The following is a 52,574-nucleotide window of genomic DNA, read 5'->3' as shown; positions in this document are numbered from 1 at the left end:
CAAAGCTACTTTTAAACATTTAACTATCAAACCTTTTGGAATATTCGCTTGCTGTTTGAAATATACCAAGGCACTCTGAGGTGATAGTCAATATATTTCAACAAACAAATGCAAGTTTAAGGAATAAGGTTTTGCTGTAACAATAAATGACTTTAACAGGCTTTGATAGTCACTTTAATAGATTAATACTGGATGGGTGAGAATGAACTAACCTGGCAAAACAAAACTTTCTATTACGTGGGATTTTGGAATTGCTCAAAGGAAGCTCCTAAAAATTAATTTAAGAGAACAAAAGAATAGCATTGATCCCATTTACTTGGGCTCAATGTTATTGACTAAATCATGAGTGTTTCACTGATACCCAGTAATAAAATATTTACTGTTAGTGGCCTGCAAAGTAGCAGATTGATGGAGTGAATTTGGTAGTATAACAGTGCATTTATGTGATGATCGGAACTTTATTTGATGGATAGTTGTGCCATGTAAAAACAGGATGGGTACAAAGTGGAGTTTGGTAGGTGAAAGGTACGATGCGCTTTTATTGGAATATTTGTCTTCTGATCAGATTGAGGAGAGGCAATCCTTTCCATTGGATCCAGTAAAACCCTGGTACAGTTTTGGGTCACAGCGATATCCCAACGTTTCACCTATATGGGATTTTGCCAGTTGCTATACATATGGGGGATAGGGTAGGTGAATGGACATATTTGAAACCGGGCTGAACAAATCTGTGCATTTTCTCTGGTGTATGCAGCATCAAACAAATGGCAGGACGTGGACACAGGTGGAGTTCCACTTCTCCTTGGTCTTCCCTCCTACCTTTGTAACCCAGTGATATCTTCAAGGTTCCCCAATGCAAGAGAAGGGGAGTTGTTGAGATAGTCGGAAGGCGGGGGTGGGGAGGAGAGGGGAGAGGGTGAGAGGGGAGAGAGCGGTTGGGTCACCCTGCATGCTTAGCTTGGTCACAGCTTGGTCAATGGGCATGTGGCCAGCGCTGGGCTGAGCCCTGTGACTTGCAGCGTTTGGAGCAGAGCTGGGGGGGGGGGGAGTGCGCGCAGTGGCTGTGACTGGCTGTGGGTGGTGAGGGTAGAGCTGATCAGGGCGGGGGGGGGGGGCTGAGCTGGGGGCTGAGCAGGGCTGGGGAGGGCAGGGCAGTGCTGAGCTGGGGGCAGGGCAGGGCTGAGCAGGGCAATGCTGGGGGCAGGCTGGGGGCAATGCTGGGGGCAGGGCTGGGGGCAATGCTGGGGCAGGGCTGGGGCAATGCTGGGGCAGTGCAATGCTGGGGGCAGGGCAGAGGGCAGGGCAATGCTGGGGGCAGGGCTGGGGAGGGCAGTGCTGCACACACTCAGTGCCACTCACACACTCACTCACACACTCCAATCCGCCCCTGAGAGCCGCGGCCCCAAACCCTCCCTCTGGAGCCGCTGCTTTGACTTCGCATTTCCTTCCCACAAACTTCCTGCCTCTCCTCCTCCTCCTCCTCTGGAGCCGCTCCCGACAGGAGGCGGTTTGCGCGCTCGGAGTCGCGGGGACCGTTCACAGGTAATGTTGTTGACCGACACTCGGAGCACATTCGCTGGACTTTGGGTTTCCGATGTTGTTTTGGGTACTTTGGGAGAGGCGCCGCGTTGGGGAAAAGGGCGACAGTGCTCTGCGCCTCAGTCCAGACGGGAGTGAGGTTCCGCCTCGAGGGCTTCGCGGTGAACAGGAACCAGTTTCAGGGGAAGAATCGCTGGAACATTGGTCATCACTGCAACGTGGGTTTCTCCCGCAGTTGCAGTGGTGCAACAAGAAAACTGTCGCACCCACTTCGTTAACGTTTGCAAAGTGCACATCAAGTGACTGTGTGTTTTGTGGGCGAAACGCGGCGGCCGATTGCCCACAGCAGTGCCCCACGAACCGCCGTGGACCGAGTGACCAAATTCTTCTTCATTTTTCTCAAGGGATTATTACCCCCGGAAAAGCAACCCGGTTGCTCGTCGCTTTGCGGGTCACTTTTCTGGGGGTAAGAATTCCTTCGACGAAAACAAATTGGTCGCTCAATCCACGACTGTTTTTGGGGACAGTGCTGCTGCGTTTTGCCCACAAAGCATACAGTCAATTCATCTTACAGTATATTCTGTGAAGCGCTTTGGGACGTCTCAAAGACGTGATAAGGCGCTGTATCAAATGCAAGGATTATTATTGTTGCCATCTTGCGAGTTTTTCTCTTGGTCTCTGCTGCTCTCAGTGGCGAAGCCTACAGTTAACTTGTTAAGTTGGAGCAGTACCCCAACACACACACCGGGTTCCCAATCTTGGCACTCACCAATCTGTGCCTAACACTCTGTGGAAATTGGCAAGAAGGGTGCATCGCTCCAAGGGGAGTGTGTGCATTCCTTTCCACGTGTAAGTTAGCATAGCTGTGTGAATTTTTGGTTTGAATTTGCATATGTATGGTTTGCCTTTGTCAAGACACTCAGCTGACTCCAAAAAATAACATCTGGGCCTTTAGCAAGTGGTGAGTGTCTGCTTGAATGTCAATATTTAAGAGTTAGATTGTCTTCTCAGGCTAGACTTATGTTGATGAACCTTCTTATGTTGAATTACCTTTTTTGTTCTGTTCAGAGTTTCTTGTGAATTATTATAATAATTAAAATAATCCTTTCATTTGTTTAGCACCTTTTAGGTTGGGAGGATGTTTCAGAGAGCTTCACGGGATACACTTAAAGTGCATTGACCATATATTTTGAAGGTGGACGTGGTAGCCAGTTTGCTCACAGCAATGTCCCACAGGGGAGGGAAGTTGTTGGCCAGGACACTGGGAGAAACTTGCTTCTCTTTTCGAATAGTGCCAAGAACTGGGGAGAAAGCACTGCGTATCCCAGTGTTTGCTGAGTTAGATGAAATCAGCTGATGCAACAGTATGAGCATTTTGTTTTGCCTCAGCATTCCTGAATTAGATGGGAGAAGTATCAGCCAGGAAAATGTGGCCAGATATTTCTTATGTTCTTAGGTTTTTAAGACCATCACCTTAAATATAAGGCAATGTAATAACCCCCCCCTCCCTCCCCCACCACTACCTCCCCCGCGTCCCTGACATTTTTTTTCGGTCTCTTTTGTATAGAAGGAAACGATGCTCTTGTTGTTTCACTGTTTCTGAAATAAACTTTGCTAATGTTGTGCCACCAGAAACCTGCGTTTGTGTTGGTAATTTGAGAAAGAGATTAGTTGTGATGTTATCACACCCTGTGACATATTTTATGTCACCCTGGAATGTGGTAAAGTGCAGTTATCTGATTATCTGTTGTGTAATGGTATCATCCTATTGTAACACAGATTGTGTTGTAAACAAAGCTTCTGTTCATAGGAAGCATTGGAATATTGGGAGTTTGGGAATGAAATCATAGTTAGAGTCAAACGTGCAGTGGATTTCAGTGGCATTAACATTCATAATTAGTTATTATGTGCATTAAATGAAAGCTGTATTTAATTGTTAGATGGAGGCAATCCAGGGCAGGTTATGTTCAGCTGGTTAAATTGGAAAATCAACTAAGAACTTTATTAGTCCAGTAAAGGTTTCCTTGGAGCAAACAGTACTGGTCCTTACAGCTCTCAACAGGTTTCTGTGCATAAAACCACGACAGGCTAGACGTTTGTTCGAACATGATGGATCCAGATTTTATGAAAGAAAACTTATCGATGTACATAATACATGACACTCAAACTAGCTGTAACGGGTTCAACATATCCCTCATATGGAGGTAACTAAGGGTCATTGGCAAAAAAGAAACATTCATTAAATTCTCTTCACGTAAAGTTGCAGTGAAATTAAGATTTGCACTTTTATTAAAATTTTGCTTTCCAAACATTTTCTTCAAATTGTGTGCAGTTTTCAGTGCATTTTCACATCGTTCTCTCTGATTTTGGTCAGAATTTGCTTTTATAACTTTGAAGTTTTGCTTTAACCGTGCCTTGCTGCCAGTTCAACTGGCATTGATTAGTCAACTTCTCACGTTAAAATATGGCCAATGCTGACTTCACTTTCTGAGTGCAGGAAGCATTAACGTGGTATAAGCATTATCCTGTGGACTGGTGATTGGTGACCAGAATACTAATGAAAGATGAAATACCAATTAAAGATTGGGTATCTGTTACACAATTGCTATGAGCGGTAGCAGCAAAGGGCCTGAAATAGTGGGATTACAATACAATACAAATTTACATTTATAAAGCACCTTTCATGTTGGGAGGATGTCCCAAGGCACTTAACGTACTGACTTGGCACCTAAGCTGAAATGGGCAGAGTCTGGATAGTGTGCAGCTTGTGGAGGGAAGAGTTGGGGAGTCCAGTTGACAATCAAGCAACACACTGAAGTTCTGCACTGTCTCCATGAGGCAGAGTGTGTATCCACGCAGATTATAGCTGTGAGCCCTTGAGGCAAGAAGCCGCTGACCAGAGCCAAATAGCAGAGCCTTCTTGTTGACATTCAACTGGAGAAAGATAACTCTCATCCAGGTCATGATATCCGACAGGCAATCAGTCAATTGGGGTCCTGGAATTAAGGGTGGAGGCAGAAAGACAGAGATAGATAATAATAATTCTTGCATTTGATATAGCACCTTTCACGTCTTAAAGCGCATACATGTGGAAGTTAACCCCATGTATGCGGATGACATCGCTGAGCAGGAGCAAACAGATTGTGAAGAACAAAAGACCAAGGATAGAGCTCAATGGACTCCATCTCTTCCATTTACTTGGCAGGTCCTTCCATATCCCAACAATTCTCTTTGTGAAAAAAAACTAAGCTCTCCTTTCACTCTTCTTGTGACTACTTTATTATCCTTGTCCTCTAGTCACTGACCCCCTACATGTGGCAATAGCTTGCTCTTATTTCTCCTGTCAAAACCCCTTATAAATTTGTACATTTCTATCAGGACCTCTTTCAATGTTCTCTGCTCCATTGAAAAGCGATATGACTTCTCCAATCTTTCTTCATAACTATACTCCTCATTCTTCTCTGCATTATGTCCAAGGTTTCCTTTCTGAAGTGAGGATATGAAAACTGAATGCAGTACTCAACAACAACAACTTGCATTTATATAGCACCCCTCATGCTGGGTAGCATTCCAGAGTGCTTTAATGCTCTAGTGCACATAAAAGTGAAACTGGTGGAATAAAGCAATATTAAAACAAAAATAATATATAATAATATTCATTAAAGGTGTTCTAAGGTTCTGAATAATTATCTTTAGGTTGGGCTTGCAAGGTGCAGATTACACCTAGATGCTTTTGATTTGGGGGGAGGGATCTCAAGCATATCGAACACAGAGAAATCTAATGTAGTGTTGTGCAGAAATGAAAAGTGAAAGGTGCAAGTGAATAGGACATCTCAAAGAATGATGTAACAAGGCTCCTGGCTTCAGGGGGAGTTCAATTTTTTAAAAAAAATTCATTCCAAATCAGATTGGTACCTATTTCAATTTGTTTTTCTTATTGTGTAATTGTCAGGCTATCAGATGGCAGATTGTGTGAGTAAGGTGGAACTGAGTATCTCCTGCGATAATTTGCTGGATAAGGATGTTTTTTCCAAGTCTGATCCACTCTGTTCGCTCCTCCTGAACACTGGTGGGAATCAATGGGTAGAGGTAAGAAATATCTTCTAACTTCTCGTACAGAAGGCACCTACTTAAGTGTACAAATACATGAGCATTTATAGTGGCAACAGTTCTTTAATATTGTGGTGCTTTATTAACTGGGTAACAATGGGATTTCACCAGGTTTTAGCTGCCGATTACTAGCCCACATTATATGACAAGATGGTTAATACTGTAGTATGGGTTTATTGGATTGGTAAGAATATTCATCTCATTTGATTAAACATTTTCCCCTCACAGTATTATGCTTTTACTTTGCTTTCCATGTTAAAATCTATGGTCTTCTTGATCTTAGAAATACTGACCTAACTTAGTTGTAACTTCCTGTTGCACCAACGTGATTTCACAAGATCATGCTAAAACGTTTTGGCTAAAGAAAGTTGCTCTGCCCGTCTGATCTCATCCCTCCAGAATACCCGCCCTACCGGTCTCCCATCACAGCATTGAGCTGCTTTTTAAATATCCTGGCCTCAACCAGCTTTCTGAGCAAGTTATTATAGTCATTAATTAATCTCTGAGTAAAGAAAAACTTCCTAGTATAAAAACAGAAGTCATTGGGAATATGCAGCAGGTCAGGTGGAGAGAGGAAACCTAGTTAATGTTTCAGGTCGATGACCATTCGTCAGAACTGAGTTAACTCATTTTTCCTCTCCATAGATGCTGCCTGACCTGCTGCGTGTTCCCAGCAACTTCTGTTTCTATTTTAAATTTCTAGCATCTGCTGCATTTTGCCTTTTGTTTAAAAACTTACTAGTATTTGTCTTGAAATTGCTTTTTGCAACTATAAACCCATGTCCTTTTGTTTGACTGTCTTGGTGCATCCTAATGTATTGATCTGGTTTTACTTTTTCAATCTTATTTAAAATGTTATGTCCCCTCTGAGTCATCTTCTCTCAAGACTGATGATGAATTTTTCTGACACCAGCCATTCTCATGGCACTTGTTTGAGAATTGCAAGTTATTGTCAAATGAAGGGCAGTTTATTTTATTAGTGTTCTTTACTGTACCTCAACTGAAAGGTTTAGTTGATGTACAGATCAGCCATGATCCAATTAAATGGTGCAACAGGCTTGAAGGGCTGAATGGCCTCCTCCTATTCCTATGTACTCCCTCCGATTTTCCCTCAACTCAATAGGCGAATTCATGAGTTTCACTTGAAATTGACTATGTCTTGAACCCAAGTGGCTAAGTAGTGATGTATTAACAGATCAAATTCAACAATTCTTCCCATATAATTGTGGCGATATAACAGCATATTTTCACCTAATGTTCACAATGTTTCCATTCCATAACTATGGCAAATTGTAGCGGCCACCTAAGATGAAGTAACTCTTCATAGTCTTGGTGCTGTATGTTCTGGGTCTGTTTGGCTCTGCCCACTCTGATCAACAACAGCAAATTATATTAAACAAATATTTATATTTATTTATTAATTTATTGCATTTATACGATCAGTGTCTTACATTGTGCATTTTACAACCAGTTCATACATTGTCTGATTTCTAGATTGGCCGCACAGAAATGGTTAAAAACTGCCTGGATCCGAAGTTCTCCAAGAAGTTCCTGTTAGATTACTATTTTGAACAGGTTCAGAAATTGAAGTTTGGAGTTTACGATATTGACAATGAAACATTTGATTTGGGCGATGACGACTTCCTGGGAGAATTTGAATGCACTCTGGGACAGGTGAGCACAAACATTCTCTTTGATTTTTCTGTCTTATACCACAAAATAATCTGATCCATTCATATGGCGTGAAACAATTTTCATCCTTGAGTCAAATCAAAAAATGTTTACCACTCCCCTGCCATCCCATTATTTTTGTACTGCAGCAACTTGTATGTTGAGGATGATTCTGTGATTTAAAAACACTTTTATCTTGTTCTGCATTCTGTATTTGTGCTGTATTTGTAAGTGTTTTCGATGGGGTTTCTGGAGGTTTCATGATTTTCAAAGAGCAGGTTTCCTGTTGAGTTGAAAAGCTGCCATTTTAAAATTTGAACTGGGTCAGAGATCCTAGTTAATCATTTGCCTTGTGATGTTTTAAATATTTTTCTTTTTAAATTCTTTTCCACTCCTTGACTGATTCCCACGCTGTTCTGTGCTCTGGCAGCAACTGCACATGGTAATGATAATATTGCTTGCGTTTTATTCGGGACCTTATCATGTTGTTGAGACATCTCAAAACCCATTACAAAGTGCAGCTAATTTGCGTACTGCAATGTCCCACAAACTGCCATGATCTTCTCTGGATGAAGGTTGGCCAGGACACCGGGGGAAACTTCCTTCTCTGTCTGAATAGTACCATGGGATCTTTATATCCATCTGAACAGGCTGACGGGATCTCAGTTTAATATGTAATCCGAAAGACATCACTTTCAATACTGCAACACTTCTCCAGCACTGAACTGGAATTTCAGTCTAGGCTACCTTTGCCAACCAACCTTTGGTCGGCCAAAAAATACTTTACTTTAATAAAAAAAAAATTTAAACACATTGCTGATTGAACGCGGACTACACTTCTACCAATGTTCGGGGGCTGCTTCTTCAATAGTCTAGCATTTGAGCTGAAAGACTCTGTGTGGGGCTTGAACCCATAACCTTCTTATTCAGAGTTATGGACAAAGCGAAAGCCAGAATCCAACTTGGCTGTTGCTGGCATGCTCAGAACACTGTTTTTNCCTGGCTGCTGATTCAGAGACCATATTAATTCATAGTATCACCCAAGTAGTGCTGCTCTCTTCCAGAAAGCTATGCTGTACTGTTTGGAGCTATCTGCTGTGAGATCATTCATTTTAAAAAAAACTTCTGAATTATGAAATGAGGGATTTCTGATTCTTCGATGTGTTAATTTAGAATTTGTGTTTGAGGATGATGAGGCCTTTAACAATGTTGAATAGTGGGTTGGTTCCTGTGAGGAATCATTCTGTCCAAGCTGATTATGAGAAGGTTTTTTTGGCAGATTGTATCCAGCAAGAAACTGACCAGACCTCTTATGCTAAGAAACGGGAGACCTGCAGGAAAAGGAACAATCACGGTATAGACCTAACTCTTATTTGGTTGTGGTGATTGGCTGTGGTCAAGAGAGATAGTAAAAAAATAATAATTTTTGCATTTAATATACGGCATGCCTTATGTTGTCAAATTCTTAAAGCTCTTTACAGTTTTTTCTGTAAAACATAGTGTTTGTGGGCGAATGCAAATAAACACACTCAGAGGTAAATTAAACAAGGACATGCAGCAACAAAAAGATCTGCAAAACGAATCAAAACTGGTTTAGTTACCCGGACTAGTAAGGAAGTTGAGCCACAGACTGAGCTCTTCAGCAAAGTGCACAATATTTAGTCGTTAAAAGGCTTATGATACAGTTATATTTTAAGGTGCCGATCTTCGTAAGAAAGGTGTCTTAAATCTACTTTTATGAATACCATAATGTTGATAAACAGAATTGAGATCCAACAAATAATTCCATAAAGAGTTGGAACAAAAGCTCTTTTTCTCTATCTGTCTCTTTCTCTGATAATCTCAGCTGTTCTACTTTGAGGAGTTGCAGAATTATGGTATCTCTGCAGAAGAAGGGAGACTGAATCTGGAGGCAAGTCCTTAAGCAACCCAGGCCTCTGTGCAATATTATCTGAGGTCTGGGAACTGTTGTCTAATCTTCTTTCTCAACTGTAGGTATTCCTAGTCCAGTGAGCCTGAAAGATTTTAAACTGTTTCCCTTTTTGTTTCCTTGATATGCTAGATATTTGCAGAAGAAGTAAACGATAACCGGGTGGTAAACTTTGAAGTCCAAGCACGGAAGTTGGATAAAAAGGTAGTGTTTATTGAATTATAATTTATCAAGTTTACTGAAATGGAATAATTATTTTATTCAGTAATGCATTACTCTTTCAATCTCTGACAAATAATGTGCAGTATTTCTCTTTTGTTATTCTGATGATGACTTAGGATTTTTGGGGAAAATCAGATCCTTATTTGGAATTCTGCAAACAGACTGAGGATGGGAAGTGGCAGATGGTACATCGAACAGAGGTGAGAGATTTATTCTAAGGGTTGATGTCAACTGAAATTTCACAGTAGCTGCAATAATAATATCTATGCTTTGTAGTGTTGATATCTTATGTAACAATGGTGAAGGACATAGTCTTGTTTTTAAACAGAACCATTGACTTGTCCAACACAATAGGAGATCATTTGGCTTATTTATTTGATGTTTTTTGTTTCTCCAATAAGCCATCCATCTGAATCCTGATTCCCTGCTCTTTCCCAGTACACTGTAACTTGTAACATCAGGCCAATGCAGCAGCCTCCTGCATGCCATAGCAAAATCCTGCAAACAGCCTCGAAGCGATTGACAAACTGCTGTGAAATACTTTAGGCCAGGACACCAGAATTCCCCCCCCCACCAATAATATTACATGATCCTTAACCCCCACCCAAACAGGGAGATGGCATCGCGATCCAACAAGCTTGTGAGCATGTTCCATCGGTTGGATTTGTTCAACTAACTTGTTGCCTTATGTAAATGGTTCTAATATCTGGAATCTAGCTATTTTAATGGAAGGGTAATCTAGTTTAAAATGTTAATTGTTTAATACTAAGAGCTAGTTACACTGCAGCGCAGGCTGTTTCCACTCATATTAATAGATACAGTGATGGCTGTTCAAGAGTAATTCAAATTGTGCGATTGGGAGATTTTGAAAATAAGTGCTGGAAAACTGGCTATTCAATCTCTAGTGAATCAGTGGAAATAGCCCAGTGACAGTATTCCCAATTGTCATCTAACGTAGCTTTTGCATTAAACTGTTGCTGATCTGCTTATATCATAGAACCATAGCATATTACAGCACAGAAAGAGGCCATTCGGCCCATTGTGCCTGTGCCAGCTCTTTGGAAGAGCTACCCAATCAGTCCCACTCCTCCTCTCTTTCCCCATACCTCTGCAAATGTTTCCCTTTCAAGAATCTATCTAATCCTAGAATGAAAATTGTATTTTTTGTTTTTTCCAATTCATACCTGCTTGCTCAGTGAGTGAACTGGACTGGGACTATTACAGTTATAATGGAAATGGAAACACGAGCTATTACTTGAGACATTTCAATCGCTATTAATTTTCTTTTACCATTTTCAGGTTATTAAAAAGAATTTAAACCCCACTTGGAGACCATTTAAAATTCCACTCCAGTCCCTGTGCAATAGTGACATGCAGAAGCCTATTAAGGTATTCTTTTTTCATCGTTGTTCACTTATGGAAAATACACTTTCGGCACATTTTACTAATCTCTGTCTTTATTACTTGGTTCCCTAGAGAAATGTCACCCAATCATAATCAAAATATATTACTGTATTATAATAATTTTAGGGAAATTATTGATTCACATTTGGAAATAAAATAAGATCCTGAATACATAGAATGTTAACGGAACAGCCAGAGAATACAAAGCACTACACCTCATTTTAATATGATACTGGAATTACTCTTTGTGATATAAAGGCATGTTTCACCCTAAACAAACATGAGATTAAAGGTGCCATTGCATGTGATGAAATTAGCATTTTCACTATCATTTTGGTTGTATCCTGCTATGGTTTCTAGGTGTCTATTTGAAAATTGACCTTATTTTGGAGTGAAATTTTGGGAAACTGTCAAGATGCCCCACACACTGTCATTAGCACAGATTATCTGATGATGCCAATACATTAAGAAGCAGCAGCTAGTGGATTTTAATTTTAAATACTCGTAGTTATTATTACATTTTTGAGAATATATAACGTCTGCAATTAGGAACAGATTACATCTGAGTTTCTGACATGCTATAGATTTTTTTTGTCAAAACAATCTACAGTTCACCAATTTCAGAACACGAGTAGAGACACTGGATGTGAGAATAGTTGTTTGTAGAAATCCCTATTTCTCTTGAGAATAGTTTTTTGTAGAAATTCCATATAATAGAATTTAAATGCATTCTACTGAGTATCCTCCTCATGAATTGCACCCTTTAATGACATACCTGACATTTGCTTTTTTAAAAAAAAAATATTTTCCTCTATTTCTTCCCTTCTCCTCTGAAACTACGAAGCTACATATCTTCCATGATCACTGTTATCCTCTTATGGGTTAATTGGTTAATTTTGGGTCTGGTGATCGCTGACAGGTTATGCAATTGTACAATATAAATCATTTGTATCTTAGTGCAAATATGTGTGACAAATTGTGTTGCAACTAAACCCAGGATTGTTGATTGTGAACAGAAATGTTTAACTGGCTCTTGTTGGCTTTGATCTAAATGAATCTTTCTTTCAGGTAACGTGCTATGATTATGACAATGATGGGTCGCATGATCTAATAGGTACATTTGAAACAAACATGGAGAGGCTGCAAGAAGCAACGCAGAGTTCACCAGTAAGTTTGTGGGATTTTTATCCTTTCCTCTGTTTACTGTGCTGTAGATTTCCTCTTTGCACTTCGTTCTTTCTCTCCACCCCCCCCCCCCGCCCACTCCTCCACTCACACACAAACACTCCCACACAACGCCATGATTTGAAAACTTAACATGTAGGAACAAACTTGACCATTTGCGGGACACTGCTGTGCGCAATTGGCTGCCGCGTTCGCCCACAAATATACAGTCAATTCACTTTACAATGTGTTCTGTGAAGCGCTTCGGGATGTCCTCCCGAAGTGAAAAGCGCTATATCAAATGCAAGGATTATTATTATTATTAGCCCCGGTAAAGCGATCTGCCAGTCCACTAGCAACCAGGTTCCTACTTACTGCTGGGTGATCAGAGGTGGGTGGAGTAAGGAAACTTGCCCAACGTTTCGCCCTGCCAGGAATTGAACCCAGGTACTCTCACTTGTGAGGCGAGTGCTCTAACCACTAAGCTACAGGACTCCACTTGCTCCACCCCCTACTGATAATTTGGCCATGATTTGAAATTGCTATCAAAGAGAGCTTTGAAAAACTCAACAATCTATAGCAGGAATATTGCCAGGAATAAAAATAATCTTCATGGAAAAGCATTGCTGGATTATTCAGTGTTAATAGCATTCCATCTGTTTCCTTACAGTATACCCTCTGTTTTCACACTGAATTGTGTGCTGTAATTCCGTAGTCTTGTTGTACTGTATTGTGCAGTGCCATTTCTTATGGTGCTATTTTTTTTTGCAGGCGGAGTTTGAGTGCATTAATCCAAAGAAGAAACAGAAAAAGAGAAGTTACAAAAATTCGGGGATAGTGAGTTTCAAACTGTGTCAGGTACATACTATCGGAGAGTTTCTTTTTCAGCTTAGTCATGTTTACAAAATTCATTAATGTATATTGCCCTATGTCTGACCTCAGATAATTTGGTTAACACACTCATCTAGTGTTTTGCTTCACTGACCTTTCCTCTCTTTCCCTCCCCCTCAAAACATTAGATGAAGACATAGTAAACAAAGCTCTGTGAGAGGGTTGTATTGTATTTTGTATTCCTCTCCACCCAAATACACTTGGCACAATGAGTGACCTTTTATATTTTTAGCAACGTTATTATTTTGGCCACTTTACAGTGAACATTTTGATTAGAGCTTTGTTTAAAGCTTTTAGACATTAAAGTATGTGTACCTGGTTTTGAGAGCCTTGCACTGTGTAGAATTGTACTTTGGTGTTGTTTTGATTGTGTCCATGGTGTTTCCTTTTGTAGTACAGTTGGTTGCAATGAATTATGAATGTTTGGTTGGATTGATTTCCAGGTATTTGCCTGATTTCTGAGCTCATATCATTTCCAAAGAAAAACAATCCGAATAAGTGGATTTGGGAAGGCAGAGGGTGTTGCCAATATTCTTTTGAAACCACTTTTGAATCTGACTGGTAAAATGGGCAGATACGGAGCAGATGAAGTTTAATGTGGAGAAATGCAATGTGGGGAGATTGGGATTGATTTTTATAGATCTTTTATGCTGGCGCAGACAAGATAGTCCGAATGGCCTCCTTCTGTGTTATATAATTCTATAATTCTATGATTCTAACCAGTGCCACATTGTGAATTTGTGGGTGTTGTAACATTAGGAAGAAAAATGTAGTAAGTCTGTTCTGTCACTTAATGCCTGAAACTTAATATAGCTCAGGGTTTGGCGTTTTTCTCATCTATATTGGCTACTTCCTGAAATTATTAATTTTTATTATTAATATTATCATAATAGAATTACTTTTTTTTAAACAGTCACTTGTCAGGCTTTTAAAATTATTCTCCGTATCCTCGGTGTGTTAAGCAACTACAATCTCTTTAACTGAATTGGATGTGAAGCTGATAAGCCTAATCTGGGTTTATCTACATTTATGCCAATACTGTGGAGTTCTGGGTCTCCGTCTGTGATCCCTCCACGTTATAGAGGAAGCAGCAACCAAGGCCACGCACTTGCCCACCACCATGAGAAGGCACGTTCAGAGTGTGGGACGGTGGTCCCTCCAAGCGGCTAATTCTGAAATGGCTGAGACCTGGGAGCAGAACTATCCACTCTGTCAGATGAGACAATTAAGGGAAAGAAAGAACAGACGTGGGAAAGACACAATGAGAACTATACTCAGATAATGTTCTTCATTCAACAGTGCCTCACGGATGGAGATTTTAAGAAGCATCTTAAGCATTGCTACATCTTAAACAAACTGTGCAATGTATTTATCCATTATAAAAAGGGTGAATATCCACCTTTTTGTCAGAACATCCTATTTTCTTGAGATCTATCCAACTGTATAGTCCTTTTTGAAACTTAGTTTGCCATTGCACTAGATATTAACCATTGCACCCATGTACAGGACACCTCTTTCCTTGTTTAAATTAAAATCACTTACAATATCTTTTTTGGATGAGGTGAATAAATATTAATAACCAAATGATATGTTTTACCTTTCACATGATCAACATTTTAGGTAATGTATTCTAGAATGTATTCTAGTGATACAAGCTGTAACACATAACTTATACAGATCTAAAACGTTGCTGATATTTAACTTGCAGGTTGTGAAGGAATACTCATTTCTGGACTACATTATGGGTGGATGTCAGATGAACTTCATTGTGAGTGAATTGCTTAGACATATTGCATGTAGCAAATTGCAGTTTTGGTATTCACAATGATAGAAAAGCTAGGCTGCATATTGTAAAATGTTTAATTTCTCGTTAAAGTTAATAAATACCTGCACGGGAAGTGGATTCTTCATTGCTTCATTTTCCTAACTGTTCATCCCTTTGTTTTCTGCTTTTTATGCTTTTGTTCTCATTCCATTTTTGTGTTGCTCTCTTTGGAAACAATGCCCAAAATGGAAAAATGCATTGAGCGGTTCACAGATGTCCAAATGGAAAGCTCACTTTAACAGTAGCAAAGGAAATAACGGTGTTAAACTTGTATAGATCCATATGATTTGTGTTTTAGATTTTATTTTCTCAAAACATGTATATTACAGTTACCCAATCAAAAAGCAGAAGGAGACTAACTGCTCCCAAGCTTCGTTGTGACTGAGTAATCTTGTCGTCTTCGAGCAATTGGTGTGGATGACTATTCCTCTTGGTGGGGGGGGGAGTTAAGAAGGATGTCCTTGAGTGGGAGGTAAGCGGGATTTCCTTGTGACTGAACTGGCTCCAGATGACATGCTTTTTGTATTGAAACGATGGAATCAAATCAACCCTCTGTGGCGGTTTTGATAGGCTGGTTCCTGAGCCAAGTAGTTCTGCTGTACTCCAGGGCACTGCTGGTGCCAGCCTGGCTTGTCGGCAGGATTTGGAGGGGCAGACTGGTCATTAGGGACAGGAATTCTTCCCTTTGGCTGCTCTTAACCCTGCATGCCAAATTGCACTCCAGTTACCCTTGATGTCAGGTTTCAAAGCTGCTAAATCACAGTAGCAGTGGTGCTTGGCTTTAGTGCACTTGTGGGTTGAACAGTTCATTGAGTTGGGAGCATTGGGTATAAGAACCAAACTATCACAGCTCAGCTTCTCATCAGCCAGTAAATGAAAAATAATATTCATTGTTTCTGGAGCTCGGCACAAGTGAGTGATTTCTGAAATTAATATGTCACCAGCAAAAAAAAAAGCCTTTTGCCCACTAAAATGCAATCCAATATCTATTTGAATCATTCAGGCAATGAATCCTTGGTATTGTCCTCCTAGGTTTTATAGTCCCAAGTTTCAACCATTTTATAGAACTTGCCACCAGTAAATATTTCCTTCTCTTAATTACAGGTCGGGATCGATTTTACAGGCTCAAATGGGGACCCTCGTTCACCTGACTCCCTACATCATATCAGTCCTAATGGATTTAATGAATATCTGATGGCAATCTGGTCTGTTGGAATGATCATTCAAGACTATGATACGTAATGCACTCCAGCCTATTTATTTTCTTTGTTCAATGTCTGGCATTTTTTCGGAGTGGGGAGGGAATCTTATGACTCTCTGGACATTGATAAGAATTTAAAGGTTATGATGAAATTTTATGGTGTCCCTGGCATTCCTGAACATGTAAGATTCATAATAGAACTATGGATTGATGGTGGGCCTATCTGTGAAGATATGGTATATTCAAACTGCTAAAATTAAGGAGCCTTATTTTTTGCTCAAATGATGTCATGCTGAATAATAAGTCATCAACACCTAATTCCATTCTTGAAATAAAATGTAATAATAATAATAATAATCCTTGCATTTGATATAGCGCTTTTCAAGTCGGGAGGACGTCCCAAAGCGCTTCACAGAACACACTGTAAAGTGAATTGACTATATTTGTGGGCGAACGCGGCAGTCAATTGCACACAGGAATGTCTCACAAACAGTCGTAGATTGAAAATGACAAATTTATTATTGTTTTTGGTTTTGGAGGGATTATTATTAGGCGTGTGGAGTAAGGAAACTTGCCCAAGGTTTTGCCCTGCCTGGAATTGAACTCAGGTCTCTCGCTTGCAAAGCGAGTGGTCTAACCACTGAACTACAGGACTCCAAATGTATTGTGTACTATATAGTATATATATTATATATGCATAAATGTAAATATTGATATGTCAGGTTCAGAAGTGAAATGTGCTGAATACCTCTTGTGAGATTTATATTTAATATTGGTCATGTGCAAACTCCATGTATAGAAGTAATCAAAGGTACCCCTAATTTATGTATTTAACATGAATTAATATGATTTAATAATAAATAGACAGTCCTTTCAAATTGTAAGGACATTCATAATTCCCTCTGCACACTTTTGGTGCATAATGTCTCACAATGGAGTCGCCACACCTGTGGAAATGCTAGTTGTATATCATTGCTGGCTCTGGTTCATGCTCTCAACCTGTTTTGTAACTGGTAGCTTTCTGAATCTGATTGTTTCATTTTAGAGACAAATTGTTCCCAGCGTTTGGATTTGGGGCACAGATTCCTCCGAACTGGCAGGTAAACCTGGATCACTTATATGATTTGGTATTTTATATCATCAGTATGATTTAGGATTTTATGTTCTGTACGCAAGTCATGAATTGCAGTGTTCTTATTCTCCTTAGGTATCACACGAGTTTGCACTTAACTTCAATCCTGCCAATCCATTCTGTGCAGGTACAAAATTCTTGTTTTGTTTTCTGATAACACATTTGAGAAACCAAGTGGGAGAAATTCCAGGAGTCAAACTGTTAAACAGTAACAGGAAATGCACCTGGGATTTTTTTTTACCAGTTCAATACTGTCGTTTGATTCCGCTCACTGTTGGTAGCACCATTCAGCAAGTGGGAAGAGTCATGGCCTGGGCCAATAGAAAAGTGGAAATATTTTCCCCCAAATTTGATGGAAATTGCGGAGGGTTGATTTTTGCTATTGAGAGACTCATCTTGTGAAATAACTCAGATTAAAACTATACGCATATATTTCTATGTAGTTATGTTTAAAATACTAAAATTTGATTAGTACAGTACTTTCCATAAATTGGTCACAAGAGCTCAGTTTAGGCCGGGAACTAAGTGAAGACAATTTCCTGCTTGCGCCGCTTCCGCGTTCCCAACACTCCCCGTTCCACCCACAGTGGCAGCTTTGAGCAAACAGCGGGAGAGGCCCGGGACCTAGCACACTATGCATACAGGTTTGTAGCGGAGGTGGTGGTTTTAGCGTGTTTGTAGTGGAGGGGCATTTATAGCGGATTCCATGGGAACAGTGCGCCCACACTTTTCTATTGGCCCGGGTCATGGCCATACACAGCCTGGTATGCAAGGTGCCCTCTGGTAGGGTAGATAGGGAGCTTCCAGTGACATAGTCTGTGTATAGTGTAGTATGAAAGTCTAGTATGCGAGTTCCTGTGTTGTTCACATGGGAAAGAAAATACAGCCATGGTCATCGTGAGAGTGACCAATCACACACACACATCTTCATGTGCATGTAATTGTTTTCTCAAATCATTAGCGACGATTGCCTTGGATTTGTTGTTGTTCGTGTAAGAATGCTGTGATGCATTCCAGCATAGCTAACACGGGGCTGTAGAAGGCTAATCTCCTGCCATCTGCTGGTGTCCTCCCACTTGCTCATTGTGGCTGCTGACAATGAATGAGGGAGGTTGTCTCTGCTCGTAGAGAAACGTTGAGTTGCTTGGTGCAGTAAGCAATGGTTATAAGGGTGCTAGAGGAAAACAAAGCTGTTCCAGCCTCTATCTGCCTCCCAAATATTGTCATACTAACAGGATCAGCGAGAATAAAGTGGCTCCTGAAAACTCAGATGTTCTAAAAGAATCTTATATAAGAGATAACCACTGTTATCAAGCATTGCTGCAAAAACAGAATGACGAGTACAATATAGACTGGCTGTGTATTCAACACCTCTAGTTTCCACGGGTGTTAGGGAGCCTGGGAATGTATGTTCTTGACCAAAAGGAATGAAGTTTTTTTCTGTTTACAAAACTATAACTAAATAATATCAAGACACAAGTAGAAAATCAACCATAATATAACTTCAGTTCTGATGTTCTGTAAGTTTACGGGGAGTGTTTACATAAATAAAAGGAATGAGTTCCGAATTCTCCCAAGGTTTTGAGATAAAAAGTATTAGGTTCTATTAGTATCCAGATGGGACAACTGTTGGGAGTTTAATGAATCGTGCTCCTGGTACTCATTTACTTAATGTTCTTGTTGTGATTTTATATTTGCTGTATAGAGTCTACAATTCTATTGGAAGGGAGGAAGGAAGCTAATGTGGTTCCTGCAAGGCCAAAGATTGCAGGGAAATTGTACTAATCTGGGTTTTAGTAATGAATGATTTTAACAAGTTTTGACTAGTCTATGTTCATTAGGCGTGCAAGGGATTGTGGATGCCTACCGCAACTGTTTGCCTCAAGTCAAGCTATATGGGCCTACAAACTTCTCTCCCATTATAAACCATGTGGCCAGATTTGCAGCTGCAGCAGCGCAGCAGCCAACAGCTTCTGTAAGTGTTCCAAGTCGTCATAGAAGCTCTTTATTGACTGCTGACAGTGAAATTAGGTTATTGTCTACCCCACCCCCTCCACCCTTGCTCACTTCGTATGTTCTACTGTGGGCACCTTAGACCTATAGTATGCTCAGTATCACCAACTGATAGTTACATTTGTGGTTTTTTGGTCTTCATTATTCAAATCAATGCTGTGCATCTTACATTGTGTCTCTCAAAATATAGTTATCGCATATTTTCGTGTGATTGAGCTTTTCAAGCCTTCTTCGGTCTCCTAGTCGGGTGCTCAATGTTATCTGCTTCTGTGAACTGATATGTTGTCTATAAACTGATAGTGCAAGCATGTATCTTTGGCATTCATTGTAAAAACAAAAACAACTATGTACATTTAGTGTGTATCTAATAATATAAAATGCATTGGCGGATGACATAACATGAAGCCGCTTCCTTTGTTTTCCCCCAGCAATATTTTATCCTGCTGATCATCACGGATGGAGTGATCACTGATTTAGATAATACTCGACAAGCCATAGTCAATGCTGCTAAACTGCCGATGTCCATCATCATTGTCGGTGTTGGTGGTGCTGACTTTAGTGCCATGGAATTCCTGGATGGTGACGACTGTGTTCTAAGATCACCCACGGGGGAAATAGCCATCCGGGATATCGTACAGTTTGTGCCTTTTAGAAAGTTTCATCATGTAAGTACAGTGGAAACTTGCCACCTCACTCCTACCCTGCTTTGGCTCCCACCTCACTCTCCCCTCTCTGTAAAGCTCTCCGAGATGTTCTCCTATATGAAAGGCATTGCATGAAGTGCAAATTGTTGAGGATGATGTTTTCATACCTCCACGGGTTAATCTAGCTGTTCATGCAGGGAAAGGGGCTTGTGTAAGGTTGGCCTTTGAGAAAGGCTTCTCTGAATGTCGGGTAGAGGCAATATATTGGATAGGAAGATCCCCAGATTATTTACATCCAAACAAGTTTCCTTCTTAATAATAATCCTTGCATTTGTTATAGCGCCTTATCTCGTCTACGAGACATCTCGAAGCACTTCACAGAATGTACTGCAATGTAATTGACTGACCAATCGACTAACAACCGGGTTCCTACTTACTGCTGGATAAACAAAGGCATGTGGAGTAAGGAAACTTGCCCAATCTTTTGCCTTGCTGGGAATCGAACCCAGGTCCTCTCACTTGTGAGGCGAGTGCTTTAACTATTAAGTTACAGGACTCCAGATGCTGATTTTTTTAAAAAAAAACTTGTTTCCACCAATGGCATTAAACATTTTCATAAAAAGATTTAATTAAAAACAATACCCTCCTCCCCTCCCCCTTGAGAGAAGAAACCAATAAGACTTCACTAAATCCATGCCTGAACTTACAAAGCATGTCAGTAGGCTATTTGAACATGGGGGAAGGAATTATGTCTTTAACTGTATTCTTGTAGTGCTCTCTTATATGAATAACTTTGCACAGAGTTACTTAGCTAATACTAATCCTTCTTGCGCTTGATATAAAATAAAAATCTTAAGTAATAATAAATTGGTCATTTTGATCCATGACTGTTTGAGTTTGCGACCACAAAATACATAGTCAATTCACTTTACAGTATATTCTGTGAAGCGTTTGAGATGTCACTCAGGCGTTATATCAAATGCAAGGATTATTATTATAGAGTGCCTTATCATGCTGTCAAGAGATCTAAAAATGCTTCACAAGATTTCTTTTTTTACGGTGAAGTGGAGTGACTGTGTATTTGTAGGCAGACACCTACAATGGCAACAATAGGCTGTGGTCAGTAGGTAAGTGAGTCCCGAGTATCTACAACTGAATTGCAGATTTTTTTTAATGGCTGAGGGTGGATTTAAAATTGATTTCCAAAGGGTTTTTAAATTGAAAAATGGAATAAAACTAACAGTTCTAGCCAAACTACTAGGTCTAATGCGGTACTGGATGCTGCCCTGTGTGAAGGGTGCTATATAAATTCAAGTTATTGTTGTAATACTATTACATGATAAAGCATGATACTAACTCTTAACTAATGCCATTCTGATCTTTTTTGAATGTGGTATAATGACAAGAGGGTATCAGTTCGAGGTAGTTAGTGAGGGATCAAACCCGGGAGATAAATAGATTTTCTTTCATACAGAGAATTGTTAGGACATAGAATGCCTTGCCAGGTGCGGTGGTTGATACAGGAGCTATATTACCTTTTAAGAGAGAGCTAGAATACCTGAAGAGCAATATTCTGCAAGTTATGGGAAAAAGACAAGTGAATAAGACTGAATGAATCGCTTTTTCAACGACCCATCACAAACACAATGGGCTGAATAGCTGTAAATTTCTATGGTTCTGTTGGGTGCATTCAATGTTTTAATGTGGCATTTCTGCTCACTGCTCACTTTGCACAAGGTACAAGGCAAACCCGTGAAATGTGCACTGTCTGCAGTTAGCTCAATACCCAAGTTCCTTTGTGTGGTGTAAATACTTTTAAGTAACATAATGAAAAACAAGGTGCATGCCCACCGCTTGGTGCTCTTTCAGCAGCTTAAACAATTTTTCATGTAGTCGAACAAACATGACCAAGAACAACCACAGAATCAAAAAAAATCTAAAAAATTAACAAATCTAGTTTTATCCCACCTTGTATTTTCTAATTTTGCCTTGTATTTACAAGGCAACCCACCTTCTATTTCCTAAGTTACTTATTTGTTTTTCATTATTAAATAAGCTCTAAATGTTGATCGATACTAAGGAGAGGAACCAGTCTGGAAAGGAAGCCAAGGAGGAAGGCTTTATATAGTGTAACTCCTCAAAAATGTACAAAGGGGTTTTATCATTACATGAAACTGAGTGGATCAATCTTGTGGCACTGTGCATTTCAAATAGCTGCTTATTCTGCATACTTAAGAAAAGAGTAATACCTTACTCCTACACCTATGTAACAAAGTTCTGTACATTCTGTACTCCTCTCCACCATCAGTAGGTATGTTTTCAGCCACTTCATCCTGAACCTTCCTGACTCAAAACCTCCGCCTTCCTTGCCTTCTCTGGCTCTCTTCGACCATGCCTACTGTCACCACCCCTTTCTCCCTAGCTCTAAACTACGCGATTGTTCAGCGCTCTGAGATGCTACTCTATTTGAAGGGCGACATATAGATCCAGTGTTGATCTCATCCTTCCAAAATACCTCCGATGCTGCCCTCCCATCACAGCATAAAGCTTTCTTAAATAAGTTAATTCATTAAATACTTTCAGAGTAAAGAAAAACTACAAATATATAAATCATGTATACAAATATGTATTTTATTTTATTCTTTTCATGCTGCTATCAGATAATAGAACGAGGTATAGAGGAAGCTGGCATTACACTTACTGCTCTATCTGTATTCTTATCAATTGGACTGGATAGAACAAATGCCCAACGTTGGCATTTTGGTGCATATTTGGAATACTTACAGAACATGTCATCGCTTTAGCTTTCATAAAGAATCAGCTGAGTGACTTTTTTTAATAATGTTAAGTGTTTTCTCTGTTGAATTGTCACACGTTGTTAGCTTTTGGTACTTTCCCATTTCTTAATGTGTTGCTAATGTTGCTTTTCCAGTAGAATGTGAGGAGAGACTATTACTGTAGTTAATGTAGGGTGACTTTTGCAGAAAGAGGTTTGAATTTAGCTGAAAACGCAACATACTGCAGATGCTGGAAATCTGAAAAAAAACCAGAAGTCGCTCGGAACATTCAGCAGGTCAGGCAGCATCTATGGAGAAAGGAAAGTGAGTCAATTTAGCTGCCTGTCTGCCGCTGTGGTCATAGCAAATGTTATTTGTTTCTTCTCTCAAATTTTTCTGATTTGTTGGCTCACTTGAAGATTGTCACTTACACTGCTCTGTGGAGCAACAAGTGCCCCCAGCTCTCCAGTACCAAACTCTGGAACTCTAACCCAATCCCTTAACTGTGCCCCCTCCTTCCCCGTTTTCAGATCGATCTGAAGACCTTTCTCTTTGACCACATTTGCAGCCACTTCCTCTTTGCCCAATTCGGTGTCAAGCTCTGGCACTGTTAAGCTCTCTGAGATGAAGGGCGCTACATAAATGCAAGTTATTTTTGTCAAGTAGCTGATTTTTATACGTTAGTCTTGAGAGTTGATGCCGGGCCATTTGTTCCGGGCAGCATCCTCATCATGCACACGTCCGAGGGGTCTTTGATATTGATCAGCCTGGCTGTTTCCCAACAGTACTTACTGAATATCATGGCCTTTATCTCCTTTTTGCTGATGATTAATATAACCTGAAGTACTTGGACACTTGAGGTTTTATTTTGACACTCAAATGGCAGCCCTTGGTTGTGAGCATCACACATAATATCAGCTTGGCTGAGTTGGTAGCACTCTTGCCTCTGTATTGGAAGTTTTTTTTAAAATTATACTGAAACCCTGGCTAGCTGGACAATGGAAGGGATGTCTGGTCTAGCCAAGATTTCCTGCTAAGTGTAATTACAATGTCGTACCAACATTTACTGGCTTCTTTCAGCTCCGGCCTTTTTCAGTGCCAAAAATTGCCGGTAAATGCTGGTACCGACATTGTAATTGCTTGAAACCCACGAGCAGAAGATACTGAATAAGCTGCTCGTGGGATTCAAACGGAGTCAAAGTCATTGAGGGTTGGTGAGTCTACATGCGCATGGGCCATAGTTTTTTAAATGTTTCCATTTAACGGGTCGGGCCAATTAATACAAATTCTGGACACCCGGAGTCTGGTAAACTGGGGATTTACTGTATTATTGGAGAATATATGAAACTGAGCGATCATACAGATAATAACAGATAGTTTTGACTCCAAGTAGACATACAATGAGAGACAAGTTTGCGGGTTCACGCCCCACATCAGGACATTGAACTTATAGCTGACACTGACACTGCAGTGCTGTGCTGGGGGATTGTTGGTTGTCAGAAGTGAGAAGAGAAGTTAAACTGAGATCCTGTGTTGTGTTTTGGTGGATGTCAAAGATCTCACGGCACTATTCAAAAAGAAAAGCGAATTTCTCCCAGTCTTGGTTAACAATCTCCCAGATAGAATTTGTCATTCACTTCATGGCTGTTTGTGGGATCTTGACTCCAAGTAGACATGCAATTTTAGGTCTTGTGGGACCTAAAATTGGTTTTACCTTCAGCTACAAAATACCCAGGCCTTCCACTTCACAAAAAATTCTCAAGCACTTTGAGACTTTCAACATAATATGTACTATAAGGGTTATTATATGAAATGTAGAATGTTTGCAAGTGAGAAAACATTACTGTGTCCACTTAGCTGGACTATTAACTTATATTACTAGTCAACCCAGTGTAGCAGGAGTGCTGTCAACAGCATTCTTGTTATATAAAACCAGCACCAGATTGTCGTTGTAGGCACTTTCTCCCATAAAAATGGAGACATAAAGTTCATAACCAAAAGATGACAAACTCCTGTGAATTTAGAGGTATATGAATCCTTGCAGTTATGTGAATGCAGTAAAATGTGGGCACAACACAAGTGGAATAATCCAACAGATTACTATAACGATGACAACAACCTGCATTTCTATAGAGTGCCCCTCACGCAGCGTATCATCCCAGAGCGCTTGACAGTTGCGAAGCACGACAAGGGAGGCAACCATACGCACGGTCGAATAGGAAGGTTTTCAGATGTGACTTGAAGTTGAGGAAGGAAGGGGCAAGGCGGAGAGTCAAGGCAGAGGGATAGAGGAAGAGTGTTCCAGGGTTTTAGGATGTAGTGGTTGAAATGCAGCCACCAATGGTGGAATGGAGGGCATGAGATACATGCAAAACGCTAGGCCAGTCGAGCCGAGGCTGTGGGTTGGGTGGTAAGCAGGTCAGAAAGGTAGGGATGTGCCATGGGATGAAGGGATTTTGAAAAGGAGTGTGAGGATCTTCAAATCGATCCATTCGGCAATAGGGAGGCAGTGGATCTTGGCTAGAACTGGCTAATGATAGGGGTACAGAGTTTAGTGTGGGTGAGTATGTGGGCGGCTGAGTTTTGGATCAGTTGGGTTCTGTGCATGATTGAGCTGGGGAGACCAGCAAAGAGGGTATTTGTGAATTCAAAGTGGGAGGTGATGAATGCATGGACAAGTGTTTCAGCTGCGTCTGAGGGAAGGCCTGGTTGGAGGTGGGCAATATGTCGGAGGTGGAGCAAGGCCGTCCTGGTCAGGGACCAGATGTAGTTACCACTGTATTCTACCCAGAAAAATTAAATTCTGAGCAACCTTGCATTGTGGACTCTGCTGCCTATTGCCTTTTATTCCTAAAACTGCTAACCTCCACTCTTAAAACTGTTGGAGAGATGACTTTCATCTATCATTTTGGGCTGAATTGTCAAAGTATAAACAATTAATTTAAAGAAAAACAATTATCTCACCTGAAAACCTTCCTCTTCGACCGCCGTAATTAAGGCCACCCCCACACCCCGGCTCGGCCACTGTTAAACACTCTGAGATGCTACCCTGTGTGGAAGGTGCTATATAAGTGCTTCTTGTTGTTGTAATTGCTTGTTTTGTATTTTCCTGTTCAGTGCTGTTTACATGGCAAGAAAGCTCTACATAAAACAAAATGGACTGTAGCTTCTGAAACATTTTCCATTTGCAGTCAGATAGACCTTCCCTTCATACATCAGCCCTTTAATTATTTTGGATCATTGCTGATGTTATGAAGTCTGGATCGTAATAGCGCATGGAAATAGATTTAATTAAGTGATAAATACAGGGTGGCAGGTGACTGATGTTGAGTTATGAGGCAGTAATTCAACTGAAGTGTGAGAGTGAACCTTAGAGTGTAGAAATACCAGCAGACTGTCTCAGTAACACCCTGTCAGCCCTATTCATTATTGATACGGAATTTGTTTTATTTAAATCTTTATAAGCAGTACATGGATAACATTAGGAATGGCGTAATATACATGAGATTGTCATAAAGAATAGAGTAATATAGTGGCTAAATGCATTTGTACTGCACTGTAGGGCAAATCCCACTGTATTGTAAAATAAATGTTTTTGATTTATAATAATTTAGTTTAGTAGTTTTTATTGGTGAAAGTGGGGTTTGGTGTGGGAGAAGGTAAGTTGGAAATGTTGCATCTTTCTCCAGGAGAAATTCAGTGTTACAAAAGAATCTCTGAAAGAAATTGGGAACATTAAATCACTGAACTATCACTGTTGGGAATATAATGCACCAGTTTGCTCCTGCACTATTTGAGCCAGATTTGGTTCTCTCTGTCTTTTGAGACAGCTTTGATTTTCACATCCTTTATGAACTGATTCATGTTCAAGCTTTTGTTTAGTATCCTGTTTTATAGGCTCAGCAATTTTTATTCGTCAATTGTTTGTTCTCAATTGGACATCTCCCCAATTCATATTGTACATATCTGTTCTCATCCTTAGCAGAGGGAATTCATGAACCAGAAACTGTGATGAATGTAGTCCCAGTAGGTTTAGGTCATAACGTTTCTGAGTGAAAGATGCTGACAATTCTGATGCTGCATTTTGCTTTAATATTCCCAATTTCCTCCAGGTTAATTTCCTGGGCTATTGAGACACACTCAAGCTTCACTGAAGGGCAATTATGTTCTGGTAGAAATCTTGAATCACTTGTTCTGAGGCAACAGTTTAACAGTATCAAAGTATGTGGTTTCTCATTACCCTGCATGTTATATTTGTGCTGAATTGACTGTGGGTAGTGTTCTGTGTAATGATTCTCTTGGTTTTCTCTCTGCGTTTTTGAACTGAATGATCAGTGCAGTAAAGGATATGTTTAGGAAGCATTCTTTTATGTAAAATGAGTTGATGTGAAATTAAGTATCAATACTTGGATATTATCACAGCAGAAATGCTTGTGACATCCTGGAACATAAATGATAATAATCCCTACATTTTTTTCACTTTGGGAAGACGTCTCAAAGTGCTTCATAGGATATACTGTGTAGTGTAGTGACTTTGTATTTTGTAGGTGAATGTCTCTCATATCAGCCTAAAGCAGAAGGTCATGGGTTTAAGCCGCGTATTAAGACATTGAGATTGTGATCTTGGCACTGTATTGTCAGAGATGCCGTCCTTCAGCTGAGACATTAAACTGAGGCTCCGTTTTCCTATTTACAAGGATATTAAAGATCCCGTGGCACTTTTGAAAAAGAGGAGTATCTTTTGGTGTCCTCGCCAACAATCCCCCATGGCTACTTCTAGGACATTACTGTGCACAAATTGTCTGCTGCGTTTGCCTTACAGAATACACAGTCATTACAATTTGCACTAAATCTGCAAAGTGCTTTGAGACAATTTGGCGACATGTTGAAGAATTAATAAAATGACAGGATTATTATGTATATCAGTATAAGAACTCCAAATGTATTTTTACAGTATATGTATATGGAGACCAGGCTGACCATTGAACAGATCACTTGTTTTCTCAAAAATCAGAGATTGCCACTTGAGAGAGAATTTTCGATCCCAGTAAACATTAGGGAAATAACTCATCAATATGTCTCCTTCAATGTTCAGTGATTTCCCTCTCACTCACACAACCTAAAGCTTCCCTAGCAATTATCTTGGTTTCAACATGCCAAGGACCATTTTAACTTCTTGCCACTTCTTAGTAAGTACTAATCTTTATTACTATCTAAATAATTAATGCACAAGGTGTACCAAATCATATGCTTAGGATCAGCGTATCACATTCATTGTTTTACATCAATCATGTCTGGTTCTACATCACTTGGTGCTGCAAGTACATATGATGTACACTGGGGTTTTACAAATGTCATTTTGTTGTTGTTTTAGCAGAAACATGTGACTACATTTTTATAAACATTGTATCTTCATAATGGAGGATTTGGAAGTGTTATCTCTTTATTTAAAACGTTAAATATGTTATCTAAAAATATATAATAAGTGGCAGCATACTTTAAGCACTCTGAGATGCCATCCGGCGTGGAGGGCGCTATATAAATCCAAGTTGTTGTTGTTATCAAGCTGGTGTACCAACCATTTCGATGACGTGGCTTGAATGTTTTTTTTATTACTGGTGTAGATGCAGTGAATTGTTTTTAGTGCAATTGAATTTCAGCCACTATGCCCCAAAGCTCTGGAATTTTCTCCCTCAATCCCTCTGGCTTGCCCCCTCCTTCCCCACTTTCAAATCCCCCCCCTAAAGACCTTCCTATTTGATCGTGCTTATGGTCACTTCCCCCCTATATCTCCCCTGACTCGGGTTCAGACTCCGCTACCCCACATGAAGGGCACTATAAGTTGTTGTTGTTGTAATTGCTTTTGGACAAATTTAAGAAATAGAGTTGTTAATTGTCTAAGTTGTAGGTTCATTTGGTTTTCTTACTGCATCAAGGTAATTGATTTTTGCTCTCTCTGTCTCAACAGGCAACCAAAGAAGCTCTTGCACAAAGTGTATTAGCTGAATTGCCTCAGCAAGTGGTGTGCTACTTCAACACACGGAAACTGCACCCTCCCAATGAGCCAAATCCTTAAGAGCTCCTGGATTCATGACAACAGCAATTTGCATTTATATAGCACCCTTCATGTGGGGTAGCATCCTAGAGTGCTTATCAAGCATTTGCAATGCGCCAAACTGACTAATGCACTAATGTAATTTTTAAAATACATCTTTCAGAAATGACAGTGTTTTACAAAATTATAATAAACCTTGTACTTGGTGTTAATTACATCAGTAACTTTTTATTGGTGTAAATTATTGAAACTTTGTTCATTCTGCTGCAATATCCTTATTATTTGTCATTTATGTAAATTATGTTCTTTTGGATTTTGTTTTGTGATGTTCGAAGCAGCAGTTTTTGTTTAGCCTCCAAAGCATTGCATAATTTTTATGCTGTTGTGTAAACTCATAGTAATTCAGTCTTTGGATTTTTAGACTGCATGCCTGCATCCTGCACTGATGCATGGATCAGCTGGAATGAAGTCATATGATTACAAATGATTCACAAATCATGATTGGTATTATAATGCATTACATTAGCATATCATAACAAATTTCTTTTAAAAAATAAATGATAAGAAGTAATTGAATATTAAAATTAGAAGCACATTTAAAAAGTAATTTTTCTTTGGGCTGCATTATTCAGCCTTTGATATACATTTTTCAAACTAGTGCAATTTTAGTCTTGTTGCTCTGCTTACTTTTTACTTAATATATATTTATTTACATCATAGTTTATCATTTTTAATCTCAAGGTTTTTATTTCAAACCTGGTGTATAAACAGAAAAAAATGTGCTAGTTACCCACTAAGTAAGTATCATTAATGCTGAGCTGTGCCTACATTATTCAGTCAGGTCTACCCATTAGAGAAATAATACAAGAGGAACCCAGGTTCCTCTACAGTTAATACTTCAATCTCTGACTTACTTACATTGATAAAGATTTCATATTGTACGAGAAATGCAGCTTTTTATATTCAGGTACTCTTATCTTACAGAAATGATCTAGTGTAATAGTCATTTGTACTTTTCTACTTTTTTTCTGTACATGTTTGCACGTGCCATCAAAATTAAAACTGGCCTGAAAAATTAGATGTTCAGCTATGTATCATGTCAATTTTTTATTTACTTATCCCATAAACTGCAGGTTACTCTTCAATTTTCTGGATTCTCACCCCAACCCACCCACCCCCAGCTTCCATCCTTTCAGTCATCTTTCCTCATCCCAGTCCCTTCTGCTCCCACTCCCAGCTCGGGTGCTCACCCAGCACTGAATGTGCTATAGGATAACTTCCCAACGCAAAAGGTGTAATCCAGCATTGTTATTATTTTTGAGACATCCTCCCAACATGAAAGGCGCTAAATAAATGTAATTGGTAACTGGCAAAAGGTTTTCGACATTGAAGAACATATTTGGAAATAGAGGATTACACAAGTGATGACAAATTTGGTTGGCGTTATTGTGCAATTGAAATTTTCATTCTTTCTGATAATTCATATATATATCCCCCCACCCACCTTCCTCTCTTTCCAAGTAAATGCAAACACTTTCAATCACAGGTTGTCATATGTTGTTCACCATGTTTGGATCCCATTCCTTATGCCCCATTCACATACACCCCTTTTACTTTGCAGCCTTTAAAATGACCGTACTAGTCATGATTTCACTCCATGTGGGACTGCAAGTGTGAATGTTGACAGTATCTACAATGATCTCTTTCGTGGAGTTAAGATATAGGAATTCTTCAGAGAAATGTATCCACTGTTCTACAGTGTCTGAAATGTATCAACATGAAACCCAAATTGAAGGAGTATTCACCAGTCTAGTGCTAGTCTTGCCTAGTCATTCTTTTCAGTGCGTTAGTGTTATTTGGAGATTTGGGAATTTTAAAAATTGCCATAACTAATCTTAAGAATTTGTCTTCCTGCAAACTAAGGAGTAACTTTATAATGGCAACAGGTGGAGCTGTTGAGTAACAAAAAAAGAATTGCAAACTTAGATGAGGAAAGTCTGTTCACAGAATTATAGAGAAGGGATAGTATGCAGAAGATCTGGTAAGTAAATATGAGACTTGCCACCATTTTACAAATGTAATATTAGTATCAATATTACTTATCACAGCCGAATCTCGTGTCAGCCTGACTCAGTTGAAAGCACTCTCTCCTCTGATTCAGAAGGTTGTGGGTTCAAGCCACATGTTGGGACTTTGAACTCGCAAGTCTTGGCTGACAATGCAATGCATCCTTGATGTCAGACAAGCCCGCCAGGCTGATCGCAGGACTCGGAGTGGAAGACAAACCACTGGGATCAGGACTTCTTCGCACTCAACTTCTGTTGACCCTGAAAGCCAAAGCCCTAACAGGTAGGCTGGTCCTAGCTGGTCAAGCAGTGGGAAACATGTCAGACAATACTCTCAATGGCAAACTGTAGTTTCAGACAGTTAAACCAAATCACACTCTGGGGCCCTCAAGCCTTGGCTCTTGCCAACCTGCGCCTAATTCTCTCTGAAAGTAGGCAGTTAGCATAGAGCATTCCAATGAAAGAATATGTATTACATTTCAGACACAACGATAATTCCCTGTGTAAGTGGCTACAGATATGACACTGCCCAGTTTGGAAATTCAAGCATGGTGATTGGTTTCTGTCCTATATTCGTGGAGTCCTGTAGCTCAGTGGTTAGAGCACTTGCTTTGCAAGCAAGACACCTGGGTTCAATTCCAGGCAGGGCGAAACCTTGGGCAAGTTTCCTTACTCCACACGCCTAATAATAATCCCTCCCAAACCCAAAACAATAATAAATTGGTCATTTTCAATCTACGACTGTTTGTGGGACATTGCTGTGCGCAATTGGCTGCCGCGTTCGCCAACAAATATACAGTCAATTCACTTTACAGTATATTCTGTGAAGCGCTTTGGGACGTCCTCCCGACGTGAAAAGCGCTATATCAAATGCAAGGATTATTATTATTATTATTATATGTCGAATACTCGGCTAATTGCGTAGAAACATGCAGAGTCATTCATTAGAGTCTTGTAGCTCAGTGGTCAGAGCACTCGTATTACAAAGGAGAGACCTGGGTTTGATTCCCGGGCAGGGCGAAACATTGGGCAAGTTTCCTTACTCCACTTGCCTCTGTTTACCTAGCAGTAAATTGGAACCCAGTTGTTAGTTGATTGGCGGATTCTTTTTAAAAAAATGTGGTCACTCAATCCACGGCTGTTTGTGGGACACTACTGTGCACAATCGGCTGCTATTTTCGCCCACAAAATATAAGTCAATACACTTTACAGTATATTCTGTGAAGCGCTTTGAGTCGCCTCAAAGACATGATAAGGCACTATATCAAATGCAAGGAATATTATTATTATTGTGCAATCATCTCTGTAACTATGCAGAAGTAAATCATGATGTAAATCGATATAATTGCTGCTGTTTATCTACACTGAATTATTCTGCAGACCTTATTTCCCCCAAAAATAGCAATTAAGTGCACTTATTAATCATAGAATTACACAGCACAGAAGGAGGCTATTTGACCCATTGTGTCTGTGCCGGCTCTTTGAAAAGAGCTATCCAAATCAATCCCATTTCCCCCCTCTATCCCCATGGCCCTGGAAACTTGCCCTATCCAAATAATTATCTACTCTGCTTAAAAGTTGTTTTCGAATTGGCATCCACCACTCTTTCAGACAATGTATTCCAGATTCGAACAACTCGCTGTGTGAAAAATTTTCTCCTCACCTGCCCCCTGTTTCTTTTAACAACTATGTCCTCGGGTTACCGACCCACCTGCCAGTGGGAATAGTTTCTCCTTCTCTTCCTATCGAATCCCCTCATAAATTTGAAAACTTCTATTAAGTCCCCTCTTAATCTTCTCTGCTCCAAGGAGAATAACCCTAGCTTCTCTAGCCTCTCCTCATAACTACAGTCCCTCATTCATGGTACCATCCTGGTAAATCTCCTTTGCACCATCTCCAATGCCTTGACATCCTTCCTAAAGTGTGGTGTCCAGAACTGAACACAGTCTCTTGCTGAGGCCTAACCAGTGTTTTATAAAGGTTCATCATAACTTCGTGACTTCTGTATTCTATGCCCCTATTTATAAAGCCTAGTATCCCGTATGCTTTTTTTAACAGCTTTATCTATCTGTCCTGCCACCTTCAAAGATTTATTTATATGAACCCCCAAATCTCTCAGTTCCTTCATCCCCTTTAAGATTCTACTATCTAGCTTATATTGCCCCTTCTCATTCTTCCTCCCAAAATGCACTTTGCATTTCTCCACATTAAACTTTATCTACCACTTGTCTGCCCATCTGCAGTGTCCTGCAAACAGTCGTGGATTGAGTAACCAAATTAGGTGTTCGTTGACTTAGACAGTGAACTGCAAATAAACTGGTTTAAACTTAATGTCATTCAGGTAAATGCCTCATCTTTGAAACTATGTTTTTCATATTGGGCGCATAGCTCATTTGTTTTCTGCGGGTATTTATTTTGAAGACTGCCATGACTAGAAAGTGGACATTTTGATTAAATAAAATTGGCTTCAGGTTTTTCACTGCATTCAGCAGTGGTCCCTCACACACATTGTTCAGACCAAACCCTTTGTTTCTTTTTTTGGTTAGAAAGTTATTTTCTCATTTGAAATAGTAATGACGGATGTAGATGGAGCCACCCTTATGATTGACAGAAGGCCAAGTGGTTGCTGATTGATGTGTTTAGCCTGGAAGCGACTGCAAACTGGAACCTTGCCTTTTAAATTGTAATTTTACTCATAGAGTCTATAGCTGTCTTACCTGGGGATCCTACATCCAGGCATCCTGTTGCAGAGGATTCTTGTACCAAGACAGTCCTGGTTGCCAGGACAATGGTGGACTTACTTTAAGTGCGAGACACCTGGGTTCAATTCCAGTCAGGGCGAAACCTTGGGCAAGTTTCCTTACTTCACACGCCTAATAATTATTCCTCTAAAACAAAAACAATAATAAATTGGTCACTCAATCCACGACTGTTTGTGGGACACTGCTGTGCGCAATTGGCTGCCGCGTTTTGCCCACAAAATTACGGTCAATTCACTTTACAGTCTATTCTGTGAAGTGCTTTGAGACGTCGAGAAGACGTGAAAAGCGCTATATCAAATGCAAGAATTATTATATTGTATATTATTATTAATAGAGATCTATTTTACAATCTTTGTAAATGAAAAGGGAAGCATTCATTATAGCTACCATTTGCAACTTGCGGAAAGCTTTGCACTCTTTGCAAGATGGCTAAATCCAGTTTCTGAATGTGTCTAAAATACTGAAAGTCTGAGAGCAAGATATCATTGGCCTTGTTTACTTTAATTTATTTCCCCACTTTAGTGGCTTTCTGGAATCGTAAATAGCCAGAAATCAAATTAGATGGCAAAACGTAAGTTGGTAACACCACTTTGCAAAAGGAGCTGCTAATCTGATCTGGCCCGCAGTGCACATGTGAGATCTATAACATCTGATAACTGTCACCGTATATGTGCTATGGAAATTATTTGACTTCCAACATGAGTGAGTGATGTTTTGGCACTGACTTCTAACTCTCAACTGTTGTTTATCAATGAGTTGGGATGAAAAATGACAATTCAATATATGCATCATTGATCACAGAAGTCGTTATGAAATATGAACTCATTGAAATATGTCACTCATCTTAAAAAATGTGAAAATACGAGATATAGACCAACAACAGAATACTGCTGCTCAAGCACATTGAACTTCATCGTATAGTTATTAGGCTGGCCCATGGGGCGAATGAATCAATATGCCATCTGATTAAATCATAGGAAGTGCTTTGTCTTCAATATGTTAACAGATGTGCTGCTGGTAACAACTTATGGTTGTCATATCAGTGAGATCTGAGTGAGTCTGAGAGAGACTGACACAAACCTCACTAAATGACTGACTTGCCTAGATTGCTACTTAGTCTTTATTTCAGATCAGTTGCATGACTAAGAATCATGGTGGTTCTCTCCTTGTTGGAAAATTTTGACCTTTGAATGTGAGTGCATATCATATCGTGGAGTCCTGTAGCTCCGTGGTTAGAGCACTCGCCATGCAAGCGAGACACCTTGGTTCAATTCCAGGCAGAGCGAAACCTTGGGCAAGTTTCCTTACTTCACACGGCCAATAATAATCCCTCCAAACCAAAACAATAATAAATTGGTCATTTTCGATCCACGACTGTTTGTGGGACACTTCTGTGCGCAATTGGCTGCCGCATTTCGTCCGTAAATAGACAGTCAATTCACTTTACATCATATTGTGTGAAGCACTTTGAGACGTCGAGAAGATGTGAAAAGCGCTATATCAAATGCAAGGATTATTATTATTATTATTGCCCATCGTGTCTGTGCCGGTTCTTTGAAAAGAGCTATCCAATTCAATCCTACTCCCTCGCGCTCTCCCCTTAGCTCTGCAAACTTGTCCTCCAAAATACATTTCTTTACTTGTATCTTTGGAGGAGAAAGGGCATCATGAATTCCCATTTACAGTCAATTTACAGAAGAGGCAAGAATAAACCAATGCCTATAAACCCTTGCTCTGTGTTGAAAGACATCAGGAATGGATCAGTATCTGACAAAGTGAATGCGATTTCTGAAGGATTACTGTTGAATATTGGGATTGTGGTAATTTCGGGTAAGAATACTTGAAAATGACTCCAAATCTGAAATGTGGACTCTCTTTGTTAACCGGGCTGTGCTGACCTGCCAGATCTCTGCTTGGGAAGTAGATTAGGTTGGAGCAGAGGCACCACAGGTCAGAGTGACACAGTGCTGCTTATACTTTAAGAATACCAGAATGTTAGAAAAGGCTAAATTTATATCCTATTGCCTCTGAATTCAAGTTAAACATACTGGAAAAAAAGAGTATTTACACTGAAATCAGTGACTGAATCAAACAAACAGTCTCTCCTTGGCTGCTCTCTCCTCGGCTCCAAGTCAAATGTGTGAAGCTCTTTGAGACATCCTTTCAACTTGAACTTTTTTTCAGGTCTGGTAATGAAATAATATTTTCTAGAAAAATTTGAAACCTACACTATTTGATGCTTCTTAAACACAGGAATGACCTGGAAGAAAACATTGTGGGTCCAAGGAACAATCTCAACAACAACAAGATTGCATTTGTATAGCGCCTTTCACGTCGGGAGGACGTCCCAAGGAGCTGGACAGTGTATAGCATTCCAGACCTGAGCTGGGGTCAGGGGGGGAGAAGGGAGGGGATGGCGGGTGGCCGATGGCATGGTCGAAAATGAGGGTCTTGTGGCGGGACTTAAGGAGGCTAAGGAGGGGGCGAGGCGGAGTGATTGGGAGATGGAATTCCAGAGGTTGGGGACAGACTGGCTGAAGACTCTCCTGCCAATGGTGGGGTGGGTGGGTCGGGGGATGTGGAGCAGGCCAGAGCCGGCTGAGTGGAGGGAGCGGGCGGGTTGGTAGGGGGTTAGGAGGTCACAGAGGTAGAGTAGAGCGAGGCCATGGAGGGCTTTGTAGGTGAGGACCAGGATCTTGAACTGGATCCTCTGAAGGATAGGGAGCCAATGGAGTCGGGCGAGAGTGGGGGAGATGGGTCACAGAGTTCTGGATTATCTGCAGCCTGTGGAGGGAGGAGTTGGGAAGGCTGACAAGCAGGGCATATGCATAGTCGAGCCTGGAGGTGATGAAGGCATGAACAAGAGTTTCAGCGGCCTGAGGGGTGAGATAGTGGTGGAGTCAGGTGATGTTACGCAGGTGAGGGAAGGCAGAGTGGGTCATGGCTTGGATGTGGGGAAGAAAAGACAGTTGAAGGTTGAACAAGACATCTAGGTTCCTGACTGGCGGTGAGTTGAAGTGTGCAACAATGGACATCCATGCAACAATAACAACAAAATTGCATTTGTGTAGCGCCTTTCACATTGGGAGAACCTCCTAAAGCACTGGACAGTCAGCGTTTTGGACCCAAGCTGGGGGTCGGGATCGGGGAGGGTGGAGGGCAAGGGAGGAAGGAGGGCGATCGCAGGCACGGTTGAAGAGGAGGGTCTTGGATGGGTCTTGGAGGAGGCATGGGAGGGGCAAGGTGGAGGAACTTCAGGATGGAGTTTCAGAGGGTGGGGGAAGAGTGCCTGAAGACTCACCCTCCAATGGTGGGACAGGCGAGGTGGGGGATGTGAAGCAGGCTGGAGCCCGCTGAGCAGAGTAAGTGGGCAGGTTAGTAGGGAGTTAGGAGGTCACAGAGGTAGGGGGGAGCGAGGCCATGGAGAGCTTTCAAGTTGAGGACCAGGATCTTGAACTGTATCCTCTGTGTGATGGGAAGCCAGTGGAGTTGGATGAGGATGAGTATGATAGGGTCATGGAACTTGGTGCAGGAGAGGATACAGGCTACAGAGTTCTGGATGATCTGCAGCCTATGGAGGGAGGAGTTGGGGAGGCCGACAAGCAGGGAGTTTGCATAGTCAAGCCTGGATCTTCTGAATGCATGTATGAGGGTTTTGGCGCCCAGAACTGTGAGGCAGTGGCGGAGCCGGGCGATATTGCGGAGGTGGGGGAAGACAGAGCGAGCCATGGTACAAATGTGGCGTAGAAAGGATAGTTGAGGGTCAAACAAAATGCCAAGGTTCCAGACTGGTTCAGTGAGGTGGAGTGTGCATCCTTGGATGGTGATGCTATCAGCACCTAAGGTGAGGAGGCGCCGATGGGAGCCAATCAGGAGAGCCTCGGTTTTGTTGACATTCAAATGAAGAAACTTAGTTCTCAACCAGAACTCTTTCTAGTTCAATGGCTATTTCATTGACAAATGTAGAATCTACTCAAACTGAATCATAATTGTACAATTTTTAATGGCTGTACCTCCACAACAGACAACAACAACAACAAATTGCATTTATATAGCGTCTTTAACATCGGAAGGACTTGGTCTTAACATTGGAAGGTATTGAGAACGACCTTGAAGGAGGCAAGGGAAGGGGTGAGGCAAAGGATCTAAAATTTAAAATGTAAAAGGATCTTAATGAGCATTTTGCTAGAGTAATACACAGTTTTTCCACTTTACAGTATACCCTGTGAAGCACTTTGAGATGTCTTGATGACGTGAAAGGCGCTGTATCAAATGCAAGGATTATTATTATTATTAAAGGGACTCTGGGATGGTGTTCCAGAGAACTCTAAAGTGCAGCACAGATATTATACTATCTATCATTTATTGACAATGCCTGTAATTTCAATCATTTGAGTATCATAGTGAACTTGCATGAATACTTCCCCTACACCAGTGGGAATGGAATGACTCCAAAGTAATTTCCGACAATTTGATTTGGTCTCGCTACTCTTTTTTTGATTTACTCCCCTTCTGTCTTTATTTTCTCCTTCATTTATGCAGCCTCCAGAAGCTCACCCAAGTAAATCCGGTTCACATGAGAACAGCTCATCAACACACAGCGGGGATCAAACCTGGGATCCTCCAGTTCTGTATTGCTTAGTTGTTCACTGAATATACTCACCGAGCCATCGCAGAAGCCTCAGTCACCTCTTCAAGAAATTGACAATGGATTTTGGTGCCACATTGCATCCTTGATGAACTACATTTGAACGCATCATATTGGTAACATTTATAGGTATGCTATTTTTGAAGTCATGACGAACGTAAAATTTGAGTGGTCAATTCTTTCAAAAATATATCATGTGTTAACAGCTTATATTTCAGTTTTCTCTCAGTTAGTTGAAATATCCACAAGATGGCAGCATTACACACAGTACTAGATACAAGTCCATCAATACTTCTCCCATCTTTACCGAAAGTGGTAAATCTTAAGTGAGTAACACTACACGTGATAAATCTTCGTGCGGTTCTAACTGTAGTGAACGACGGGCTGTATAATACCACAAATGTCTCATAAAAATAAATTAACAAACATTTAAGTTTTGAAACTTCTGCGACATCTACAATGTCAAAGCAACATTAAGCAGTGGCTATGCATTTCCTTGCATTTAATTTATCACTTTCACATTATTGAAGTGTATCAAAGTACTTCACAGGATTTATTGTAAGATGTAGTGACTGCATATGTATAGGCTAAGATGGCTTCCAATTTGTGCACAACAATTGCCTTGAAATAAATTATTTTGCCTGGGCAACATCTGACCAATAGGACAGAGAGAAATACACTTCTCTTTTCGATTAGTGCTATGGGATCTTTATCATCTGCCTGATCTGATAGTTACTTATATCTGATGACATGCAATAACCAACACCAATTTACATTTATATAATAATTTTCACATTGGGACCACTTCACAGAGCTGATTGGGAACCCAAATTGGAGATGGGGAGCTGAATTGAGGAGGGAAAAGATGGCTGAAACATGGTCAAAGGGCATGTTACGAGTGTGACAACCCACCTCTCTTTTTTTGGGTGATGCTGTGAATTTTTGTCTAGTGTGGAAAATCTATATGAAGAAGCTCTACTCAATTTCCTGCTGTATAGAAATGTATGTGTGCAACTTGGCTCCAATTACTGGGCTACAATGAGTGCTAGGAAATTATTCAGTGTTGATACTGGGTATTTGACATAAATTGAACAAGTGGTGTATTGATTGTACAGTTGCTACTAAGTTCGTTTTACTGGATGATAAGGAGGATAGATCACCATCGCAAAACAAACTGATGATCTTCACAATCCAATTTCCATCAGATACTGATTTCTGTTACCTTTGTCAAGTGCAACTAGTTGTGTGTGGTGCAATAATGGTGTAAATATAGATCCAGGATTATATTAATTCGGTGTCAGCAAGGATTCCTCTTTCCTTCATTGCTCTTTCCTCTTACTCCAAAATGTCACCCATCTTGTCTTCTCTACAACAACAACAACAACAAAATTACGTTTGCAGAGTGTCTCTCACGTTGGGAGGACATCCTCTGGACAGTCAGGGGTCAGGACCCGAGCATGGGGGAGGGGTGGGGAAGGGGTGAGGGAAGGCAGAGAAATGGGAAGGCGACTGAAGGCATGATCGAAGAGGAGGGTTTTGAGACTGGCCTTGAAGGAGGCAAGGGGGTAAGCAAGGTGAAGGGACTGTGGGATGGAGTTACAGAGTGTGGGGACAGAGAGGCTGAAAGCCCGGCCACCAATGGTAGGGCGGGTCAGGCGGGAGACATGGAGCAGGCTGGAGCCCGCTGAACGGAGGGAGCGGGCAGGTTGGTAGGGAGTCAGCAGGTTAGAGAGGTATTAGGGGGTAAGGCCATGGATGACCTTGAAAGTGAGGACGAGGATCTTGAACTCGATCCTCTGAAGGATGGGGAGCCAGTGGAGTTGGGCGAGGGTGGGAGTGATGGGGTCACGGAGCCTGGTGCGTGAGAGTACACGAGCTGTAGAGTTTTTGATGATCTGCAGCTTGTGAAGGGAAGAGTTGGGAAGGCCAATGAGGAGGGAGTTCCTGTAGTCGGGCCTTGACGTGACAAATGCGTGGGTGAGGGTTTCGGCAGCCTGGGGTGAGGCAGTGGCGGAGTCTGGCAAAGTTGCGGAAGTGGAGGTAGGCAGTGTTGGTCATGGCGCGGATATGGGGGAGAAAGAACAGTTCAGGGTCAAACAAGACACGTAGGTTTCTGACTGGCTTTGTGAGGTTGAGTGTGAAGCCGTGGATGCTGATGCTGCCAGCGCCTGGCGCGATCCAGTCTAATCTAATTTTAATTCAAAATCTAATTTTGAAGTAGAGAAACACACTTCTCTTTTCCCTTTTCGATTGGTGCCATGGGATCTTTATCACCTGCCCGAAAAGGCAGACAATGACTGATAGTAACCTATATCTGACCAGTGCTGCATGAATGTTTAGATCATCCACTGTACATGAATGTAGAATTCTTATGATAGCCTTGTTTCCTATGATGATGACCCGTTTGCACGATTATATTATTCGAGTCATCATTTGTTGCCTCTATACTGCTACGTTGCCTCTTGTGATTTTGCGTGACTGGTGAGTGGGTAGTCATAGTATCAGGAGATTGTACTCATTCAAAGAATCACAAATAGTGAAGTATTATGTACTCCAGTAATACTCTTTAGCATTAGCTAAGGACAGGTCAACTCCTGCTGTGGAGAATACCTCTGGTATTGAGCCATTTCATCCTTGCACATTAGAAATACGCTGGGACTACACTCTAGAGCAAAAAACACTGCAAAGGTTGTTTTGGCCCAACATTATCTCATAAAAGCATAATGCGGTAAGCAGACAGATTTATGTCCTTTGGGGAGAGGTAAATGGGGTCTCCTTGGAGCTGATCAGGCTTTTGGTTTGGCTGTTCTTAAGCATGGTGATGGTTTCTGCATGTGGCAGGCGCCCGGCTGACCAAAAAGCACCTTTACAGCAACTTTGTGAAGACATTCACATTGTGAAGGGCTTTGAGACATTCCCAATATTATAGAAGCTATATCAAAGGCAAAGGTAATTATTATTTTATAATTGTTGAAGAGTTAAATTGTCTTCCATAATCTTCTGTCATAATTTCTGATCCCGGCTGCTTGTAATATAGCCTCTAAAAGATGTTCATGCACATTTTTTAGAAATCCACTCAAGCCTGTGAGAAACTGGTCAATTGCTTCATTGATGTTATGTCTTTGACTGTTGAATGGATGGCATTCACACTGTAGAGTATTTTATTCTAAGTGATTTACTGCCCTTATTCCATGCAAAGTTTAAGCCATGTATCCATCTTCTCCTGTGACTATAACTCAATTGAGGTCCTATGTGTCAAAGCACTTGCAAAGCAAATGGCAAAAGACTTTAAGGAAAAGAAATACACCAATCTGTAGATTTCCTTGCTGACACCACACAATTCTTTGTTCAAATGCAAGGACAGGGGCTGTGAAGAGGAGAACTATAAGATTGATTCTGTGTTAGAGGTGTGAGCTATGAGGAACCACTAGATATAATAGAGCTTTTTAGCCTTGAAAAGTGATGTCTACAAGATGCTAAATGGCTTTGAGAAAGTAAACACTATAGTTTCTGGTGCATAAGAAGCCACCAGATCAAGATTATGAAGAGCAATTTTATGACTGACATTAGGAAGCTTTTCTTTACACAGAAGGTAATCAATAGAAGGAACAGTTTCCAGGAAGAGTGGTTGAGGCCATTTAAGAATTCTCATTTAAGAAACAGCTCGGTGTTGCAATAAGAAGACAGTCGGGTAAATATTCTGGAATGATGCAATTAAATCAATAAACAAGACAAACAGAATGCTGAGCTAAATGAGTTGAGTTTAGATCCCCAGACATCATGCTCTGGTCAGGCTGCACCTTGAATACTGCAAACAGTGCTGGTCACTGTGACATAGGACAAGCCCTAGAGGTAGTGCACAGGAGGAGAGCAGCAAGGATGATCCCCAGTGTTAGAGGAATGGCTGGGTCAATAGAAAATCCACTATAAACTCCCTCCACTATAAAACACTAAAACATGAAGTTTCTGGCCTCTCCGCATTGCTGACAGTTGTTTACTCAATGCGGGCGGCTGCACATGGTAGGGTGGCGCAAGGGAGAAATGGGCTTTGCTACACTCGGAGGCCCCACTGTTGTGATTGTGTATGTGTCTTTCTCTCTATATGTGTGTGTGTGTCTATGTGAGTGTGTGTCTCTCTCTATGTGTGTGTGTGTCTATGTGTGAGTGTGTCTCTCTCTCTATGTGTGTGTGAGTGTGCCTCTCTATGTGTGTGTCTATGTGAGTGTGTCTCTTTATAAATGTGTGTGTCTATGTTTAGTGTGTGTCTCTCCTCTGTATGTGTTTGTGAGTGTCTCTGTGAATGTGTGTGTGTGTGTATCTCTCTCTCTTTCTGTTTGTGAGTGTGTGTGTGTGTGTGTCTGCTTTTCTCTCTCAGAGAATGTGTGTCTTTCTGTGTGCCTGTGTGTGTTTCTCTCTCTGTGTGTCTCTATGAGGTGCTGTACCCTGAGAGGCAGGAGGTGGTGAGCTCCTGTAGCTACACAGTCACGACACTGGCCTGCACTTGTGTCCCCCCCACTCACCCCCAAATGGGTTACTTCGTTTTGGTTCAAGAAGAAATTTATTTCTTTTTTTGCCACAATCTAATATGTGTTATTTTCTCATATTTAGCTTTTATCAATAATGTTTTATTTTTATCAATAAAGTGAAAAAATGTAGGTTGGCAGTAAAATGTAACTCAATAGCACCAATCAACCCTCCACAAAATTCACCCAATTCATCTGCAATTTCCCAGAACATCGGCTAAATGCCCTGCAATTTGGGGCAAATATTTCCGCAATTGCACCTCTTTTATTATAATAAATAATATAATCCTTTGCATTTGATAAAACGTCTTATCACATTGTTCAAATGTCTCAAATCTCTTTACTATAAAGTCTAGTGACTGTGAACATGGGAGCCGAGGTCCCACAAACAACCTTGAAGTGAATGACTAATTTTATCTTGGGAGGGGGATTGTTGGCCAGGACACTGGGAGATCTCTCTTTCTCAATGCAGCAAAACATCATATCATTATAATAACCACTATCTTTAGTTTGCAACATTACCTCAGTGTCTAGCTTTGTTTTGATCACTTATTCCTAAATCTGATAATTAGGCATTTGATATATCTCCTCACTTGTGTTTTTCCCTCCTCATTTGATACTGTGTCTCATTTACGAACAGCTTACGATCAAAAATTAGAAGAATGCTCTAATAGGTTAAAGAGGCATCTTCATCCAACCTTCTCTTTTGAAGAGAATAACATCTTTCTCCTATTCACCAAATTGTATCGGGTAAGAGTTGGTAACTGCTGTGTAATATGTCAAACCTGTTCAGGCAACCACTTTCATTCAGTAACCATAACCTGCACGTTGTTGTTATTGTTGTCGTTAACCACCACCACCCTGGAACAGCCCAGGGAGCCTGATTTGCACACACATGATTTCTTACTCAGAGGCCACCCTTAAATAAAGGCCACTTTGGCTCAATCCCTTGAGGGGTTGCTGAAGACAGGTTTAACTGTAAATAAATCTGAGCTGCCACCTTTTGCATAAGACAACAACTTGGACTTATATAGTGCCCTTCAACACTTTGAAAAATTCTCCCAACATGAAAACTGCTATATCAAATTCAAGCAGTATTTATTATTATATTTTTACTGTACAATACAGACAGCTGTGTTAAGGCACAAATTAAACGCACTATTACTGCCCTTTGCAGACAGACCAGGAATCTGAATGGCGGCTCCTGAGTAGGTCATGACGACGGGTGGGAACTCCACACTGAAGGTGTGGCAGAGCTATATGTTCTTGCGGATCATTGTGACATACTTTCTGTTACCTTATTAAGCAATTCTGTTAGAAATCACTGCATATTAGATTGGATTTCCTTCAGAAAATAAAAATATTCCTTTTTAACCCCATTATAATTAACGGCATCCTCTATTTAGAATGCTTTTCATGGTGTAGTCCTTCCTAATGCCAAGTTTATTTCACTTCCGCTGACAGATACTTCAGTTCAATCCACTCCACTCTGAGTGCTTTTGTGACTTTGACATTAGAAACTGTACTTGGGAACATCTCTTTGATACTGGCATGCAGAAGAGTCCATGAATATGATTTGTCAGTCTAAAGAGAGCTTGAATTCAATTTGCTGCCCTTGTGTTCACTGTTATTTGACAGGGACATTTGTCCTGATTTACAGGGCAGATGCTAAATATTGTAGCAATTCTCCACTCCAGATAGGATGTTGTTACATTTCAAGGACACATTGCAGATTATGGATTGAGTGCAGAGGTATTAAAACAGTCATGTTACTTCCTGTAATTAGTTAGATGAAAGTTCATCTCCTTTTACTTCTAATGTCTTACTCAAAGGTACCTATTGTGGTTCGATCAATTCTGCTGTAATGAATAGTTGGTTTACATTTTGGATAGGAAAATTAATCTAATTGAAAGTTTAGTTCAACCAGGCTGAACAGTCACTTTAACAACAACCTCTTATACTTATGGCCTGGCCTGGCCAACAATCTTCCAGATAACAATTGTCATTCACTTGATGGCTTTTGTGGGTCATTGATGTGCACAAATTGGCTGCTGTGCTTGCCTACAAATACACAGTCATTACACTTTACAGTAAATCCTGTGGAAAGATTTTGTGACAACAACAACAACAACAACAAGATTCCATTTATAGAGCGCCTTTCACGTCAGGAGGACGTCCCAAGGCGCTGCACAGTTGGGTCATGACCCGAGCAGGGGGGAAATGGTCAGGGTGAGGGGAGGGAAGGGAGGGAGAGAGGAGGGGGGAAATGGTCAGGGTGAGGGGAGGGAAGGGAGGGAGCGAGGAGGAGGAAGAGAGTCGAGAGGGGAGCTGAAGGCACGGTCAAAGAGAAAGGTTTTGAGACCGGCCTTGAAGGACGAAAGGGAGGAAGCAAGGCGAAGGCACTGGGGGATGGAGTTCCAGAGCCTGGGGGCTGAGAGGCTGAAGGCCCGACCACCGATAGTAGGGCGGTTGGGGCGGGGGACGTGGAGCAGACCGGAGCCAGAGGAACGGAGGGTACGGGCAGGTAGGTAGGGGGATAGTAGGTTGGAGAGGTAGGAGGGAGCAAGGCCGTGAATGGCCTTGTAGGTGAGGATGAGGATCTTGAAATCAATCCTCTGGGGGATGGGGAGCCAGTGGAGGCGAGCGAGGGTGGGAGTGATGTGGTCGCGAAGCCTGGTGCAGGACAGTACACGAGCTGCAGAGTTCTGAATGACCTGCAGCTTGTGGAGGGAGGTGGCGGGAAGGCCGGCGAGGAGAGAGTTCCCATAGTCCAGCCTTGAGGTGACAAAGGCGTGAACCAGGGTTTCGGCAGCGTGAGGGGTGAGGTAGTGCCGTAATCTGGCGATATTCCGGAGGTGATGGAAGGCGGTGCCAGTTGTGGTGCGGATGTGAGGGAGAAAGGACAGCTCAGGGTCGAACAAAACGCCGAGGTTCCTGACTGGTTTTGAGAGGTGGAGAGTGCAGCCTTGGATGCTGATGGTGTCAGCGCCTGAGGTGCGGAGGCGCTGACGTGAGCCAATCAGGAGGGCCTCGGTTTTTCGCACGTTGAGCGAGTGACATACAGCATAATGTCTCAAAGCACTTTATATAGATGGGGATCATCAAGAAGAAGGGAGGGAGGATTTGATGCGGCATAGACAAAGAAAAGGTTTTGAAGACAGGGAGAAAGGACACGAGGTTAAGAATTGTGTTCCAGTGAGCAGGAGCATAGTGTCTGAGAGATCAGCCATTGACATTTAGAGGAATGACAGAGGGATGAGTAATAGACAAATGGGATGTGGTATGCAAATAATAATAATCCTTGCATTTGATATAGTGCCTTATCACTTCCTTGAGACGTCTGAAAGTGCTTCACAAAGTGTAAAGTGTAGTGACTGTGTATTTTGTGGGTGAAATGCAGCAGCCATTTGCGCACAGCAGTGTCCCACAAACAGTCGTGGATTGGTATTTTGTGTTTGGTGCGTTAATTGTGACTTCCATTTTTTGGACTTTGTCGGCTTGGTACTTGCAATTCGATATTGACAAGGTGAAAATTGCAATTAATACAACAAATTCAGTTTGCAAATATCTTGTTTTAGACCTGCAGGGTCTGAATTTTGTGAGATTATTGGTGTTGCATTGCTGCTGAACTTTCACTTTCACGACTGAAGAACTTCCTCTTTGACTGTGCTTATGGTCACCTCCTCCCTTTCCCCAGCTCAGCGTCAGGCTCTCCCATTTTAAGCACTCCGGGACACTGCCCCCGGTAAAGAGAACAATGTAAATCCAGGTTGCTGTTGCTGTAATTCCCCAAGGAATAGGACTGTGGTCTAATGATGATCACAAGAGAATGAAGAAGGCCCTTCAGCCTATTTAATCTCAACCATCCAAACACCCACCTTCTTATCCTCCCAGCAGCTGTTTCTTAAATGAGTCCAGACCTCAAACCATCCTTCCTAGTAACCTGTTGTTAATTACCCTCTGGATATATAAATGCATTGTGGTGTCTGTCCTGAACCTATACCCACTTGTTGTGCTGCCTGGCATTTGTAAAAATATTGTTAATGGGTTTACTTTCTCAATCCCAAATGAAAATCTTATGCACAGTATTGTTATAACAGGGGTTAGCAAAACCAGGCTCACTGAGCCATTTCTTCAGGTATGTATAGAATGTTCCAAACTGTGAACTTTGGGAGCTCAGATTAGAAAGTCCTGCCTCTGGTTCCTGTTCAATGGCTGGGCGCTGCATTTTGAAACTCACTTTTGCTGGCGATTAGTTAACCTCATTGTTACTCATGGTGGTTTGCTAATTTGAAGCAATCAGAAGGACCAGAGAGCTCTGAATTTCAGGGTATTCCTGGAGCCAGGCTTTTAAGATATGTTTTCACCCATAACACTCAAATGTTCTGTGGGTTTTAGCTTGAGTCCCAAACCCCTGATTGTCCAGCACCCTGGGACGTCTTTCCGACTTGAATTTGTTGTTGTTGTTGGCAATCCCCTGCTGCAAGATCCCAAGTGTCAGAGAGAGTCGACATATCCCAGTACACTGACTGAGCCATTGGCTTGGAACTACAAGCAGTCATTTTGGATATTTTATGTGTAAATGGAATTCAACCTGAATTAATGGACTCTCTGCTGGTAGTTACGTAGAAAAGCAGCAACCATCTGTTTAAATGGATACCCATTTAGCCTTAACTGATTCATTCCAGAGTAGTTCCTCTCAGTCTGTGTCATGACATTCAGTCCCCATAGCCCTGACGTTTGGTCATCCTGTAGCTCAGTGGTTAGAGCACTCGCCTCTCAAGCGAGAAACCTGGGTTTGATTCCTGGCAGGGCCAAACCTTGGGCAAGTTTCCTTACTCCACACGCCTAATAATAATCCCTCAAGAAAAAAATAATAAATTGGTCACTTCAATCCACAACTGTTTGTGGGACACTGCTGTGCGCAATTGGCTGTCACGTTTCACCCACAAATATACAGTCAATTCACTTTACAGGCTATTCTATGAAGCGCTTTGAGACATCTAGAAGATGTGAAAAGCGCTATATCAAAATGCAAGGATTATTATTATTTTTATTATTATTATTATTATCCTAAATTAAGTTTAATAATAAGTCTTTGTACTCACACAGTCCAGGCTGACACTTTCATGCTTTGCTGGAGGTGTGCTGCATTGTTAAAGGTGGTTTCCATATGCCTATTTAGGTGGACGTTAAAAATTAATTGTCATTGTTCAAAGAGAACATGAATATAAATCAGGTTAACTGGAAGAAATACTTCACATTGCTTTGACATGGCAAGTGCACGGTAATGCCTTTACATCCACCTGAATCACATTGCAGACAGAACCAGACAAGGACACAACCAGCAAGCGAATTATGCTCTTGAAATAAATGTGTAGTCTGTCACAGAGAGCAGGATGTCTTTAGTTGGATATTTGTAAGTGGTGATGGCAAAGAGCTGAGATGAACTAAATTGCAGGATGGATGATGTATGGGTCATGAACAGTGGATAGAGCTGAGTTGAAGTGACTCACTTCTGGTTACTGGTACGAGTTTCCCTTGGGATTCCTGTGTTGGACAGTAATAGGGCATCAAGTTTGTGCTCTGCTAAAACTTTTCATATTGTAATTTAAGTATAAATATCACCCATCTTACATTAAGCATATTAGTTTTTACGTGCAACAACCAACACCAATTTACATTTATATGATGGTTTTCACAATGGGACCACTTCAGAGAGCTTTATGCAGCTGATTTGGAACCCAAATTGGAGATGGAGAGCGGAGTAGAGGAGGGAAAAGATGGCTGAAACATGGTCAAAGAAGCTCCACTTAGTTTCCTGCTGTATAGAAATGAATGTGTGCATCTTGGCTCCAAGTACTGGGCTACAATGAGTGCTAGCAAATTATTCAGTGTTGATGCTGGGTGTTTGACATAAGTTGACCCAGTGGTGTTTTGATTCTATAGTTGCTACTGAGTTCTTTTTGTTGGATGATAAGGAGGATAAATCACCATCTCAAAACAAACTGATGATCTTCACAATCCAATTTCCACCAGATACTGATTTCTGTTACCTTTGTCAAGTGCAACTAGTGTGTGTGTGGTGCAGTAATGGTGTAGATATAGATCCAGAATTGTATTAAATGCATGTCAGCAAGGATTCCTCTATCCTTTGTTGCTCTTTCCTCTTACTCCAAAATGTCACCCATCTTGTCTTCTCTAATTCTAAAGTACTTCTCAAAACAACTGTAATTGCGTATCAGCCTTGAATTTTAACTTAATGCAAAAAATCTTCTTGTTTATCTTTAAAGTCATCAATTTACTGTTAGACTATCATGTGGGTTCGACCATAAACATTGACTGCGATTGGAGAATATTTCACCTTTGTGAAATATACATAATTGATCCAGATGTCAAGCAAAAATATATTTCTACAATGCAATACTTTTTTATAACGCTTTTCACTTTTGGAGAAAGTCTCAAAGCACTTAACACTGCTGGCTGGTCACCTGAGCTGGGGTGTAGCCAAAGGGGTGGGCAGGGGGGTTAGCTTAGCTAAAAAAAACTTAGGACTGTGATTGTCATTGTTGTTTACTGGCAGGATCTAGGTTCATATCAAGCCCAGGTTAATGGGATATAGGTTTATTTTGTCTGTTGGTTGTAAGGGTTTATGTGAAATGGTTTTTGGTAGTCAAAAGCCAATTTCTAGTGACCATGGGATCACAGCAAAAAACTACCTTTATTTTGACATCAAGTTAGCAGTTTTATTCGGAGGTTATCAGAGTGGGAAGTTGGATATTCATCACTGATATAGTAGAAGTTGTCCTGTGGTTGTAAGATAGAGAAACATTGTTGCAGGGTAAAGTTGAGGGAAGTTGGGGAGAGGAGAGGCACACCCAAACCAAGTGATTGTTAAGAAACATCAGAATTTTAGTTGATGTGAAAATACGTCATATAGTATCACAAGGGATAGTGAATACGTTTGAAGGTGGAAAACCAGCATTGAATAGGGAATTAGTTGAATAGGGAAGAATTGGGGATGGGTGAAAGCTCTGAAGTTCCTCTTGTTTTGTTGTTTACAATCGGTGTGTGTCTGTGCGGAGCTTTCTGCCAGGAAATTAATGAGGCGAGTTGGAATTCATGATCGGATAGGTTTGCTTTCACATTCCCTTACGAACAATACTGTACTTATGTAGTGTTGACAGCACATAATTAACGAGAAAGAAACAGTACAGATGTGGATATTTAATTGGACTTTTTGAAATAATGAAAACAACATTACATTTCTAAAGGATCAGGTTGATTCGGCAATTACCATATATTAAAGGAAGCTGGATATGCATAGTTGACCCTTCTTGGTAGAGGGGTGTCAAACGAATTAATAAAGTTTTGTTACCAGTTAAGTATTACATTATAAATTTGCACATAATATTTAACTTAGTACTGTAATACTGTGGGCAATATATTATTGTGAGTAAGGTATTGTTTGGAGATTGCTGCAATATTGGACCTTTAGATGAAATGTTAAATTGATATCACATCTGACTGTTTCGGTGGTTAATCGCTCTGGGACGCTACACTGAGTGAGGGGCGCTAATATAAATGCAAGTTGTTGTTGTTATTTTAAAGATTCAGTGACACTACTTGAAAAGAGAAGGGAGTTTCTCCTAGTGTCCTGGTCAACAATCCTCCAGATAAAATTGATCATTCACTTCATGACTGATTGTGGGACATTTTTATATGCAAATTGGCTGCTGCGTTGGCAAAGTCACTACACTTTACAGTATATTAATAATCCTTTGTATAGCATCTTTCACATTGGGAGAACGTCTCAAAGCGCTTCACCGGAGATATTGTAAAGTGGAGTGACTGTGTATTTTGTAGGCAAATGTATCCTGTGAAACTCTTTGAGACATTTCAGCGACGGGAAAGGTAGTATATCAAACATATGGAGTTTTTTTTGTTGAGCACTTTACAGTTTAAGCACAGTGACAAAAAGATTTTAGAAAATTGCTGGGGCAAAATTTGTGGTCTGTTGTTAAGGAAAACTCCCAAATTTATATTTATTTCATAAATAACACCACCCTTAAATACTTATCTGCACTGAGTTCCCTGCTCCCAGCCTCCAAATCCTGCATGTGCTTTTTCCAGTTAATTGTGGCCTCTTGACAAAGAAACAAGGCAAAATTGACTTAATACAGTATAGATGGTTTTCTGGTGTAGGACAGGAATGTGATTGTAACCTTATAGTTTATTTACTTAATACCTCCCTCCCTCCACCATTTAGACTTACCTTACTATTGTAGACATAAGTAGCAGCTAATTTGCACATAGCATTGATTCACAAACAGCCATGAAGTGAATTATCAATTTTATTTGGATAATTGTTAGGTAGGAGACCAGGAGAAACCTGCTTCTCTTTACAAATAGTGCCATGAATTCTTTAAGATCCACTTAAATAGACAAACTGGACCTTGGTTTAAAACCTCAACTGAGGGACTACACCTCCAGCCAACATCGACAACAGTCAACCTAGACTACATAAGTTTAAAGATTTATTATTAACTTAGTATAAAAACTTTGAATGCAAAACTTCAGGGATACGATTGCTGAATATAGTGACACATACAAGGAGTTCAAACTCTCAACTAGGGGCTTGAACCCGCAATATTCTGACTCAGTGCTACCAACTGAGCCGGGCGGACAGTGTACAGTGTATGAAACATGCACATGTAGAACTATTTATTGTAACCTTCTCTGATGTCAACACACTAGCTTTCTCATTGATGAAACACATACTTTATAAGTAGATGTGTCGTCATTTTTACAGCAAAGAAAATTGAGATGAAACCCGTAGCTCAGAATGTAAAACTATTACAAAGTTATGAATTCTTTTCAGCAGAAAAATTGCAACAGGTTTGCATTATATTTACATATTTATTATGGGCAAATATGATTGTGATTATGTTTTGTTAAAATATTTGCCATAAACTATGTTTCAATACTTAATTTTCTAGGCGCATGGAAATTCTCATTATAAAATGTAACGCTCTAAAAATATTCATTGCACAGTCATCATGTAATATTATTATCCCAGTAAATAATTTCTGAAACCATTTCTATGGAAGAGGATGAATGCACTGCTATTGAGATAAGCACGGTAAGAAACACATAGTCTACAGTATACTAAATATGAGAAGAACCCAATTCAACTGATTATTATAATACATTTTTTAAGTTAGTACAAACCAATCCTTCAAAATTACACTGCCTTGTTTAACAACTATGGGGCAGTAGTAATTCAGCGTTATGGACATACAGTAGTTAAAGTGTTTAACGGTTACTGCAGACAAATGAGGTTACATGCGAGGGAAAGTTTTAGTCAATCTAAACTGCTTTATCAATGAAAGTGTACATTAAATTTCAACATGGTGTTTTGTTGCACTGATACATCACTTCCAATAAACAGAGAGCTGTCAAAAGGCCTAAGTCATCTTTGCACGGACATTAACACAGTTTCTAAAGAAGCAATGAGCTCTGTAAGAAACGTATGAGCAACTTATAGCTTCACAATTAAGACAACAGAAGTGAATAGGAAATGCAAGAGAGCTCTTAAGTAACACTTCTCTAGCAAATACTACTGCTAGCACAAGTGCTTGACAAGGAACTAGAAAGTGTTTCAAAATTAAACAAGGCACTTCCTCAAGACTAGAAAGATTCAGGGTTATCAGATGATGAGATAATTGTGTCAAACAAATTTTTTGGGCAGTTGAAAGGCTAACAAGTAGATTCAACAAAGTCTACCGTAGCCACAAACCATTCCTGGGAATTGGAAATGTTAACGTTTCTTAACATCAAATCATAATGTTAAATCAAATCAGGAAATATTACAATTTCCAACCCTATGTTACTATGTTACAATGTGATTGGAAGTAGTAGACATTGAAAATGTTCTGGTTCAGACTTATAAATATTAATGATGATCCTTTGATATACTGCCTTATCACTCACAGAG

The 52,574-nt window shown here is 40.6% G+C and overlaps 1 protein-coding gene across 1 annotated transcript; it reads left to right on the top strand.

Moving 5' to 3' along the window:
* The first annotated feature begins 1,376 nt into the window (after nucleotides 1–1,376).
* Nucleotides 1,377–29,664, top strand: LOC103184938 (copine-3-like). The gene is made up of 16 exons (XM_007903200.2): nucleotides 1,377–1,542; nucleotides 5,492–5,628; nucleotides 7,144–7,323; nucleotides 8,600–8,674; nucleotides 9,383–9,454; nucleotides 9,589–9,672; nucleotides 10,772–10,861; nucleotides 11,945–12,043; nucleotides 12,812–12,898; nucleotides 14,640–14,699; nucleotides 15,861–15,994; nucleotides 17,003–17,057; nucleotides 17,165–17,216; nucleotides 18,931–19,064; nucleotides 19,531–19,767; nucleotides 28,492–29,664. Exons 2-16 carry the CDS (start codon nucleotides 5,500–5,502, stop codon nucleotides 28,597–28,599), a joined length of 1,596 nt encoding a protein of 531 aa, XP_007901391.1. The 5' UTR covers nucleotides 1,377–1,542; nucleotides 5,492–5,499; the 3' UTR covers nucleotides 28,600–29,664.
* Nucleotides 29,665–52,574: the final 22,910 nt, after the last annotated feature.

The sequence above is a fragment of the Callorhinchus milii genome, unplaced genomic scaffold (genome assembly GCF_018977255.1).
Source record: "Callorhinchus milii isolate IMCB2004 unplaced genomic scaffold, IMCB_Cmil_1.0 Scaffold2, whole genome shotgun sequence".
NCBI classification, from domain to species: Eukaryota; Metazoa; Chordata; class Chondrichthyes; order Chimaeriformes; family Callorhinchidae; genus Callorhinchus; species Callorhinchus milii.
Note: the sequence above shows the minus strand (reverse complement) of the source record. Positions and strands in the feature narration are given on the sequence as shown.

Bases quoted from the DNA above. Each gene is read 5' to 3' on its own strand.
- LOC103184938 (XM_007903200.2), top strand. From the start codon at position 5,500: ATGGCAGATTGTGTGAGTAAGGTGGAACTGAGTATCTCCTGCGATAAT. The intron at 9,455-9,588 runs GTAGTGTTTATT...ATGATGACTTAG, and splicing joins CACGGAAGTTGGATAAAAAG to GATTTTTGGGGAAAATCAGA. The intron at 12,899-14,639 runs GTACATACTATC...TTTAACTTGCAG, and splicing joins TGAGTTTCAAACTGTGTCAG to GTTGTGAAGGAATACTCATT.